This window comes from Morone saxatilis, unplaced genomic scaffold (genome assembly GCF_004916995.1).
Source record: "Morone saxatilis isolate NCDOM2014 unplaced genomic scaffold, NCSU_SB_2.0 Contig19, whole genome shotgun sequence".
Lineage (NCBI taxonomy): Eukaryota > Metazoa > Chordata > Actinopteri > Moronidae > Morone > Morone saxatilis.
The window spans coordinates 12,484,251-12,541,428 of NW_023339751.1; the positions used below are offsets into that span (position 1 = coordinate 12,484,251).

The 57,178-nt window shown below is 38.9% G+C and overlaps 3 protein-coding genes across 3 annotated transcripts; 2 read left to right on the top strand and 1 right to left on the bottom strand.

Annotated features, from left to right (window-relative positions):
• Positions 1–1,122: 1,122 nt before the first annotated feature.
• Positions 1,123–27,416, top strand: pcsk2 (proprotein convertase subtilisin/kexin type 2). The gene is made up of 12 exons (XM_035662919.1): positions 1,123–1,573; positions 3,430–3,534; positions 8,771–8,884; positions 9,348–9,456; positions 10,394–10,431; positions 15,393–15,469; positions 16,451–16,539; positions 17,103–17,278; positions 19,983–20,198; positions 21,487–21,587; positions 23,021–23,248; positions 26,016–27,416. Exons 1-12 carry the CDS (start codon positions 1,391–1,393, stop codon positions 26,503–26,505), a joined length of 1,926 nt encoding a protein of 641 aa, XP_035518812.1. The 5' UTR covers positions 1,123–1,390; the 3' UTR covers positions 26,506–27,416.
• A 1,890-nt stretch (positions 27,417–29,306) lies between these two features.
• On the bottom strand, positions 29,307–39,217 carry LOC118328986 (filensin). The gene is made up of 8 exons (XM_035662918.1): positions 38,664–39,217; positions 37,550–37,610; positions 37,002–37,097; positions 35,035–35,127; positions 33,186–33,299; positions 31,584–31,804; positions 30,969–31,060; positions 29,307–30,841 (listed from the first exon to the last, which is right to left on the bottom strand). Exons 1-8 carry the CDS (start codon positions 39,035–39,037, stop codon positions 29,826–29,828), a joined length of 2,067 nt encoding a protein of 688 aa, XP_035518811.1. The 5' UTR covers positions 39,038–39,217; the 3' UTR covers positions 29,307–29,825.
• Positions 39,218–44,649: 5,432 nt separating this feature from the next.
• prokr1b (prokineticin receptor 1b) lies at positions 44,650–48,792 on the top strand. The gene is made up of 2 exons (XM_035663981.1): positions 44,650–45,116; positions 48,087–48,792. Exons 1-2 carry the CDS (start codon positions 44,650–44,652, stop codon positions 48,790–48,792), a joined length of 1,173 nt encoding a protein of 390 aa, XP_035519874.1.
• Positions 48,793–57,178: the final 8,386 nt, after the last annotated feature.

Consider the following 57,178-nt stretch of genomic DNA (forward strand, 5'->3'; position numbering starts at 1 on the left):
AACTGCAGAGCATGAAAACAAATCATTTCTCATCACTGAGATCACAATTTGAACTGGTTTTATGACGCTGTCTCTTGAAATGTATGCAATACTGAATACTTGGAACATGGAGACTAGTGAGATGAGCAGGACTATTTTTTGTAAATCTAGCTCTCAGCCCCTTTTGTTGAGATAGCAAGCATTCAACTACATTATAGACAGTGTGGGTTTTAGAGGGCTGACAGAATGAATTATGACAGATGACAACAGATCATAAAGCAGTGTTATTCCAAATCAGAAAAACAATAAAGAAAACCCCATGTTCTTGTGCCGAAAACCCATACAGAGTTCAGTTCATCAGAGAACCTGCTGATTCTTAAATGGGCCACTGAATGAAAGGGGCCATCTTTATTTAAACCACGGCAATGAAGTGTAAAGACCACAGTACTGTCAGCTCTGTAGCAGAAAGCATGTATGGTCCTTTTCACTGAACCCTGTCCAAGGGAAATTAATAGTATCACACACACAGGAACTCATTTCTCCCCTTTCCTCGGTACTTCTTCACATATGCACATCACTGTCACACCATCACAGCAGCCCTGTATCCCACCGTATAGCAGCAGGGAAGCAGGAGAAAAGCAGGGGAGCTGGAGTCCTTTAATGAGGGGCTTTTGTAAGAGCAGTCTTTTGATCCAGGGCTCTTTCTAACAACCTGCTGTTCACATCCAAACGACCAATTATAGTCCAATGGAACTGTTCTTACATTCCACTACACAAAGAGGGTCAGGCCGTCATAATAGAGCCATACAGCATTGTCACATATTTAAAAGGAATAGTATGTTTTAAAAATGTGCTACACAAATCTTAAAATTAAGGAATTCTATAGCTATAAATACACATATTCATTTGATTGGGATATGTGGTTTTAAAGGCAAGCATCGGATACTAATCAATACAATTTCTATCAAGTCTGATGGAGGAATTCTCCAAGGTGCTGAAAAGTGTCCCCGAGCTCATCCGGGGGAGGAAACAACGGGACACACCCGCCAGAGCCCATTGGTACAACGTCACGCGCAGAAAGTACCCGAGCGAGTAAGGTAAATGAATTACAGATGAGAGGAGGAGGAGGAGGAGAGATAGAAAGCTGAGGATGCAGGTTTGGCTCCACAGAACACACAACCCCAACCCTCGAACCTCAACAGCTGCAGGAGCGGCTACACCTCGGCGACATCCAACTTCCAGTGGTCTCATCGGCTGACGACGAGGAGATGCGTCCGCAAAAGCTTTGATTCGAGCCCTTTTTTAACATCCTCCTCCTCTTCCTCCTCCCATCTCTAGCGAGGAGCATCCCGCACACTGATTTTTACTCCGACGGGCAGGCAGACAGGCGGATTGACACAAGCCAGACACGATGCGTGGATCTCCCCAACATGGGACAGCCGTGGGATGTATGGTGCTGCTGAACGCGCTGCTGCTTGCGACGCAGGCTGCAGAAGGAGTCTTAACGGACCATCTCCTGGTTCAGTTGCACGAGGACGCACAGGATGAGGCGCACCAACTTGCAACACAACATGGGTTCCAGAGTGCCCGAAAGGTAGGGATGCTCTGCTTTAAATAGTCACGCATTGCTGCCACCAGAAGCTATTTTTAAAAAAAATATATTTTTCTTTAGGAAACCAAACTTTAATGAATTAAATCAAATTATTTAAATGAGCTACCAAGGCACAAACCTATGGCAACGTTTCTACATCCTGTGTTTGGCAACACAAGCAGTCTGGTAGAGAAGATACTGAGAGGCTTCTCCAGGTTTTTCTTCTGGTTTGACTCCATTGCACTTTTTGCTTAATTTGATGACGTCATTTAAATGCAGGCCCTGATTAGTAGGTTGCCCATTGGCCTATGGCCCCTGTGGAGTCAAAGCTTCACAGGCCAAATGTATTTATATCTCCAGACACATCAAATTTCAGTGTCCTATAAAGCAACAGACACACACGGAGATTGCTTTCTTTTCCGGGAATATGCTTAAAAAAACAAAAAAAAAAAAACCCACAACCGATTACATCAGCAGGGGGGGTTTCTCTCATAACATGGAGTTGTGGTCTTATCTTTGAAAATATGATAGATTCCGCCTTTGCGTGTTTAGTCCCAAAATTCCGTTAATGGATGAGGAGAATCTTGTTTATTTCTGTTATTCACATTGAGTGAGTGGTTTGTTAACCTTTCTCTATCCCTCACACATGGAGTACATAGTGCATTCACATTGCATTTGGTGACATACACGGCCTTCCCTGCAGACAAGACATTTTACTCACCTGAGATGTATGTCTCATTAAATAGCTTGGCAAATTCAGCACACATCACAATGTGTCAAGAGACGTAACAAGCCATTTATGGCAGACCAATGGAAATAATTCCCTGACAGTGTGTGTGCCTTGTCACATGTCAAAATAAATGTGTGGGTGAAATTGGCTGGAGCCTTAGCTAGTGAGGCGTAGCAGTGAACAGAGGGGTGTCTGCGCTGCTCTGAATGAGGATTTTCTTTTGGTTGTTTTTACCTCCACAATAAAAAAACCCCTCAATGGTTCGATCTTTAACTCATCATAATGTGATCTCTGTGTGGTTGTTGTGCACCAGTTCTGTGATTGCTAGTTCCTTTTCTTGTAGGCACTAGATCACCCCCCCTCCCCATCTTCTGCCTCCCTGCCTCCCAGGTTATGTAATCGGCAGCTATATTTGTCTTAATGGGATATGCACCATTAAACAATGTCTATGTCGCTTGAATTATCTTCTATTGTTGCTTAATTAACTAGACCGGGACACAGAACCGGGAAACATACAAATGTGAGCACAATAGAGATAAAAGAGAGAGAAAGAGATCTCCGATCAGCCAATATTCAAATAAACCTTAATGACTAAAAGAGCATTGAGTGGAAGTGCAGTGTTTATTTGCTTCTTTTGGTATGTGCATCACATACATAAGCATTTTGTTCTGGCAACAACGGTAGAATTAAAGAGCAGCGGAAGATAAGAATAATCTCCTTCCTTCCATGAGAAATGCATTTTCACATTTGATTTGACAGGCACATCTGAAAGCATTTATTTTGAGGATTGACCTGTACCCTGGCTGTTACTAAAGCATAAGGGGGTCTTTAATCTGTGCACAGTGCTGGAGGGAAAGCTCTGGATGATGCATCTCATTTGCCTGCTCTTGTGATTTATTATGGTTGATTCCAGCACTGTTCTCCAGTGCCTTTAAATAGACCCTCAGTGAAAGCCAGAGAATCAGTGCCCTTGTTCCCACCTGGAGGATGACCGCTGTCCCTCTCCGCCATTGATGATCTATTGTATTTTTGCATTTGCTGTTCACACACTTTCTGATTGCTTCCTCTGTGTTTGTTCTTATCTCTGCCTCTGCTGATCCATTTTCCTCTCTTGTGTTTTTTTAACCAGCTTCCCTTTGGAGAGGGGCTCTTTCATTTCTATCCTCAGGACATTTCAAAGAGGCGGAGCAAACGCAGTGCCCACAGCAGACAGCGGCTCCAAAAAGACCGCAGGGTAAGCATACACACTGTGAAAGGGACACTTGGTGTGTTTCTTGTACACATGTGCCTTATTTTGAGGCTTTTATCCATGTAGAATACAGTGCCAAATCAGGGCTTTAACATTACAGTAAGAAAGCTGGATGCACCTAGCTTGCAAAATAAATAATTTTTATTAAGCTGAATGCAACAAAGGTATAGCTAACAGAGCTCACCTGGGACAGACCACAAGACATCAAAAGCCACCAGATCAATGCGGAATTTACTATAATGAGATGACACGTCATGAGAGTAGACATACTATTCAATAGTGGTCGGAGACATCAAATAAGAACATAATATGAGGGTGATATGATTAAATTACAAAATTCAGGATTCACAAAATGATAATATATAAACGGGTCATATGTTCTTCATTCACCCAAACTGTAGCTGCAATGGCAAGATCAAGAATCCTTTGTGTGGTCTCCACAGACTAGCACCAATATTGAACCAAAAATGATGAGTTTCGAAAATGTTCTGGTATACAAAGATGATGTGTTCATCCACCAACGGAACAGTGATTTTTATTTGAAATATTTGGAACTTCATTATGAAAAAAATCTTTAAAACCTGGATAATCATAAGTGAATTATGAGTTATGGTTGATATGTGGAATAAAAGGACAGAAGGGCACTCACTGATTTTTGAGATAGATAACAGATGGTCTGATACCTTTGTAAATACATTGCTTTAATACTTTAATAAGCTGCATCACAGCCTGAGATCCTTGATGCTGTCTGACTTTCTTTCTAGTCTCAAGAAAAAAAAACTGTGTTTTTGCCATCAGGGTAACTCAAAACCCTGAGGAATGCTACTAATTCAATAGCAAGCTCTAAATCACTTACTAAAGCTCTCTTTGAGACTTGCCTTTTGTTATTATTTTATTTATTGCTTTGAATGTTTTACCTTGTTATGTTCCATTTTTGTATTTTGTGATTTTTGTATATATACCTTCATGTGAACAAACATGGTAATGAAGTAGGCCAGTGGTGCTTCATTTGCATTGTAAATGATAAATGAAGATGAATTATGTTCAAATAATGTCATTTATATTTTAAGTCCAATTACATTTTAAGTTGTAAGTTGTATCAATATGTTTGCTGATATATATTTTTAGATTTGAAAGGAGTGATAATAAGAAGTAATGAGTAACAAACATTCACGTTAGTTTATCCTCATAATAGGGTGGCACCCATGGGTTTTTTTTTATTTAGTGGTCGACTGATAAGGGTTTTTCATTGGGTGATGCAGATATTTGGAGTGCAGGACAACCGATGGACAATATATGATGTTGATATCAAAACAAAGGAAATTATTCCATGCACATTACAATCTAATATACATGGTTATCTTAGTCAGTAACATGTTGTTTTGATCGAATATTTATGAATTCAAAAAATAGAGAATGTGACTGGTATTTAAAGGAGAGTGAGGTATAGTATGTGAGAAGAGACGTCTTTCAACTGCATTATTCTATACATTATAACTTAATATATATTTAACACTAGCCAGTGATGGTTTTAGACTAGATTGTCATTGTCATTTAGGAGGGGAGAAACATGTTAACATTTAGAAAAAACAATGGTGACTGAGGAACTTTAGGTTTAGAGCAGGATGCATGAGACTTATTCGACACCTTCCAAAAACTCACAAGGAGGAGCGCTAACATTGTAGCCACACTGACAAGCCTGCCTGCAGATGTGTCTTAGACATTTTTTTCTGTACTGGACTTGTGAGTGCAGGCATCAGCCGATGCCGATTATCTTGAATTGCCAGATTAATCTGCCTTTCTATTTTTTCATTAACAACTAATCTGCAGAGTATTTTCTCAATTAACTATTAATCATTTGGTTTACAAGGTTGGAAAATATTCCAGTTAATGTCCATTACAATTTAAAAGAGCTCAAGGTGACGTCCTCTAATTGCTTCTTTTCTTTCTGACCAACAGTCCAAAACCCAAAGATATTCAGTTTACGGTAATGTAACACAAGAAAAGCATTAAATCCTCACATTTGAGAAGCTGGAACCAGATAATGTTTGAAATTTTTTCTTGAGAACTACTTAAATGATTATCAAAATAGTTTTATATTAATTCACGATGATGGACACATTGATAAATAGACAAATTGTTTCACCTCTACTTTGTATATTGCAGAGATCTGCTGTGTCTTCAAGCTCGTATGTAAATAAAACAGTTTGTCTGCATGCTGAGCTCCGTATGTTTAGCTCTGTCCACTGTTGGAGGCGGTGAAAGTGGAGGTCCTGCTGCTGACAATCAACTAACCTCTCTAATTGCAGTTGTGAGAGGTGCTAATGAAAATAAATGCGAGCCACTCCACTGAGCTAATACAGCTAATGGAAGTGAGACAGCAAGGACATGGGCACGTCTATGTTCCAGATGCTGGGTTTTAATCAAATGCTTGACATGCTCATATGCAACACTGCAGTTATTGATTTCTGTGCATCTCTGGAATGGATGAGGTCAGCTAGTCTGATTTAATGTTGCCTGTTTATCATGCTGAAGTGTCTTCCTCCCATCTTTCATCAGGTAGTATGGTGGACATTTCTCAGTTTTACACCTCCAGTTCTATCAAAAATAAAGAGTTTGTCGCTTTTGAACATTTATGTAGCGTTTTTTGTGACACAGTAGTTTCTACATGTTTGAAATGAGAGGGTGAGGCAAGGGGGGTTGTTATCTGCAACTAAACCGCTAGTTGCTACTAAATTCTACACACTGGTCCGGTTGTGGTTTGTAGTAGTCAAGTAGTCAGTTAAATGATTTCACTCATTTTCAGATTTGATTCAAATTAATTATATGGTTGTGGATCTTTGCCTGAATATGTGTATCTGCTTTGGACAACCCAGTTATAGCTTATGCAAGGGCCTTCTTGTTATTATTCAAATGATTTTTAAATTTAAAGGAGTCATTACTCACTCATTAAACATTCTTAAAATCATTAATTGAGTGGCAGAACTGAATGTACTGTAGAGTGTATTAGATGGATTTCTTGAAGTCCCAGGAGCCCTTTTCTTTGTCGTACGCTATTAGTGAAGCATGTTGACCCACTTCTGACTCCTCTGCTATGTTTTCCTTGTATTCCTCTGTATGCTTACTTGTCCTTATCCTCTCTTGTCCTTTTACATCTTATGTCTCACATTGATTTCCAATGAGATGTCCAGTCATCCACACATCCATGCCGTCACCCTCCCATCCATCCATGGTTCCTTCCGCTCATATATTTTTTTACATGACACAAATACATTATAAATCAATTAAAGACATGCTAGGAAGTGGGTGTGAAAAACACTAACGTGGAAAATACAACAATAAAACAATAAATCATTGTGAATGAGCAGCATCCCTTGACCCTGAAAGACATGTCTGGGAAAGCCAGGAGGGAAATGAGGACGAGGAGAAAGGAGAGAGGCAGCACAGTCCTTTGATTTGAAGTGAACTGAAGCATTGTGAGCAGGCAGTGGGCAAAGGCGAAGAGTGATGGTGGTGCATGGGCACTGTTTGATGTTGTGAGTGGGCAGTATGACATGCCGTCTCAAGGGAAATACCAGCTCTCCTGCCAAGTGATGAAATAAATTGATGATGGAAGAGAAGGGGGAAATGCAGAGATAATGTAGAAAGTGCTGGTACTTCCCCTCTGAATGTGAATTCAATTATGTGATGGCAAATGAAACATGAAGCCAATTGAAAGAAAAAAAAAACATTGGTAAAATGATTTTCTATATTTTAAATCCTCCAAGACAGAAGTAAATGCAAATATAGCGATTTAATTTTTCAGGACTGACTTGTCATTTAAAGAACACATTGATTTACAGTGTGTGTGCCTCCTGATTGCTTAGAGTATGCCATAAAAGAAAGATCTGGATGAATAGGCTTTGGCCATTTTAAAAGGCCATCTTAAGTGCTGCTCTGCTCTCTTATCTGGGGTGGTAAACACACCGGACAATGCCTGTTTCTCTCAATCACACTAGAGTGAATTTGCTAAGGGTTAGCACAAGAGGAACATTTAGCCACAGGGACCCATTTTCAAAATGTAGCTTTGAAACTGTGAAAAATACGTTTGTTTTTAATCAAAAGCATTACTATAGGTATTCAAATTTAATCAAAGTCAATGAGACATTTAAGGTATAGATTTCTTTGCAGTGTTGGCAGTTTTTATGTAAAGATAGTCCAGTTTCCAGGCTTTCCAGTACGCCTAAACACACATAAAGAGTCAGAGAGAGACAGACCATGTCATCATTGTCCTTGAGACCATGGTGACAAGCAGATTGTTGGTAATACATTTCAAATGGAGAGGTTCACTTCAGGCTTGGTTTAGGTATTGCCAGAGTCTAATAGATTAAATGACTTGTCCTTCCTTTACCTCTCCCAACCTCTTCAGTTTTTTCAAAAGGTGGCTTTTTGATGGCACCTCGCAGACAATGGGATGTGATTTTGAATTAGAACAGCTCAATTGATGAGCTACCGTTGCTTACTGTTGTCCTCATAACTACTGAAAAGATGAAGACAGTGAAATATTGGGAGTATTGTTTGCTTTGTGGCTTAATTTCTAAATGGAGAAGAAATGAAAATACAACATCATTCATTTTGTTGATAGCCACCAGCTAATCAAGCAACTGAATTTCATCTAAGACGTTTGTGCCTATAATTTATGCGCTCTGTCCTATGTTATCTTCTAGTGCTTGATAAACGGTATTGTGGCAGCTTTCAATAAGCATTTGTAATCCAAAACACAGCTGTTCATCTGCCTAAGTGTCTTTGATGTTTCAAAGAAGCACAAGCGTATTTGTGAGTGTAATTGCAGTGGCTTTTTGTTAAAAATGTACTGAGAGAAAAATAAATAAGAAGAAATCCATCTCTTGTGTGGCAGGTGAGTTTGGAAGCCTTGGCTCCAGCTGCAGCACTCTGATTAGGAGAAAAAGAATAGCCCTTTTGATTTACATCATGTTCTGCCTTCATGATACAGTAGTAGAGCACAGCTGGGTTTGCTGATTTCCTGTGCACAGAGCAGCACACGCCTACATCTGGCCCATCATAAAGAATCATATTTCTAGTTTTACTTATGTGTTCCAGCAAAGGCACTGTCTGGATTTTCATTTTGCTCTTTGTATGATCCTACAAAAAGGTTTTGCAAGATCATTGCAGACTTTAAAAACTGACCATGACCTGATATTTCTTTTGCTCTCCCCCACAGGTGAAGAATGTCTTTGAGCAAGAGGGTTTTGGTCGTCAGAAGCGAGGCTACAGAAATATCAATGATATTGAAGTCAACATGAGTGACCCTCTATTCACCAAACAGTGGTATCTGGTGAGTAATCAGCCAAGCAGCTGCCTGCATGCTGCTTGACCTTTAAGACCAACCCACATTCTTCCACCTTAATTACTCAGAGGCCAGGCATATTCCCCACTACTTCCTGAATCAACATTGTTATTCATTCTTTAATTAGCTTGGCCAATACTGCCCATGCCATCTAATCTCTACATTCGCGCCGCCTGGTTTCCTCCTCTTCTGTTTACCCTAACTGGCAAGCGTGACTTTTATGCCGCGGCAAGCTCGCCGAAATTTATCTGCCGCATCAGATGAATGCGCCATATCGCTGACATTTTCCTCCCTTCTTCTCACATTCACTCTCCCGCCCCCAAGCAGTCTTTATCCATAGCTTCCTCTTCCCATATACGCAAGCGCATCCTCAATGTTGACTGATTTTCTAATGGTGGCTCACCTGGGTGCCATGACTCATGGATGTTCTCCATATTGTCTGAGTGATTAGATAAACACAGGGCAGGCAGATGGGACCCCTGGGCTGGATCTTAATGTGGCTGAAGCTTGGCAACTTGGCTACACGGGCAAAGGAGTTACCATCGCAATCATGGACGATGGTGAGTATTAAGTGCTGTTGTTTCTTACCCTTGAGAGCTTTCTGAAAGCACTCAATTAAACCTGATTACATTCATCATCCTGATTTAATAAATTGCTTTGTTCACATCTGTTTTATAAACAATGCAATGAATAGTCTGACTTTATCAAAAGAGTACATATAGCAGTTGAGATTGATTTGTCATTCTCTGTCAAAGTGTGATGTTTTCCAAAAGGTACATGTCAATATGCAGTCAAAACCATATACTGTATCTACAAAATGTCAAAATATTTACATTTTTAAGCCTAAAATGGAGAGAAAATTTCTCAGCCTGAAATTTAAACATAAAATCACAAAATATTGAGTTAACAAAAAACAGATATTTTTTAACTTTATGCTTTGTCAAATATTACTATATTTATTGTAATCACTGGTAAAATGTCAAAGGCTAGCAACCAGATGCGACACACTTGTGAATGCAAGGCCTTTGGCTACTCCCTGTCTCGACTGATATTTTAAAAATGGTACAATTACTGCAGGTAGCTTGAATCTGCAGTAGGAAGTAAGTAGTTGATGCACAAATATAATATTACAATATAACAATTACAATATTAATGGCACTTGATATGCCTGTGATAACCTAACAACAATAGAGCCCAAACGGGCATGCTCAGATTTCCAGTTTAAAACCCAAATATATTAATTTTATGATATAACTAGATAGAAGTTTTACATAATCTAATTTGGCTGGAAGCTGGAATTAATCGACAAGTTGTTTCAGCACTATTCTATTCTGTTGTTTTTGTCAGAATTAAATTTTTCATTGGTGGCATTAAGAACAAAACTAAATGAAAATGTGGTGTGATTGCAGTTAGACACTTGAGGTCATACTATCCTCTGTAAAGCACTCCCTCTCATGCCTAATTATATCTCTGATTAATGTCAAAATCGCATTTCAGGCATCGACTATCTACATCCAGACCTGGCATCAAATTATGTGAGTACCTCAGTGTTATTGGATTTCATACATTCCTTCATTCCTTTGAAGTGCTGTTATTAACTGAAGCATGGGGTTCAGGTGGTGGATTTCACAGGCTTTGTGTGGCATGCCATTGGCAGTGACAGGTGCTTTCCAAGTTGCCTTCATGGCTGCCGAGTCTCCTTGTATTCCTGGAGGACGCATAGACAGGCAGACGGCCAGCCAAGCTGTTTAATGTTAATGCACACTGCACTGTGGCAGGCACAATGGCAGGCCGATCTGTCACAAGCAGAGATAATGCCAGGGTAGTTGGCGCTGCATAATGTGATGCTGTATCTCCAGAATACTGATAAAACCTTAAAGGACAAGAGGGATTGCTAAATGGAACAAGGAAATGCAGAAGGCTTAGTTTTATTTGACTATTAAGTTTGCACAAAAATATTATGGAAAGTGCCAGTAAACTGTCTACTTATCTTACCTATTTGTAAATATATTGTTACAAAGAGATGTTAAAGATTACACCGGTACCGTGCGCACTTTGTGATCCTTTTAAATGTGGCTTGCGTTAGTGTGTTTCTTTTCTTTGTGCATATGTCTCTACACTTACCACTATGTTTGCCTGCTTTTGCATGTTTCTTTCCTGTGAACAGAGATGAGCCTTGGCCCAAAAATAACACTCAGCCTCAGCTGGGGTGATGCAGGAACACACTCCACTGTATTGACGGATCATGCTGTGCATAGATCTAAAGTGTGTTTGTGTGAGTGCGTGCTAGAGAGAAAGATGCTGTGTATGTAATCCTGTTTTGTTACCGTCGTCATGGTGTTCCGCAGACTAACAAAGACCTCCTACTATCAGCTGAATAAAAATATTTCATTTTGGGTTTATCGCATTTTTCACTTGGATATAAATTGATTATGTGGTTGTGGATCTTTGCCTGTATATGTGTATCTGCCTTGGACAACCAACATGTTAGCTTATGCAAGGGCCTTCTTGTTATTCAGGATTTCTCATTTGGTGCAATGATCATACTGTAACAGCTCATAAAATACATTTTGATATGGTGAATTAATTGTGAGATTGTGTGTGTCCTGAGATGAGAAATTTCTAACTTGGTAGGTCAATTTCATGGCACATTTATCTGCAAATGCCAATAGTCATACTATTTTAAACAAAGTTTGCATAAATAAATACATCTATACAGATTCTAGTATTTTACTACTGAGTTATATAATAGCAGATATACTGTTTTATTGATTTCCGTCCTTTAACAGTATTTAATATCAGATGACAGTATTGGTGGACATTACTAATTGAATTCCTTTATAAGACAATTATGATATTGACTTTGGCCTCGTTCCTGAGTGTACAGTTACTTTTTCTTATCTCCATGCTTGCCAGCACCTGATCAATACTTCAATACATCAATATAATATTGTGTTTGGCTACTCCAGGATTTCTGAGCCATGGAGGCTTTGGTCAGTGGATTGCCAGTTTTGTTTCTGTCTCAAAGAGAATTGTGTGAAAAGAGCAGAGGTGTGCTATTTTGTCTCCCTTCTGAGGAATATGGTGATGCAAGTGTGACTCCCTCTGTACATCCTGGGAAGTTACCATGACAACATGCTATGATGTCACATTACCACGAAGTTCATCTCATATGTTGTTGCTTTTGTTTGAATTTGTAGGTGGAGAGAATGAGTGTCTAAAAAAATTACCTTGAAAAAAATTTAAACTGTTGGGTGCTCATCATACAGTGTGACAGTAATGGGTTAAGATGATGTTCACAGCCCTTATTCAAGAGTAGAGTCAGAGACATCTTCACTTTAATCTTTTTAAAGTTGGCTTGGACTTGTATTATAGTCTCTTTCATAGCACTTTTACGCTAAAGCATCTTTCAAAGGACTTTCAAGCAAGGTCACATTATACAGCAATCCTGTGTCAGCTCTCCTAGATTATAGATTAGGTTATCAGCACCAAATGGACAATTTAAATCAGCCATGATAACATAATAAATGGCACTAAGGGAGATGCATGAGGATGTTAGTCAGTAAGTCCCCTTCATTATCAGCATAGGTCAGGAATAAAACACATCCAAAACAAAATGAAAAGTGTACCATCGCAATGTATTCAAAAGTAAAAGTACTCGTTCTGCAGAAAAGTGTGTACTGTGACTGATGTGTTAACACTGATGCATTGATGCATGAGGAGCATTTTACAGTTGTAGCTGGTAGAGGTGGAGCTAGTTAGGTAGTTTATTCACAGGGGCTGTTCCAAAGGGTCACAAGGTAAATCCAAGGGGTTGTGAAATGATTAATGGGAGAGGAAATTAGAAAAAACTTCTACGTACATTTGTATTCTTTGTATTTCTTTTTTTATATAAAATTTCTGCAGTTTAACTCCAGCTCTCAGATGCATTAGTGGAAAACAGGAAATGGAAAAAATCTAATACAGTAGAACGAAGAAGAACTTCACTTTAGGAAATGTATTTAGTTTTTTTCCACCAATGCAAAAATACCCATTTTATTTTATTTATTTAATCGGAAACTAGAAAAACAGGACATACTGGCCTTCACTATACCAGTACGTTATAAAGTCATTACTCTCTCACTCTCTGAGGACGCTCGCTCTGAGGACGGTAAACAGACGAGGGTTGCGGGGGAAAGGTGAGGTGGCTGAAACTGGGCACAATCCATTATTCTGACCCTGATTGCACACTTGCTGACACTGGAATAGAGCACAGTCTGATTGATAGCAGAAGATATGAGTCTTAGAAACACAGCAAGTGATTCATGGATATGCCCCTGTGTCATTTATTACTGAGGCTCAGCATTTCCCCTCCATTTAATGAAAAAAAAAAACACACTCCTGCTCCTGATGTGAGCACAGAACCTGTTTAGGAGCAGCATGTTCCCTCTTCACAAGTGTTCTGCTGTGAATAATGAACACCTCTTTCAAGCCAATTCTTGAACTTTTTACATTTTGGCTATGGATGTTGTGCCACCTGATAAAATCTTTTACAGTTTTCTTATTGTTTCTTTGACATCTACATATCTTACAGAGAGTTGCAAAGACAAAGATAGAAGAAGAAAGACAGGGAGTATTCATAAATGAGAGAAACAGTTTAGATGGCATTTAACCTTCTATTTATCACCACAATTACACCTCTCTCTACAGTCACTTCAACATGCAACCCTAGTTGCCGTGAGCATTTCTACTTTCCTCTTGTTACTTGCTCCACATCATGATAATTATGGTGTTTCTCCATTGGGTCAGAAAGCTTTTGCCGTTTTTCTTTCTCTTTGTCGCTGACTGAGTCACCTCCTCTAAATGCCAGCCAGCAGAGCTGTCAGGCCTGAGTGTGGAAACAATCCCAAGATTGATATGATGTGTTTGCCTCTATGGTTAATGAACACAGGCTTTGTCTTCTCCATACTCATGACCACACAAAGCACCACTGGGTACCGAGAGCAAAACAGATACCACTCCAAGTGACATGAGTGACAGGTAAAGAAGAGATTACAGCAGACTGCAATAGCCTAGCTGTATCAGCTTTGGAAGTGCGTTACAGAAAGAGCAGTAAGACTTTCCAAAAGATGTCTGTTAAATCTTGCGTGTCTGTTAAAACTGTGCGTGTCTGTGTTTGTGTGTGTGTTCTTCAGACACGGCTATTCTGATAATTATGTTGACTGCATTAATGAGTCTCTGGCAGTGGCAGATGTGTCTCCTGCGTCTTTTTTCTCCTGCTTTTCCGCTGCTGCTCGTTCTGATTCTTTTACTTTTGGCCATGTGGAATTAAATGCTGGCAGTGATTGGGTCATTATTTTCTCAGCTTGAAAACACTGCTGTGGCCACACATTATTCCAGTATCGCCACAGAGTAAAGATTTGTAGTTAGATTTGAGCAATAGTTTGTTTCTGTCAGCTTCTTAGCTTAACAAATTCAACAGTTTCAACAAAAAAAACCCAACACATTTATTGCAGGTCTATTGCAGTAAAGGAATAGTTTGACATTTTGTGGAAAAATAATTTTTCACTTTCTAGCTTGAAGTCGTAGGAGGAGATCAATACGACTCTAATGTCTTGCACGGTAAATGTGACACTACAGCAAGCTACCGGTTAGCTTAGCTTAGCATAAAGTCTGGAAACAGATAGCCTGGCTGCCTACCAGAACCTCTAAAGCTGACTAATTAACAAGTATTATTTATTTTTGTTTAATTTGTAAAAAAAACTGAAATGGAAAAATTACAAGTTGTTATTTTTTGTATTAAAATGATATACAAAGTAACATGTTAATTAGTTAGCTTTACAGGTGTTGGCTGGAGGTTTACCCTTGATAGAGATCTTTCTGAACGATTCTTTTTAGTGTCTGGTATGTATGGGGTCAGCCTGTGAAACATACTGAGTTCTCTCTGCTCATGAAAGACATGAATCACAGACTTTTCCCACTCATACTGCCCACGCCTGCTCGCTGTTATCAAGTCAGCTTTATTTTGTCAAATATCGTATAGGGCACTGCTCACACTGCCTGTTACGGTGGGGCAGGCATGGGAAGTGGAACAACCAATGAATGAGCGAGAATCATTGTCTGGTGTCTGTCTGATGGTCTGCCCATCATTACTAAAGACAGGAGATAAGGAGCTGCCTTTAGATTCATATTTACCATTCACAAACGGAGAGAGTTATATTGATCTTCCCATATAACTCTTAACAAGAATAGCATATTTCCCAAAATGTGAAACTATTCCATTAAATTGTCTTTGTTTATAGCTGATCTCCGCTAGTATAACATCAGTATTTCACACTAGCCAGCCATGTTTAGGAAAAACTCAAAATCACTCGCAACTGGTGCATCCAGATGACAGACCAGGCGTTGATAAGGTCAGCACTTCACTATGAAATCCCCCTCTTTGCTTTCTCTCCTTTTGTTTTTCTGTCTCGATGTTGTTGTTGTTGTTGTAAATGCATCCATTTGGTCCTTTCAGAATGCCGATGCCAGTTATGACTTCAGCAGCAATGACCCCTTCCCATTTCCTCGCTACACAGACGACTGGTTCAACAGGTAAAGCTCACCCAGCCAACCCCTGTTTATACACACATACTCTAGTGTGTTTTTGTGTGCACATGGGTGTGCTCTCCCTGGAGTCTGGCAGCTCTCCTCTATTGATTTTCTCTCCACATAGTTCCATTAAGACATAATGGTGCAGTATAAACAGAGCTGTTGTCCAACACAACATAATAGAAAACATAATGTCTATTTTTACCTGCTCACTTGGAGGAGATAAAGTAGATAAAAGAGGACTAGCGCAAGTCTAGTCTCATTTCAGGGTCGCAATGTTCACAGTGGCGACCTTCTGTCTGATAACGGCTTATCTGCCACCCCATCTCCCAATCACACTGGGTGATCCACTGCCACCACAACACATGTCGAGGAGAGGAACAAAGAGAAATATATTCTTTCTCCGCCTCTCCTCCTCCACCGTGCCTCCATCTGCTCAGATGTATCAGTGTGTGTATGTGTGTGCGTTTGTCTGTGGGAGTGAGAAGGGAGTATTTGGGTTTGCCAGTGTAGCAGTTGCTGACTGTCGGGCACAACTCGCTGGCTAATCAGCTGGTTGTTATAAATAGCTGCCTGTCTGTAGCAAAGCATGCTGGGAGAGAGGGGTTGACTCTCTGCAGTGTCCCTGTGGGGAGCGGAGGGATGGAGAGATAGACACACATCACATGGTGCACACAAAACACTGATATGTGTAAACATATTCAGTCGGACTCAGATGAAAGATGGATAAATCTTGTCGCCTTTCCATGAATGTTTTTCAGGTCACAGAATTATAGTGTTTATGCTAATTTTAATTGATTTATGGCTACAGAAAATGCTAAACCTTTCCCTATTCTAGTCAGACACAAAGTCAACAAAAACAGGAGTTGCATCTAATCTGAGAAATCTTATCTTAAACTGAACCCACAATATATCCGTTGCAAATTTATGTAAATTCATGTAAATCTTCTTAAAAATATTCTTTGCTTTTTTTGCTGTCACCAGTCATGGCACACGATGTGCTGGAGAAGTGTCTGCGGCAGCCAACAACAACATCTGCGGTGTGGGAGTCGCCTACAACTCCAAGGTGGCAGGTGTGTGTCATATTAAAGCTGCAGTTTGGACAGTGAGAGGAATAACAATAAGCAGACAGCGACATTAGCAAATTGCAGTTCTGATAATGGTATGATGAAAGGATCAAAGGTGTGATAAGGGTGATTCACCCTGAGGGAAATACTGTATGCATTGTGTATAATATAGGTAATTGTATAAGAACTTTGCTGCATTGTTTGGTAGTGAAGCGTGTTCAAATAGTATACCTCTTCTCATAGAATTACTGCAAATTACTGCAGAGGTCAGTAAGAATCCACATAGCAAAAGGACAACACCATTAATCTGGACAGCTCCATGTTTCCTTTTCATATTGATTTTTCTTGAAATTTGCTCTGGGAGTAACACAGTCGAAATAAGAAAATTAGTATCGACTGCTTGATTTGTGTGCTGCTATGAAGCTTACCTTCTTGGTATTGTTGAGGGTTTAGATGCAAAAAATAATTGTGTAGCTACCACACTGCATACCAGCATTAATAACAGTACAGTAAACCAATGGTAGCCAGAATTTTAATGTCAGATTCATATTGAGTTGTTGTTCCTTCAGGAATCAGGATGTTGGACCAACCCTTTATGACTGACATCATTGAGGCATCATCCATCAGCCACATGCCCCAGGTTATTGACATCTACAGCGCTAGCTGGGGACCAACTGATGACGGCAAGACCGTGGATGGACCCCGAGAGCTCACGCTGCAGGCTATGGCTGATGGCGTCAACAAGGTAAAGCAACGTTATACCCTCTGCGCTGCAGGTTTCATGATAATGTGAAATTGTGCCTAAAAGGAACTGGTGGAAATTTAAATGATCTTTGCCACTTCACCCGTATCAATATATATAATGTGTAAACATTGTACCCTGCTGAACAGTAGGATAGCATTGTCTTTGTGAGCATGTTCACATACTGTTAGCTTTTAGCTTGCAGAGCTGCTACGGCTGCACTAGTATTTTATTTTTATTTTTATGGATGTCTGTAAACCAAATTGCCCCTTTGGGACAATAGCTGGTAACACTTTATTTGGATAGTCTGCATACAGATAGTTTAAAGAGTATTTCTAACATTTCAACTGTTTTACTTACTACTACTAATCCAGTATACATGACATATATATTTATATATATATTTAATGAACATACTGTAACCTTAACCACAGTGGAGTTAAATGGTTGTTGAATCTCAGCTAATAAGCAGTTGAAATGTTATAAATACTCTATAAACCTCTGTAGGCAGACTATCCAAATAAAGTGTTAAGTTCTACTGTACTGTACTAATACAAAGATGAAAAGGTCTACACACTGATGTTTCCTCTGTACTCTGTGTTAATACCAATCTTTCAAACAGCCAGTTTTGGGGCAAAGGATGTCACCAGGCAGTCAATCCACTATAGCCTCTCTAACGTGGGACACTACTTTCTACTCCACAAGAATATGTTATTATTAATTACCATAGCCACCCAAAAAGTCAGAGTGGAGTTTCTTTTGGCCCTAATTAAGCATTCTAGCTTTGCTCAAGGACACTTCAGCAAGGTGAAAACTCTCCAAGGCCTGCCAACAGGGGCTTAAAGGCCCTCTGGTTGAAGGACAGTATACTTGGACACACACACAGAGTTGCCATGCTAACAGTGCCCCTGCCAATTACTTGCTTGATTAATCATCATGCACCGTGTGCAGGCAGGTGTGGGTTGCTCTGAAATGACCCCGTCTCAGGCAGGGTAGCTGAGTAGGAGCAAAGCTAACTGTAATCTCTGATCGTGTAAACACAACTAATCAAGCAGCCACTCTGCCGATCTGCCTCTTAGATTATAATGATCACTTATATAAGCTACTGTGTAGGCTGAACATGATGTGCACCGTGCAGAAAATGACATTTAATATTAAAAGCACATTAAAATCGAGTCAGATCAGGGTGGCTTCAAGTCTGAATCTTAAACATGACTGTGTAGTTTCGCCACCAATAATGGAAATAAATGACACTGTGTGCTGCGCAAAATTAAAGCACTTTGTTTGGATTGTGCAGGAGAAAGAAGGAAGCCTTACAGCAGGCCTGAAGGTCATAGGTGAGCTCAATGATGCTCAAACCTGTCTTTGCAATTCATACAGAGAGCAACAGAAATAAGCATTGTGAAGGGAAGGACATGCCACTCCTCTTCCACTTGATCCTTTGTTCTGTTGGGAAACGGTCGGCCTTTTGTAGAAACAGATGCAGCATTTGGTGAAGAGGATGCTCTCTGCGTGGAGCCACAGTCAGTTGTTTTATGTTTCAAGGCGATCTATCCGTAACAAAGATGACATTTTACTGTGTTTAAATTTACAGAAGGTATTATGCTTCATTGCAAAAAAGAGGTACATAAAATGGTTTCATTGTTTTGCGCCTTGACTACTTTAATGCTTTTTTACCTGCTGTAACTAAATAGAGGTAGAATAGCTTTATGTTCAGAATGCTGCAGCAAGCAAGACATAGTCCTTTTTTTAATTTAAGAAAAAAGACCATATATGCTTTTGAGTTTCTATTTGTTGCTTGTTATTCTGAATAGATTTCAACATTTGACTAAATATAACCTACGTTAGCTTTCTCAATTCAAATTTTTTCCTTATGGCATTGCTGTGTTTCTGTATCCTGGTTAAAGATGAAAGATGGTCAGGTTTTTGCTGTCACCTATGATCTGAGAAACTCAACCGTAATTATGTTTTTACATTGCTAATTGGTAATTTGTCATTATACCAATCACTAGCTTTTCTTCTAATTTTGTGGCTGCTGTACTCAGTGGGAGTCAGTGGGAATGCACTTGTTGAAGAAGCATAAAGCACAGGCAGTAGCAATGTAATGTTATTTATAACAAAATAACAGGCTGGTTGGCGTCACAAAATGCATAAAATAGTGGTAATTAAAAGCTGTTTAGCTCTGGAAATAGATCCACTTTTATACTAGTTAGTGGGCAGAAGGCTGTGGAGCAGTTTGGAACTCATATGTGTGCTATCTTTTGCTTGAATGTTGTGTTTTGTTCTCGAATACTGTATGCTTGCATTGTGTGGAGCAGTTTGCAGCTGTTTTTTCTTTCCGGTCCACCAACTTTACCCAGATAGACACAGTAACTTATCGTAAACCTTAGGTTTTACTGAATGCGAACACAGATCTCATTAGGCAGCACCGAAGTTGCCTACACCAACATGTTCTGCTTTGCATGATTATATGTCTTTGAAACCTTAATCTGTTTTCAGTTCATCTATTTTAAGAATTCCTATTTGTTCTTTGAACATTAAGAGTTAGATTATATGCATAATTAATCAACTGTCACACACAGACACCTGCTGTATAGTTACCATCAGGTGAAATTCCCATATTCCCAGTTCTCATTTCACCCATGTCCCACTAGTAATAAGCAGAACTATGACATACTTCCCCTTCATCATGGTGATGTTGTTTTAGGGACGCGGAGGAAAAGGCAGCATCTACGTGTGGGCATCAGGAGATGGCGGTAGCTATGACGACTGCAACTGTGATGGTTATGCCTCAAGCATGTGGACAATCTCCATCAACTCAGCCATCAATGATGGACGCACCGCCCTGTATGATGAGAGCTGCTCCTCCACCCTGGCATCCACATTTAGCAACGGACGTAAGAGGAACCCGGAGGCTGGTGTGGTGAGTGCGTTGGTGTTTAAGAAAATATGTTTTACATGACTAAAAAAAAATAATAATCTCAAATGTTTGTTGTAAAGTTTGGCAAATGTTTTTGACCTTCCTCAGCCCCTGAAGTTGTCTGTTTCAGTAGGCACTATATATATGTGAAAATACTTCGTTTTATATCTTTCAAAGATGTGGCCTATTTCATAGATTGAACTGTAAATAGCTTCTTTTCAGTTTGCCAGTAGTCAGTGTATCCTAGGCCTTTCAACCTGATATGTTGTTATGCTGTAATTGCTCGCTGGTTGTGAAAAATGGAGGTTCAGGTGGAGGAATAGCTCTTTTCGATTACCCTCCTGGACATCCAGATGCATCATTTTGCCATAGATGCTCAGAGAAGCTGCCATACTGTGTTGATCACAGTATGTTAGACAGTGGATATGTTATGATAGGAAATAGGAAATTGTTTATTAGGGCTTATTGTTAAGTGAATCTAGTGACTAATCTAAGCATACATAAATTAGCTATATCTCTGTCTCATGTTCATTTGAGGATTTACCTGGAGAATTGTGTCACCAGGTGATCCCTGAAGAAATTAGTTGGTGAGTCACCACGAGAAAGCAAATAGCATCCTTGAAAGGACAGACAGGTGCCGACAAGTGCCTGACCTTGTAAAGATTAATAATATTAATCTTATATCTTACCATGCACATATGAAAAAATTAGACCGACATTCAGTACTATGCTGGTGTATAAAAATTATTTTCCAGTGTACAAAGGCAGCGGTGTTTGTGTTTATGATTATGCAAATCACCTTTGACTGTTGACAGAGCCACGGATCTTCCCTAGGGTTTCCCCTCTAATTTCAGTCAATCTGTTGTCATTTCTAATTAGACACCAAATTAAATAATGAAATGCTTATTCGGTAAATATAAACATAACTTGTCTCCTGATGTGTTTATGGTTCAATCAATGTACACTGTGTAATTATTTCTCCTTTTCTGTTTTTGTTCTCAAACGTATATATAAAGCAAAAGTGCAGAAAATGCTTTCCAAGAAAATTATATATTGAATGAGTTAATTGGTTAAGGACTGTACAAAAATAAGTGGGGGCAGGGATTTGGAAAAGGGAGAGGGTTATGTATTTGTACTTTCTGCTGATTATAGGGTAATCTACTTTTTTGGAGAGGGGGAGGGACTTTAGTGACTTAAGTTTATCTCTCCAGAGAGCAATGGCTGGAATATTCTTTCCACACTTTTCTTAGTGAAAATATATATATGTGTGTGTGTGATTTGGTTATTTCAGGCTACCACAGACCTGTATGGGAACTGCACGCTGCGTCACTCTGGAACATCAGCAGCAGCTCCAGAGGCAGCCGGTGTCTTTGCTCTGGCTCTTGAGGCTAAGTATGTATCCCTTCCACACTCTTTCAATATTTGTTTAGATGGACTGTCTGTACAAAACATTATTATGTATGAATATTATGAATTTATTTGACTCCTCTCTGCTGATGAAAGTGCTGGTCAGAAGGTATAATTTCAAAATAACATGCTTTCAATCGTTCGATTTGGATAATCTTTGATTTGAAGGAACAGTTTTTATGCTATTAATTTATGAGCTGCTATTTCTTTCAAATTACAACCTTGAGCTTTTCAGTGTCAGTATCACAGTGATGTCTTTGACTTCCTCTGTCAATCTCCATCTCTGATATCCTTTATTCTAATTTTCTCTGTGTGTGTCTGAACTCCATAAAAGCACGACTCATGACTCCACTTTTTACAGAATTGCTTATTTATCATGAATGAAAAGTGAAACAGCATTTATTCTGTCGCCCACAAAGTACAGACTCTATGTGTTTGTGCCAAGGACACAAATCATATTTGGATCAGTGCTCTTTATATCTCAGTACATGGCTAAAATAATACAGTTTATATATTGTTGAGATCAGCGTGTATGTTTCAGTTATTACTGCACTTCTTATATGCTTGTTGCATAGAGACTGTGCTGGATGATGAAACACACTGCAGTACTTGATTATCTCACCCTGCTGAAAATGTTATGTAGGCTAATGGTGATACCAAAGTGTCTATTATTGATGTTTAGAACTAAATCTGATAATCATGTTATATTAACACTGTGGTATAGGTTGGAGTTTATTTTATAATCCTTGTGAATTCAGAACAGACTGTTCCTTGTGGATCAGAAAATTACTGAAAACATATGCCGCTTAAGTAAACCCACCCACACGTAATTAAACAAGTATGACAAATCTAAAACCTAGAGAATTGCTGCTTCTCAAAACCCAGAGGAGAGCCTTTCCTTTCCCTCAGATGCTTCATTTCTCACATTAAAGGCTGAAAAGATTCTCCTGCCATTAACTGACACCAGCTAGTGGGGCTGAGTAAAGAAGCACTGTTTGCTCTGCACACACAATAATGATGTTGCTGTTGGGAGAAGCGGATGCTCACCCTGTCCGGCGGCAAATAACCCACGAGGTTGTTAGGACGAGTGCACGGCCTTTTTACTGCCCAAACACACTTGAATCATGCAACGGCAGCAGTCATTGAGTCAGCCAGAACAAAGCTGTCACTACACACAGCCAAGATAACAGAGGGAGACACAAACAAAGGCAACCATCTGCCTCAAAGTGCAGACACTGTGATGTTTAGATAATTGAAAGCTTGTAATTAAAGCAAAAGCATGAACCAGAAATGCTTTAATTTGTGCTAAACTTGAAATGTTTAATTGTTTCTAGCTGCTATTTCTAACTTAAAATATTGTTTCTCCTCCATCGCCCTCCCCTGTGTCTGCCCTATGTATGACTGGTTGCCTACCCCAGCCCTAACCTGACATGGAGAGACATGCAGCACCTGTCAGTCCTGACCTCCAAGAGGAACCAGCTCCATGACGAGGTCCACCAGTGGAGAAGGAACGGCGTGGGTCTCGAGTTCAACCACCTGTTTGGCTATGGTGTGCTGGACGCTGGGGGCATGGTGAAAATGGCCAAGGAATGGAAAACAGTGCCTGAGCGTTTCCACTGTGTAGCCGGATCTATTCAGGAGACCCAGTGAGTCACATCTTTGCAAATATTTTTTTTTTTACATTTAAGACATACTTCATATTACACATTCTACAGTTTCAAATTGTGTCTACCAAGATGTTGAAAGGAAATCTCTGCTGAGCACAAGAGACACACTCATCTAATTACTGGGTAATCCCAGTGAGGCCTAATTCAATAAAACATCTGCGATGGGAGTGTCCACTTCATAACCCTGTAATATTTAGAGTAGCTGCTCAGTCTGTCTGATGGTCCTGCAGATTCGTGATGACATAGACTAATATCCTGACAGCTCATTGTTGCTTAACTCATTACTCTTTTGACATGTGAACTGGATTTCTGTATGACAGATTATGGTAAACACCCCAAACAAACATCTAGTGTCGTCTCATGTTGAGTGAAAGTTACAACTGAAAAGAAATCTTTTCAGTTTGATAAAAATAATAATTTTAAAGCAGCAGTGTGAAGGATTTAGTCTCATCTAGTGGTGAAGTTGCAGATTGCAGCCAACTGAAAACAGCTTAGCCTCAGCGTTAGTTAAGGCATCCGTCTTATCATCTTATCCTCCCTGTGTCCACATCAAGTTGTATTACCCTATCTTCCTCCCCGCATTTCCACTCACACAGTGTGAAAGTGTTCTGTGTGTGTGTGTGCCTCTCTTGAGTGCAGTGCCAGATAAAAGAGGGAGCGTCCCTTAAGAGTCACATGGCTTGTATTGCATCCCTGAGGACATCGTATGCAAATGGTGAAGAGGACTTACCTTCTTATGCATTATTGTTGTGACTTTAGACATTCCCTGACATGGACAAACCTTAAATATGTGAACGGATAACTGCTTGTGAAGGGAGTAATTATGAATTTTAAAGATTTTTTCGAGCCGTGTTTTAAAGGCTGTGACGCTGGCTGTGTCATATTTTTCATCAGTTCACTGTTTCCACAGCAGCACTGCAGGGCTTCTGCTGCCTCTATTGTGGTAGAGATATAATTACAACAAGACCACCTCTGATGATAGTGTATCACCAGAGAAAAGCAATAAGCACCAACATAGCCATGTTCGCAAACACACTGCTCAGCATTGATCTGATAGCTGCTCTAGCTGGCTGTGGCTTACTTAGCTGGAGGAGAACTTGTCATTATCAGAGGAGCTGGCACACAGTGCCCCACTGTGCGGTGGGGTTGTTTTTAATCTCCACTGGTCCTGCCCTTCAGAGGCATCCCTCTCCCTGCTCTATGACCGACTGCTGTAATTACTCTCGCACATTATCTGATGGGAACTGTGCACCTGCTGCGCAGAAAACAGTTTTAGGGGGAAAAAGTGAAACGTGAACATGTTCACTCCCAGATTTAGTCATACCCACAGTCATACATCCTAATAAACTAGCAATGATAATTAAACAATAATGACGCTTTTCATTATGATTAAGGTGGAGAGAAAAAAAGAAAGTTCGACTTTAAAGTTTTCTCTTTACTTTTTCTTTGTAGACATAACAACCCACGTAAGTAGAGTCATGTTGTTAATGGAAAAACAGTTTAATATTTGCTTATATCAAATTTCCATACATGCATTGTAGGGTGTAACTTACTGTGAAACACCCCACTGTGAATTGTTCTGTTTTTCTGGGAATAGTAATTTGCTTTATCAGCCCTTAGCAGTTCACCGCTGCACTCATCTCTCTGTGCTCAGCATAGTGCTCTATTAATCATTTTTCAAACTGAATGCTGTTCCACACGTCTCACTCATTCACTTTCTGTGCCTTGTCCCTGTTGCCCCTCCGATTTCCCACCACCTACAGTGCAGCCTCAGGCCTCTAATAATGTTATTAAGCTTCCTCATAGCCTTTAGCCACCACCTCTGCCCTGCTGTGTTCTCACTCTTTCTTTCTATCAACCAAAGAGATGGGAACAGCAGTATCTCTTCCCAACCACAAAGCAACAGCAGTACCAAGACCAGGCTGCTTTTACACCCTGTTCTGAACGAATCCATTGTGACAAAAAAAAGAACATATTACACATATAGTTTATTGACAACAATCAGGTTTACCGTTGGCTATAGAAAAAACACTATTCTACAGTACAGTTGTATAAATCCATCTAACAGTAATTACTGCACAAACTTTTTCTTATAGCTCTCAAAAGAGGAAATTAGCAGCACAGAAGGTATCAATGCGATCTCTAGCAATGTTGTAATTACAATAATGTTAATAAAATAATCCCACTTCAAGGTCTATTCTTGGTTCTCTAGATTTGTGTGACACATATATAAGTAAATGAGAAATTACGAATTCTGAATGAAACCATAAGATAATTTAGGTCTTTTGGAGAGAAAGCATTACAAATCATCACTTCAAACTGTTGGCAGCTAGAACATTATGTGAAAATGTGTGTGGCACCAAATATAAAAGGTGGTATTTTAGTCCCTTCACTGGAGATAAATTACATGGTAAAGTAAGCAGACATGACAATCATCACCCATGAGGGATTGGGTTCAAAAAGAGGCTTGATTCTCTGTGAGGGCTGGATGGTTGTATAGAAAAAAGAGGTCAAGCACTGTATTTTTACTGGGGCATTCCAAAGGAAGCAGGGCTGATTGGGCTGTAAGTAGACTAAAAGACAAAAATAGTTCTTTAATGTCCTCTCTCAGTCTTACCGATTTCTATTATGTCTTACTTTATTTTACTCACTGTACTTGACTTTTATTCATTTTTAACATATATGACTTCTCGCAATCTCTCTGCCACACAGTTTTAACTTGTTCAACCTGTTTCTCCTTCCCCAGTAAAATACAGTCTGGCAACAAGCTGGTGCTGGCCATCAATACTGAAGCCTGCCAGGGTAAGGACAACTTTGTCCGCTACCTGGAGCACGTTCAGGCCGTGGTCACTGTCAACGCCAGCCGCCGTGGCGACCTCAACATCAACATGACCTCACCCATGGGCACAAAGTCCATTCTACTGAGCCGAAGGCCCCGTGACGACGACTCCAAGGTGGGCTTCGACAAATGGCCCTTCATGACTACCCACACCTGGGGCGAGGACCCCCGCGGAACCTGGGTCCTGGAGGTGGGCTTTCAGGGTGAGGAGCCACAGCGCGGAGTCCTGAAAGAGTGGACTCTCATGCTGCACGGAACACAAAGTGCCCCTTATATAGACCAGATAGTGCGTGATTATCAGTCCAAACTTGCGATGTCCAAAAAGGAGGAGCTGGAGGAGGAGCTGGATGAGGCTGTAGAGAGAAGCCTGAAGAGCCTGCTGAGTAAAAACAACTAAAATCCCATCTGCATGTTGCCAACTCCTCACTTTCTCTTATCTTTCTCCCTCTCTGCAATCTTGCTCTATTCTTCTCTAAATCCCACTGCATATCCTTAGTTCTTCTCACTCTCTTGTTATCCTCCCTTTTGTCTACCTCTCTTCCCCTCGTCACCTTGCTTTTTGTTATCAAGTGTTTCAATTAGCCTCCAACCTTCAATGAATGTTTCTTGTAATCCAATCATGATAAAAGTGTAACCTTTAAAAATCTGTTCTATATAGAGAAATAAAACTATATCACCTGAATTTTTACACAGAATTGTACATAAACCAAATATAATCCACTCTTTCATGCTCTTGCTTTAACTGCCCTGCACCTATCTTCTGCCAACTGTTGTACAGTTTGTGACTGTAAATGATTTTCTGTGTCATTCTACTTAAAGTTTAATATCTTGCAAACAGAGCAGTGATACTTCTTTCTGTTTATATTTTTATGTGATATGCACTGTTTATATAAACAAAGAAAGAAATATGTGATTCATTTTGCAGCCTGTGGTCCTCAGTTCATATTTCATAATCTTTGACGTATACTATAATAAATCTATTCAGCTGTTTATAAAAGCACTTGAGTGATTTGCAACACACTACTGAACATACTGAGTAAAAGTAGGATGCCATTCTCTGTCATTTAACTGCCCAGAAGACAGAGAATGTGGGGTAAGATTTTTTCAATCTAAAAAATATATTTCGAAAAGTGGAGCACAAGCAGCATCCTGGTGGCCCAGAAATCTACCATAACGTACCCAGTTTCAATCTTTCTCCGTGTTTCATTCTGTACTGTGCTGCTCAATAAAGAGAAAATGCCCCCTAAAAAGTGCAGTCTAAGCTACTTATGCCAAGGTACGCTTCACTTTATAGATACGTGTTTTTCTTTAAGGTGCTACATGTAGCATCAATTAATCCCTGTCAACCGTTTTCATTCATATATTGACTATAAAACATGTAGAGAAGACTCATTACGTTTAGGAATGTCTGCTGCCTGGCTGTTTCTATGTGAAACAAAAGGCCACATGTTTTATGAGAAATTATACACTTTAGGAACTCTTGCAATATCAAAGGCACAGGACACTACTATTTATCTTGAGCATGATCACATTGGTTTAAAGCGGCTATAATCAATTCTAATTATTTAATTAACAATACATACATATAATGTGAATTCATAATAACCCACATAGAATTATCACCCAATTTTGCAGCTCCCTTCAGCTCTTTGGAATATTTTAGTGTCTTCTAGTTTGGTTTGGTGTTACAGCCTGCATTATTACCGTTTTTAGTCACTCTCGCCATTCTCGCATTGTTTCTAGAGGCAACAGTCAGCTGTTTTCAGTTAAAAAGCTCCAAGAACCCTCTAAGTCCCTAAGCAGCATCGAACAACAGCAGCGACTACTTTAGCAAAGTGTAGCATTTAAACAGATGTTTCTTAGCCAGCAGATATAAATAGAAGAATATTGGACTTACATTCATCATCCAAATGAATGCTAATGTTGCATTGTGCTGCTGGATGTGGAAATAAGCGACAGTTTGCCAACTCCAAAGGTCATAATGTATCATTTAATTGTTTTTACAGGTTATTTCTGCTGCCTCCATGTGGCCAAAAAATCAGTTCATGTAGCTTTAAGGAAAAGAAAAACAGGAAGAGCTAAACAAAAATCGATTTGTTGTCTGCAACATGGTTTATTGGAAATATAATAATACATTTACATCTAGCAATAACACTGCCATAGGGGACTACCAATTATCTCAACCATTGTCTCATTTTGTCTTAATATACCAAAGCTATCAAAATAAATAGTAATACATTTCTTTTTTGGTGTAAAGTTTCACACACCTCCTGTTTTCTCCTTTTTATTCAATTTTCTTCTCTTTGGACTTCACATATATTTCATTGTAAAGGTTATGAGATTTAAAACATACATCAGCAAACAACTTTCAATGTAAAGGTATAGCAGAGTAATAATATCCTGAGCAGAGAATGAGGCCACACTTGCCTGTTTTGCAATCCCCTGAGGTGAGTCACTCAGTACAACTGAGGAGAGTTTTTTCTTATCTACGTCTGTGAATTTAACCAAACCAAAGTTGGTGATTGTTGGAACAGTGAAAAGATTGACAAAGATGGTATTGGTGAGTTTACTTGGTTTCTGTGTTACAATTATCTGCTACGTAAAATGACCGGTTTCATCAGTGGAGTGTGGTCAGCCGTTCTGCCTAATGTTTAGATTTGAGATGATGGTGCTCTAGTGTGACATCAAGTGGAAAGTTTTTAATTAGGTAAAATATTTCTTATTTTTCTCAAAAATACTCTCTGACATTCGTTGCTCATTCTGTATTTCATATGAGATCATCTTTGTGTTTTTATACCTCCGCTCCTTGTCCCCTTAATATTTTCCTATGTGATCTGAGAAAGATTGGATCATACTACAATTAATTAAGAGGATATTGTGAACAACACAAAGCCACATCGAAATTGAACACGTTTTTTGTGGGTGCTGCAGCACTAAGATTTCTTTAGTGAGGGTGTAAAGGGTACTATGACAACCATCTGTAAACTGTTAAAAAAAAAATAAAGGGGCATTTTTAAAAGCCAAGTAGTAATTATTATATTGTACTAAAATGCTGGTGTCCATACATATGCATAAGTGGTTTGATCTATTTAATATGCATCTGAGGTGCGTGGTACATAGAGCCTGGCAAAAAACAAATACAACAAGGTATCAAATGATGTTTGAATCTTTTTTATTATTCAATATATCAAAGCAAATTAATACACAGCAAAATTGTGCTGAGGGCAGGCATTGGAATCCAATTGAACAAATGAGCTCAAAGGGGAAAGTTGGCATTCTGAGACAGAGTTCAGAGGGTGGCACAATTTCTCTCTTTTTTTAAATTTTGTTTTTTATGTATTTTTATTGGTGGCATGGAACTTTGTTTTTCATTGTCTCAAGTTTTCAGACAGTAAAGGACTCATAGCATGAGCATGGGTGGGTGTTAAGTCGAACAACAACAGCAGTACTTATGGAACCAGCCAAACGTATTCTGGACGCAAGACCAGAGACTGCAAGCAAATGGAAGAGCATTGAATATCAGAGCAGGAATGTGTAGATGGTCTTTAAGCATGATTGGTCTCAGAGACAAAAACACTGGTCTTATTACAGTAGTTTGAGGAACAGTGGTATTTATGTAGTCTGATACCGACATCCGTATTGTCTTCTTGTTAGTGGACCTGAATCATGTATGACCCTGGTGGAGTTGACTGACTCTTCATGTCAGGTGATGTGTTTTCAATGTTTCTTCTTACTGGACTTCTCAATCATGGTCTCCACCACCATGGAAGTCTCCTCATAACCTTTAACCTTGCGGTCATTAGAAAACTTCTCCACTGACTCAACCACCTCCACCTTCTCGTAGCTCATGGCATCTGGGGTATAGCTGCCTGAGCTGGTGCTGGTACTTGTGCTGGTGTTGGTGTTGGTGCTGGTGCTAGAGCTGGAGCTGGAGCTGGAGCTGGTGCTTGCACCACGAGGTGCAGGCTTTGGAATGGGCCCATTGTCATCCCTGCTTTTCTTGGGATGACCTGGGGTGGGATCTTTGGGACCGGAGCTTGGGTCAGAGGGTGGAGGGGCTGGGCTTGGATCTTTAGGGAGGGGGTGAGGCTCTCCGTTCTTTTGCTTACCTTTACCTCCATTCCCGTCCTTACCTTTTCCACCCTTATTATCATCCTTTCCTCCTCCTCCATTAGAGGGCAGGGTGGGATTGAGAGGCCTGGGATCTACCATGGGCTGAGGAGGTGGAGGAGTGGGCGAGCTGCGTCCATAAGGATCATATGGAGGCATCATTCCATTTCTGATAGTGACGAAGATGTGACCACCTGATGGTGTGGATGTGTAGAAGCAGGGATCTGGGTAGCTGCCGTCACCAGTGACAAGGACATAGCGCCCCTTGGTGTAGAAGTCAGCAATTGGCTCAGGCTTCTTGTACTTCCTCATTCTGTCTCTGACAATGTTACACAGAGTGTCAAAGGCCTTGCTGATCTGAGCTCCATCTGGGACATCCTGTGGAGACACTCCAGTGAGAACAGGTCTATGCTGTTTTCTCTTCACTCTCTCCTCCTGCACTTCTTCAGGGATCCCCTTTGTTTCTTCATCTGGAGCCTCTCCAGCGGCTTCCCCATTTCTTTCCTCCTGTCCGCTGTCCATCACATCTTTCGGGGTCAGCTCTTTTTTCTTCAGGACCTTCTTGGCCAGGATTTTCTGGCGGGGCTTGATGCTGGTAATATCTTGCATAGCTTGGGTGATATCTGGAAACAAATGAGACCATGAGTCAACGAACTGGAATTAGTGAACTAACAATAGCAGATAATTGCATGTGCACTCCATAGTGATTCTTAATGTAAACCAGCTGTAATGTGCTCAGAATGTCCTTACCTCTCCCCCTGCTTGATGCAGTGGGTGTGTGAGTGTAGCGGTAATTAGTAGTGAACAGAGTAATGGGAGTGCCAATTATCGCTGAATTCAACCTGCAGTAAAGACAGCAGTGAAATGTCACTCATGCAGCAGTCACATACAGCATTGCTATGCAGAGAAATATGGTAAGGAAGTCAATAATTCACATTGTTCAAGTGAAGACAATAAAAGCCCCAAAAATAATCTTTTAAAAAAAGAAAAAAGAAAACAGCACAAATAACACAAATATAGCTAATCTGACATGAAAAAAAAATCTCACATCTCTCAAATCTGCTTCTTGTTGTGCTAGTGCAGTAGTGGAAAACCTGTGTTGTCACACAGTGCCACCTGCTGGCTGGTCCTGCACCTTACATTAGTCTGGTTACCACGTACCTCATATATCATTTGAGTAGTCATGTAAAAGCATTATGTACTGGTTTTACATTTATATTAAATTTACTGTTTCCAGGAATTATTTCAGCATTTAGTTAAGAACTACATTCCTATAAATGTATAGCTAACCTGACTGAGGTGAACAGTTAACCTCTCTAGTGCACTTGCATGTGTGTTTCTGTATGTCAGCAACCAGGTGCCTACCTGTTATCTTCGTTCTCTATGATCCTCTTGTACCTCTCCAGCTCATTCTCAAGAGATGTCTGGTACATGGCCAGGTGGCGACATTCACTGGTGAACTTCTCCAGGGACCTCTCAGCTTCCTCTATCTCCTTCCGCAGAGATTCAATTTGCTCATTGTACATCTGGATCTCATCGTCATAAGTCTCCTGTGTGCTTTTGATGGATTGCTCCAGTGCTATGGTCTGAATAAAGAGACAGAGGCAGGGATTAATTAAGAAATTATGATTTAAAAAAAACATACCAAGCCCCTTAAGGATATTTAACAGTGCAATGCATGTCATTAATAATAAAGAATAGTTTATAATGCGTTGATAATGAAAGCAACAAGTCAAATTAAAGGCACAGGGGTTAACTCTTCAGTATTTCATATAAAAATGTTGTAAATGAAAATAGTGTTTTCAGAAAAATAGTAACAGACAGTGATTTATTTATGTTAAAAAAATAAATAGTTACTAATACAGTTAAAACATATCACACTGTAAGCCTCTATCGGGTCCAAATACATGAGATATATATACAGTATATAGTGCATAACATAAGCAGAGTGAAGAGCATCATTTGTGCAGACAGCAGAGGTACGTCTTTATTCAAAACGGAAACAAAGCAGCCAAGTGAAGAAACACTCACTTTGGAAATCAATGCAGGTTCTAAATTCGACTGTGGAATATTTTTCCCAATACAGTTGAGCTGTCTTGTGTTTCTCATTTCCTGTCAGGAAACACTGTCTTCACTAAACCTACCCTGCTGTCAAAAGGTGGTCTTAGTCTAGTCATATTTCTGCAGTATCTAGCTATTAGCAGTTGGGAGGCTGCAGGGTGAAGGCCTATGTAATGCTTTGCTCAGTGAGTAGTTATTAATCATTGATTGATACATAATGAGAAATGAGAATATGAAAGAGTAAAATGAGTAAAAAGAGTCGAAGGAAAATATCCCTTGACATGTCATTCTAAAAACATAAAAAAACATGTAAACCTAAACTATTTATCATGTAAATATATGTGATTGAAATGTTTAAGATACTGATTAAATAACAAGTAAGTAAGTAAGTAAGTAACAATTTGTAAAAAAAAAAAAGTAATTATATTTAGTTCTTTTTTTATGTTTCACAAACATTAAATTTTCCTCACAATTTTAGAGCGGAAACAATTATTTGATAAGTCTATAAGTCGATCTACAGACAGTTAAGTGGCAATTTTAATAGTAATAATAGAAAATAGTGAGTTTTGGACTGCTGGTATGTCAAAACAAGCTATTTGAAGATGTCACCTTGAGCTCTGGGAAATGTGATTGTCCATATTCCCATAGAAATCATCGATTAATTATTGTTATAATAATTGTTAGTTGTAGCCTTACAAAATATACAACTACAGTTATGAGTTATGATATGTAGTTTGGACTGGTCTTAGTGGTATTTGTCTTTAAATGGAAATACATCTGGTTCCTTTGAGAAATCTTCTTGAATGTGTCTTTATGTAAGTACTGGCTTGGTGATAAAAAAAAAAAAAAAAACCTGCACATTATCAACGTAAAACCTTCTGTTGTCATGGTGAACATGTGACCCACCTCAGTCTGTAGGCGTTGTTTCTGGGCTTGCAGCTGACAGAGGGCGCTCTTATATTCCTCCAGCTGACTCTTCAGTCCGGGCACTTTTCTCTGGGCCAGCAGCTTCTCCTGTTCCTTTACACATCGAGCAAAAACAAATCAGTGAGAACATGCAGAGAACTGAAAACACACACACATATACACACTCACAGAGCCAGCAGTTAATTCTCTTTCTGAGGTCACACTGTATTAAAAGGTTCACTGATTCATTTTTTAAATTTAAGGGCATTATAATAATTGATCTTTTCTGTTCATCTGCCCTTTAAAATGAACCTATTGAGTGTTTGGAGTGCAGTGTCCACTTCCTAGACACTGAATTATTAATGAAAAGTGAATGGCTGTGGTAATCGATTTACTTGGTACACCTTGTAGAAGTTAGACTATCTATAATAAGTATGTATAGTTAATTTTAGTTCATAAAGTTTATAATCTTCAAACAGTCATTGGCAGTAGATGTCCCTGTATGAAGTGGCATTTGTAAGCTTTCTATTCACATTTCTATGTTTAAGATACATTATTACTGCTAATAAAAGTCTAAATTGTAATAATTTCACAAGCATACAGTAGGCCTGTTATTTTAGGTAATGAATTATTAAACTGAATATAAAGTTTGTGAAATGCAGTCAGTGTAGGCAACATGCTTCCTGGACATCAATAATGTAAGTACTTAGACTTGTCCTAGAGCCATTTGAAAGAGATGAAGCATACATTTGGGCTCAATAGAAGTAAAGTGACATTAAGATGACAACAAGTTACTAACTTGTCTAACTTGTCAACGGAAGACACATTAGCAAAGCTAACATGTACCCAAGATTGTCAGAACGGTTGCACTTTTGTTGTCCTTCAAAAGTTCTTTAATAGAAATTCCAGACTGTAGGTAGGGTCTGCTACATACTTAAGAATTAGTATTAGTAAGTATACTGTGTTTTGATTTTTTTTTTGAAACAGTAGCCTACAAAATGTTCTATTGAAAATTAACATTTAACCATTTTAATGAAAAAGTGTATCTGATATTTTGAAGTTGGTAGCAATATGTATTTTGTATGTATCCAGTAGGAGTAATGTATTCTGTAAAAGGTATAAACAAATTTAAGAAAGGTGTTTTGATGATGGTGGAGCACTGCCTAATGTGGCGGTCCAAAATTTCCCCTAGGTGTTGAAATGTGTTGTGTAACTGAAAAGGCCATAACATGATTTACACGATACTCATCAAACTTCTCTTGTGCCCTATATGGAAGCATATGCATTTGATATGTGTCTTCATTCGTTTCACCCATTTATATTTACTGTTTATTCCCAGCTGGCTTTTTTCTTATTTTCTCTTGATTTTTTGTTCAACACAGCAGCCAAGAGATGTGTGTCTTTGTCCACTGAGATTTAACTCAACCAATTAAACACTTTCTGCATCCAGGGCAGTTCTGCCTCTGAGAAATGTTTGCATAAATAATACTCCAATCTGCTACACAAATGCCAGTCACTGGGGTCACACTTCCTCGAAAATTTGCATGCACAGCCATTCTTCCTGGCATTTGTTTCATTATATGACTGACACTCAAAACTCAAACTGCTGGCCTGTCCATGTCTCCTGTGGACTGTTTGACTGTCTGTGCTTTTTGCACATGCATACACACACGTATACACACTAAACACAGACAAATGTGGTCACAGGCAACCAATTGGACTGAGAAGCCAGTAACCTCATCAACCCCAGACACGTAGCCAGGGCTGACACACATGCAAACACCCACATCTCCCCCAGGGACTACAGCACACACACGCACACACACAGTGACAACATTAGTGACCTCACCTCGGAGATGCCCACTGACACATTGGGAGCAAGAGGAAGTGTCTGGTTGATTTGCTGCAAAATGTTTACATAGGTCTGGATCTCTGCAAGGTTCTGTGTAGAGGAGGATAATACAAAAGGAAAACATGAAATATACAACTCAGCAAAAGGAGGAAGCTTTAACATTTTGCAAGCTTGAACCATTATATCTGGCCTGCTCACAAACCTTTTGCTTGTTTGCTTTGCATTTTCTATTGAAGAGGGGGTGAGAGAATAAAAGTATTCAATGGAAGGCGTTCATTGAGTTGAAATAAATGTATAAATGGTGCTGGCAGCAAAGAGATTTCTTTTAAAGACCATGTGTATAAGTGTGATCTCAGACTCAGTAATAAAGAGGAGATATATTTTCTGTCGCCGTAGGATTATTTCAAAGCTCAAGACCACTGAGTCCAATATTCATGTGAGACGACTCCCTATTCTTTCCCATATAATATAGTAACAGCAGTGCCCTTTGATATGCTATCTCAATATTGCAGAGTCACGGCTTAATTCATCATCAAAAGCAGCATTGGGCAAAAATAAAAAAAAAGAAGGCATGAAAGTCTATGAAAAGAGTACCCTTAATGCATTATGTAAGTGTAGTTTTCTTTTGTCTCAGCATTTTTGTGGCAATCCTGTTGCACCTTCTAGCCATTTCTATCGCACAGAGGGTAATATTTCAGTTTTTTGTCTTTCCTCTGTGATTTCCTGTCATATGTCAGTGTCTGTGAAGAGAAGTGTTACATTTTCTCTGCAATCCTTTCCTCACTCACATCAGAGGAGGTAAATTGTTGCTAAAGCCCCAGGTACATCATAACACATCTTTTGGCACCCATGTCATGGTTTTGTGCCTTGTCATTCGAGGAGTATTGGCCTGAGGTCAGCCGAGTTAAAAAGCAACAGAAAATGAAACACACACACACAAATTGTGGTCTAAAATACTTTGAACTAATATTGTTTTTATGTGGATTAACTTTCTCCATTGACTGTGAGTTATCCAACAATTCCATATAAGATATTCTGGCCTGAGATCAAAGATACTGTCAAAAGAAACAATATGGGTACAATTTCAAAATGTGGTAACCTTTAAAGAGCGATATGTCTGAAACTGCTATGAACGATGATATGGAGTTATTAAAGCCATTTCTCAGTGGCTTTTCCTGTTCCAGTTTGTAGCCATCGATAAGGATTACGATATTGTGAGCATGAATGCAATTGCTCACTGTCACGCCGCACTGTAAGTGCGTGTTTATGTTAACCTTTCAAAGGTACATTTAATACTCTGTATGTTTGCAGTACAGACTACTGCCACATTATTATAGCATTTAAAGTCTGAGCTAATTTACTAATTTCTAATACTGTCTCCCAGAAATGGCTTTTATATACCATGTATGTGCAACTATGAGATAAATATGAATATGATATATGAGAGAACTGTACTGCCACTTAAATTACATTTCTTATCAACAAAACAATTTTACTGAACAAAACAGTGACTGACGACAACGTTTTCCTGCAATATCCACTCATAGCAACTGAAGCATACTTTCTTTAGGCACTTCAAGCATTTCATTGAGGTTAGGGAAAGACTCTGCTTTAAAATTCAAAAGTGACTGGAATCATGCGGCAGGTCATCTTTGCTTTCCTAAAATTCAACCAAACCTTAACCAATGTGCTTTTTGTCGCTTACATGCAAGAATCAGCATGTGAAGTCGGCGTGAAAATCTCCGAAAACAGAGAAATACAATATAGGTGACATAAAAGTAGATTAAATATTAAGGAAAGAGACCTGACAACTGTAAGTACATGCTTGATAACTCAGGAACTACCTGGATTTAAAATAATCCAGATGATCAATTTTGAGTTCAGGGGTTCAAGAGTTTTTCCATCCTTCCATCTTTATTACGTGATTAAGAGCCACGGTTTCATTCAGCATTAGCACCACTGACCTTTCTCTGTCTATCTCTGGTGGAGTTGATATCGTCCTGCAGGAACTGTGATTGGATCTGGTAGTCCAGGTTTCTCAGCAGAGCACTGTCGGCCTCCTGCAAGAGGAGAGGAGGGTAGAGGAGGAGAAAGAAGAGGAAAAAAAACAGGACCCAAGAGGCCCCAAGGGGAAAGAATCGTGAAATGTACAGTGTATTGAATTCAATTGAAGCCAAAGAAAACTTCAGAGACAAACTGTAGTCATACAGACAATCTAAAATGATTTAAGCTCTCTGTGGTAAGTATGGTAAGATATTTTATATGCAACAACCACAAAACCCTTTTTCACACTTAAAGTGCAAATTAAATTTCTTCTCTTGGATTAAAATAAAATAATCTCAATCGATTTACTCTTTACTTTTTTAAAACACTATAATTTGTAAATAGTTGTACGCTGTCTTGTTTTACATGCACAGGTTCTTCCATGTTTAAATGCAGATTTATTAAAAGGCTGTTGTTCATTTCCATTTGGATGATTGAGTAAACTAATTTAAATGTATTCATACAGTACCTTGTTTAACTGTTCCAGTGTGCCCCGCAGCTGTTCTTGATAGTCACATTCATTTCTATATCTGAAACATAAAACACCTCAATTATGTGTTAATAGAAAGCAGGAAGAGGTAGAATGTGACATTATCATATTAAACTACAGTATTCCATGGTGCAGGAATACATACCGTAAACAACCTGTGTGTTAACTTGAGTTTGTTTTGTGTGCTCACAGTGAGACAAGACAGATTGACAAACTCATCTCTTCTTGAAGCACAACATATCTGTTTGTAACGTGTCAAAGCTGTAAATAAAAACTACACATGGTCAACCACTCTCTTCACAAGCCGAATCAACCAGAGTTGGTCAGTGTTCTTCTTATCTTATCAGTAATGTAGCGAGGCTTAGTTGCCTACGGACAGCTGAATACACCTTCAGTGTATATCAGTGAAATTCAACGGTTGATTCACCTAACACTCTCTGCAGATAGATTTGGTTTCATTCCATATCAGCCTCAGAGATTCCCACATCAATACAGCTACAGTAACCTTTGTATAATTCAAAGTCCTCATTGTGAACAGTTTCCACTGGAACTACGTTATACCGAACAAATAGTCCCTATTGAACCTGTTGAGTGTTCTGTGGATTATCCAGAGTAACATGGAGACTCTCTCTGGAAAGAAATGTTGTGTCTTCAGTGTCTTAAAAAGCTGCTTGACATTCATGTGAGTATTACAACTAAAATTCCATTTACCTCCATTATATTTAGTGAAGGCATGGCTATTACAAGTAGTAAGTGCTTTGTTTTTTGTTTTTTTTCTTTGATTTGGTTGAACTGACCCTTTAATTTACCATTATTTGGTGTCTGGTAATGAAATCCAATGTTACAGTATTCAAAATACATTTATTGTTCAGCAGTTTGCATGGTTACCTGATTATAAGATGGTAAATTGATAAATTTGACTTTAAAAATTGCATCTATTCTGATCACTGATTATCTATCAATTTAGGGTTTCCAATATTTGCTGAGAAGTATCAATATAAAACAATATGTTCACATTTCTCCACTCCACCTCTGACAGAATAAATTTGACCTTTGACACACGGATAAGACCAACCACTGCCCACTCTCTTACTTGCTGGTGAATTCATCCAGCATGCGGCAAGCATCTCTCAGCTCTCGCTCCAGCTTGGCATGGTCGGAGGAAAGCTCACGGATGCGCTGCCTGTTGACATCAATCTGCTCTGTGAAGGCCTCCTCGAGACCGCTGGCCTCTTCCATCCGCTGCAGCGTCTCCAGCTGCTTGCGGAACACGGCGTTGCGTTGCTCCAGGACCCGTGCCCTGTTGATGTACCGGGCAAAGCGGCTGTTGAGCTCCTGAAGGCTCTCCCAGCCCTGGATGGCCGAGATGCCTGCAGAGGATTCAGAGTCCTCAAGTTCCTCATCAAAGACATCTGAGCGCTCATACTTTTCCTTGCGCACCTCACGCGTGTAGCTGGTCTTGAACATGGTGGTAGGCTTCTCTCCCGTGGGTTGGTGGTATCCCCGGAGTGCTTGGTCCCCTTCCGCACCTTTATTGTGTGAAAACTCTGGTGCTCACCCTTGGCTGTCTCATGCTCGACTAAACGCTGCACAGCACTGGCTGATGGCGAAATAGCCCCCAAAATCTCTCCCTGGCTGTGGCCACGCATGCTACGAGCCTGGGGCCTTCCAGAGTGCATTGTTGCCTTTGTGGGAGAGATTAGAAAAGCCATGCTGATGATGACAAAGCAGAACCACGAAAACAAACAATTGGCCAGCCCGCGAAAGCACTGGGTTGTTACACACCATTATTTTGGTTCTTAGTCAGCTGCTTTCTAGATCCCTGTTTGATATGGCAGATTGGATAGTGGCCCAGAACAGGACAGAGGGGAAATTTCGTGCAGTGCAATTTGTGTGGACTGTGGAAAACTATTCCTGCCAGAAGTGACTAAGTGTTGACACACTGTACACTGCCCTTGTTTACAAGTAGGTACTAATTGTGTTTTGCTTCACAATCTCAAAAGCATTACACAAAAAACCCTAAATTACAGAAACATATTTGGTGATAAGCAGCAGGCAGGCCCAGTTGGGACACTGTGATACATGATCATTCAATACAATGAATGTTTAATGGTTAATTGTCATAGTATATTAGTTCTGTTTGTAACCAAAACAAAATGAAAAATAACACCAAAAAGAGTCCCCAAAAAAGGTCAAACTGAACTGAACAACTAAAGGTACAGTCCTGAATAACATATCTAATAAAAGTTTAAACCTTTATTTCTACATATGCTGTTGTTTGCCTTAATGGAAACAATCAAAGAGAAGAGCCCATATTCAAATGTTAAGTATGTGGCAATCTTTTCTTGTTCTGCTGGGAATATTGCTTTGCTCTGAATCTGAAGCATCTGAGCACTTTCTTTAATAATAGAAAGCCTCTAGTTGTCTACCTCAGGTGCTTTTACCCGACACCTATCTATATATCTTTATTTCCCTTTTATATTTCCATTCGTTCTCTCACAATTACAATAACACTTAGCAAAGATGAGAGACTGAAGACCGTCTGCAGGCTTCGGTACAAGGTCAGTCAAAATGTCCCTCTAGACACATCTAGCAAGTTGTCTGTAAAACAGCTGAATGAAACACGTGTCAAATGGCTGTTCATCAGCATTTCAGCATTTTTTTGGACCCAGCAAAGCCCATGGCCCAAAGGCAGACTGTGATAGTTGAACTGGACTACAAAAAATAAGCTACTATACAAAAACATGACATAATGGAGTTAAAATTATTCTATATAGCAAATTTTAAATTCAATTAAGCCATAGATGTATGCTATTCTTTCACGTTATTTGATCCCCAAAGGGCAATCTGGTTGATCCTTCCAGCAGCATATGTTTGTCTCAATGGTTAAGCTATCCAAGTTTAAGTACACAAGTACAGTACAACTGGCTCATTATATCAGTAATGGTAACTATATAACCATAAATAATGCAATTCTGTGTGTGTTATATCCACGAATATTCTACTTGAAAAGTCAAACTTATGATTCACAATGTCTTCCTATTGTTTAGCATTCAGTACTTACCATTTCCCACAGTGCCACGACCAGGAATGTTCCCTACAACTAATGAGTGGTCTCTCTATGGACACCCAACTCCACATGCGTGAATCTTCAGTTGTATGCAGGTATCTGCATCAGTCACTAATGCACTAGATGAATATTTTATAAATCAGTCTGTCCTCGTGTGTGTGTGTGTGTGTGTGGATCAACTCCTGAAGTCCATGTGACATTTCCACAACATGCACTGATTTTAAACAACAAGCACACTGAGACATTTTCCATCTATAGAATGTACTACTATAGACACTACATACACTGGGGCTGTGTGCAGCAGTGCATTGTTTTCCTTTTAAACAAACACCACTGAGATTTCATTGTTCAATTGGTTTCCACATTGTGAACTGTGGCACTACAGCCTGGAGGAAATGTGCAGTGACATTTAAGGGCTTTAACCTGTAGCCAGTTAGAAAGATAATGTAGACGTGGTTCACAGACTGTGTATTTTTTCTGTGATTGAGACAATTGGAAGGGCTCCCACAAGTAGATTAAGACACTCCTTTGTCATTAAGAACCAAGTTAATCCTGCTGGATAATCAGTAACTTGCTGCCGAACAGCATGTGTTTTCATAAAGAGACAGAATAATAAGCAAATGATAAAGAACAGAGAAAATGACTATGTGGTCGAATACTAGCAGTGTTTGGACACTCACAAAATCAGTCTGTCCCCAGCAGAACCAACAGCCAAAACAGACTGCCTCTGTTCACATTTAACCCCATATATATATATTTGTATGGATGTCACCAATAAACTACCTGACTATCTGTCCACCCTCACGCAGGGGCCATAGATTATAGGTCTTGTGCATATTCTCTTCATGCTCGAGGAGAGAATGCCAGGATCACACAGTCCTCCTTTCCCATCTATATTCATTGATTACGAGTGGCAGTAAATCCAAGGCCTGGGTGAGATTAGAGACCTGTCAAGAGTTGGAAATGAAAGCCTAGTGTTTATCCTGCTGGTCAGGCCTCCTGGGCTACAATGACAGACTCGAGCAAGTAGCTGCTAATATTTAGAGGGTAATAAAAACTAATACGGACATGCAAAGGCAGTTCTCTCTCTCTTGTGAGCTTGGGGTAGAACATGTTCAAGCACTAAAAAACATTAGTTTTCTCTCATCCTGTGTCCATACAGATGACAGAAAGAACTGTCTGATGCCTCACTTGCATCTCTAGTTATCCATTATTATATTTAAACTGCACTGACTGCTAGATCCCTGCACTCAGAGTGAGATGACACAAAAAGCCATCTCGCTGCTATTGACAGATGATTGTCAGAGGCGAGATAAGAAATAGCAGTGCTAGCTTCCCATCACAATAAGGAATTGATCCTAAAAAGTCATCAGTGTTGCTGTCTGTGGCAGTGTATCTGCTGTTCGGGATGGTTGACCACAGAGATTGGGTGCTGACAGGTTCCAACAGCTCAGTCCATATGTTGATCCCTGACCGAAAACAGGGAACAAAAGTTCAGATTTAATTCAGTCTCACTAATCACTGCATTATTGTATTGCATTGTCAAGGAAACTGAAGTGAACGAAAAGAACGAAAGTTAAAAATATTTAAAAAAAATTAAGAAATAAAGCATTTTTTCACAGCAGAAAATGAGTTTCTTATTTATGTTGTGCAGAGATATTCCTGAACATCTCTTACTTTCCCTAAAGTCACCAGTGTCAGTGGCTGGTGTGACTATCAAACATGTTTTGTTCTGTTTAAAAAAAAAATAATTGTGACCAACACAGTCAAATTTAATAGAATAAACACAGTTAATAGAATAAACACTACATGACATCCTGTTCGCAAGTGACTGTGATTCACTGCCATGCTGGAAATGGACTGACAAGCTTTAAAATAACTGTGTACATTTTAATATTTGAATTACATGATAGATATTCAAATTGAGACTCTTTTATCAAGGAAGAACCCCCTGCCCACAGGCAACGATATGAATGTAAATGTTCCTGCATATCTGCTGGAAGTTCTTTATCAACTTTAAAAGTAATAATAGGCCAGTGTTAATTAATAGCTTGCTCTGCTGCCCCCAGTGGCTGAAAAAGTCAGTTATTGCAGGTTTAAAGCTAGGGTAGGGACTATTACAGTACAAATAAATAAACGTCTGTTACATTCAAGCCCTTGCCAAACAGGTTTACACAGTGCTGATTACTATAAATTTAAATTAATTTATATTCATGTAATTTTATATTTGTTTAAAAAATTAACTTTTCTGGGTCAGTTTTCACTGACTCACTGCCAGAAGGCAGACAAACGTTATGCACTGCAAGTTTAATGCCAGAGTAATTCCTGCAATTTGTATGGAGCATACTATTTAAAGCCAGTTTGTCCAAGCTCTTATAACTACTGTATTTAGATATGATCAGACAGCACAGTTCCAGTACAGTGGTATTCAGTGAATAATGTATCACCTGTGATATAAGGTGCATTGTGATTCAAGGAGCTTTTAGGTGAAATACAGTGATGGAGGGACTGTTGAGAATGTCTTCTTATTTCTCTGCTTCCTTCTATGTTGTGAGAAATGGTAAATGTTAGCTCAACCTTTAATGCGAAGGACATCTTGTGTGTCCCCTGTGTAGCCTAAAGACATCCCTTCAGCTGGTGAACTTTTAACCGCTGCAACCCCTGCGACCACGCGCACGCGCACCAGCCTCTCCCGCGCCTGCTGAAAGGCGTGCTGTATGGTTTCCTCCAACGCGCGTCATCGTCGGATCTCTCACTTGATGCAGAAGAGAAACAGACGCAACTTTTCGCCTTTCAAAGAAGGCAGTCCGGAGGAGAGCGCAGCGCAGCGGAGTGGCAGCTGGCACAGTCAATGTTCAGGCAGGCTGATGGAGCGACCTTCTGTCTCCACTGGTGGGATTGTCCAATGATACAGCACTTCAGCTCGGTTTCACACCTGACACAGAGCGTGCAATTACATTGCTTTTTATTATTTAGCTGAGAAAAGCCTGTGAGAGAACCTTCTGCTGCGTTTGCTGGTAAGTGCCTTAAATGTTAACATTTGTTTTAATTCACTGGGGTTTCATTCACTGGAGTCTCAAGTTGAAGATTGATAGGGAAAGGGTCTCTCTCGCCTAAAAGTTTACCTTTGAGAATGTGTTTTTTCTCTCTCTGTTGATTTAAATTCACAGCCAGTGATCCCCTCTAGGCTGTGATTATATATAAGCTATAAGAGCTTAATACTCAAGTTGAGACCCCTTGCAGCTTAATAAAGCCAAGTTTGGTTTTATAAACTACCTTAGAGCCTTAATTCAAAGTACAGTTTTGCTCTAGTGTAGCTATAATTTTTTAAGGCATTGTATTAAAATGGACAATTATTGATATCCCAATAATTCTTACATTATAGGAGGTTCTGCACTGTGTTTGGTTAGCAGCCAGTTTTATTGTCTTGTATCAACACAAATCTGGGATAATCTTGTCAAATATGAATTTTTTTCTTGTAATTAGTTTTATATTATCATTTTACCTCATTTGCATGCATGGGGATTCAAGTGACCACTTTTGCGGCAAATTAAATGCCCTGTCATCACGCTGAGCCTAGTCTGTGACGTTGTCTTGCTGTAAAGTGACAGGGTCCTAATAAATTACATAAAGGCCATTGCTAGATAATGCCCTCACCCACAAACATTTTTCATCACACAATATCATAGAAATGTCACAAATGCCAGCATGATTACACCCAAAGCGCTGACATAATGTAATTTGTTTTGATCACATCTTGTTACCATCAATCCTGACCCTGTATGAGTAATGCTGAGATTGGAACTTTGTGTTCCAGGTGAAGATGAGCTGCTGTTTCCAAAGAAGATTTAAATTTTCATTTTCAAACAAACAACATAATAATTAATCTGGTTTCAAGGAAGGAAATTGGCACCATGTACCAAAAAGCATCATCATTATTGACCTAATTTGTTAGATCAAATTGTCAAATAAAAGTCTTTCTAAACAAAATAAAAGTGTGTGCTAAGACATGGGAGACTCCAACATCAGCCACATGGCAGTAGCTTATACAGAGATGCAGGAGAGTCTCCCAACGGGAAAGTTGGATCATTACATGGACAACTATGATATGGACTATGGCATCCCCCCCGATGAGATCCCAGACACCACGCAGGGCCAGGCCTTCTTTGTGGCCACCATTGTTATAGGTGTGGTGCTAGCCTGCATCATGCTTGTCTGCGGGTTGGGAAACTTCATCTTCATTGCCACGTTGACACGCTACAAAAAACTCCGCAACCTCACCAACCTCCTCATTGCCAACCTGGCCATCTCAGACTTCATTGTGGCAGTAGTGTGTTGCCCGTTCCTGGTGGACTACTATGTGGTGAAACAACTTTCCTGGGACCATGGATTGGTGCTGTGTGCCTCTGTCAACTATCTGCGGACTGTGTCACTCTACGTGTCCACAAACGCGTTGCTTGCCATTGCAATTGACAGGTGAGTCTGTTATTTTCTTTATAAATCTGTGGGTCTATGAGTGTGTCGTATGTGTTCAATTCAGTAAGCCACTGCTTCTTGGAAAGATCCTCCAGCATTGTCTGCACAGATTAGAATCAATAAGGCTTCCATGTCTTTATCTGTCAGTATTTTCTCCTTGATTGATCTTTATCTAGACATTAGACTTTGTTGATGTAACATTCTGCTCATTCACATTTCAAGAGATTTTGAGAGCTATTGAAATACTGATGCTTTTTTCATGATTTTTATCGGAAGATACATTAAACAGAGTTTTAGATTAAAGCAGGCAACAGACCATTTCTGCTCTTTTGAATGAAAATGGCTGTATTGTAAATATTTTAAACATGTCTTTATTAGTTTCAATCAAGCTTCTGAACCATATACCACATAAATATATATTATGCTAGTACAAGTTTAATCAGAGTGGTTCTACTCCCTGCTGGTCCATAGCTACTTGTTTACACTCATCAACGATGCAATCCTTTTCATGGCATAAACTGGCACCATATTGCAATTTAGGAGCTAAGATTTGTCCAGATGTGTGTGTTTGTGCACACTATCAGTCTTACTTCAAGCACCATGTAAAAACATGCATTAATACATTTTTGATTACATTTTTGGTCAATTAGCTTAAAAAGCTCAACAGAAAACAGTTCCCTTCTTAGTTCGTTTAGCATACAACAGTTGGATATCCTCTCATAATATCCTGTTTATCCTCATCCATCTGCGCCATCAACATTATCTATTTAGTCCTTCTCTGGCACAGGTTGAAATATACTTCAAACATGCGTCAAACACAGATGGGCTGAGCAGAAAATGATGTCCTTTGCATACAAAAAAACTTAGTATTTAGTAGTATTCAACTAGACTTGAGTTGAGTTCTCAACATTAAAGTCCTCATGAACAAAGAACAAATAGGTTATTTGTCAGTGGTTTCCAAACAACCCATATGAGCCCATATTTTTGGCATGTACCTCCATTGGAAGGACAAAAAATCACCAGCTGTACCTAAATTAAAAAATAATAATAAATGTTAGTAAGAGAAGGGAACCCAATGCATTACAGAGCAAATGTCAATGCTGAATGTATCATGCTTCACTTCATGGAGATGGGATACTGTAGGGAAAACAAGCAGATGTAGTGGAGAGAAATGTTTTGCAGCTATTTATTTTTTAATCACTGAGATTGTTCAGTTAATTACATGGTGAAGCAAAAGTACATACACATGTCCAATTGGCCTTTTTCACAAAGGACATTTATGTCACAGTAGAAAAATCACAAATATAATGAAATTACTGGCTGGACTGCCTCTGTTTCAGGGTTTTGGTATTCTGTATGCTGGCTGTCACACTGCCATGACTTACTTGAATCCAACAGAGCCATTGTTAATGTTATTAGTAACACCTGTGATATTCCTACTGTGAAAATGTCTGTTGTGAAACATGGCTTATATTCACACAGACTCAAGTTACAAAATTTAATAAAGCATGCTAAAGACCAAGATTGCTATGGCAGAGGCACAGATTATTAGCGCTATATGGACTGTTAAACCATATGATATAGTAACATAGACTATAGTAGCACTCTCTTATCCTGATTAGCCAAAGGTGAAAAGTTGACCCCATGACACACTTTCAATGACAGACGGGGCTGTGCATGGCAACATAAATAAGTACATAAATAAACTTGAAAATAAATATAATATTATATCAATTTATGTCACATTTTATAAATTGATTAATACCATGTATTTTAATTAATTATTTTTGTTGCATTTAATTGCATATTAATTTCTTTAGTGTGATTTCTTTTTTCTTTCTTTTCTTTGATTTTGGCAGTTCCGGTCCCCCATAGTTTAGTGTGCTAAAGTAATTATTAGAAAGTATGGTTCAATCAATAATCCACCTGACATTGTGTGAGCTCACTAGTGTTAGCAACAAGTAAGAGCTTGAGTGCCGCTTGTAATGGAGAATCCACAGGCCTGCTGCCAAGCTAATGGGGGATCATTTACTTCTTTGTGGGTGGTTCTCTGTATTTGAAGGTGGCACACAGGCTGCATTTATATCTGAGGTGTATTTTAAGTGTAAATGGTGATGCTGCAGCAAAACAAATGAATTGTGAAATGGAATTTAGTGCTAGAAAATAAATATAAAATATGTTTTTCAAAAAATATCTAATTTGATTAAGTTGGTAATCAAGACGGAATCATTGAATTGAACTATTAAGTGATGCATTTAAAGAGCGTTTATTGCCTTTTTAACAAATTAACCACTGAACCATCTACTAATTGTTACTTGACATTCAGCTCAACATCATCTGCTATCACATCAGTATATATCAGTGGGAATCAAATAAGAGGCTGTGTAATGATGTTTGTGATTAAAATTTAGAATACTTTGTAGTTTTCAACTTAAGTGGACACGTGGTACAGGTTAAACAAATCAGATATATCATGTATATAAGACAGCTATATTTTTGAACATCAGACTCAAAAAGTGAATGTGCATGTTTCTTTAAATTAATCAATTATTTAAGCTGCTTCAACGTCGGAGAAAAATCCATACAGCATAACAGTATCAAATGTTATTTTAATGGCTACGTGGAAATTATGTCTTATTATGTCCTGCACATAATTTTACAGTGTACTGTTTACGAAAGATATAGACACAACCAAATTTTGACTATTCTAAAACATGAATTACTTTTTCATATGATTAGAGATTGTGCCTTAAGTGGCCAAAAGCCTGTATGCTTTTTAAATCCATAAAAATGACCTTCCACCAATATGAAAAACTCACTGAATAATGGAACACTGTGTATTGAACTTTAGTCTTCCATGAGTGACTGAGAGCCATTTGCCAAATCTATTGAGTTCACACAGCACTCTTCATTGTATTACTGATTCATTCTCTGCCTCCTCTGTATAACAGTTATTCTGTGTTTTTCCAGGTACATGGCTATCGTCCATCCTCTGAGGCCCCGTATGAAGTACCAAACGGCCTACTGCCTGATAACAGGAGTCTGGATTGTTCCCATTCTGATATCAATTCCCTCTGCCTACTTTGCCTCTGAGACCATGTACCCTCATGGTGGCACCACCCCAACCACTCATAAAGTCTTCTGTGCCCAGATCTGGCCAGTTGACCAGCAGGCCTACTATCGGTCCTACTTCTTGTTTGTTTTTGCCTTGGAGTTTGTTGCACCTGTGATCGTCATGGCAATATGTTACACCCGAATTTCCCGCGAGCTCTGGTTCAAGAATGTCCCAGGTTTCCAGACGGAGCAGATTAGGAAGAGGTTGCGTTGTCGCCGTAAAACAGTAATGGTCCTGATTGGGATCTTGACGGCATACATCCTGTGCTGGGCTCCGTACTATGGCTTCACCATCCTACGAGATTTCCATCCAACCCTCATCTCCCGCCAGAAAAATTCATTGGTGGCCTTCTACATCATTGAATGCATTGCCATGAGCAACAGCATGATCAATACCTTCTGTTTTGTCAGCGTCAAGAACAACACAGTTAAGTACCTGAAGAAGATTGTGCTGCTGCGCTGGAGGTCAAACTATGCCCCCAGTAAGACTGTGGATGAGATGGATATGAGGACCTCCTCCATGCCTGTAACAGAGGTGATTGAATGCATTCATCTGAGGTGAAGAGAAGAAAATCTGAAATATAGCAGTCATTTAGATTTGGACTTTTGATATACAGAAACTACATAGTTGACAGTGATGATGGAACATTTCTCTCATGTTAAAACACATTTAAGAATAATTCAAAGCATCATTAACACTCATGGAAAGGTCAAACCCTAACAGTAGATTGATTAATTGGCGAACATAGCTCAAACTTTGTTAGGCAGCAGTACATAAAGTACTTCTGTTTGAGTTATTATGAGAATGTAATTGTTGTGCATACCGTGCACTGTGCTATTGTGAAATGTTGTAGCATGTGTATGAGATATATTACATGGAAGACTTGTAAATAACAGCTACTACTGGCCTTACTGATCCATGATGTTGACTACTTACAGTACATAAGGTCATCTCTGTATTGCCTGTATCTGTTGGCTTATGTTTATTTTCACTAAGGTCAAAAAGCTCTTGATATCAAGGAAATAATAATTTCATTGGCCATTGCTTTTTGTATTGCTTGTGTTTTGTATTTTGCTTCTGATAACTTGTTCAGGATGTTTCAGTAGAGATGTCATTTTGTGGAATGTATTGAGTATTGAGAAGGTCTTCTGAATATCTTAAAAAGAAAATGTTTTTAGTGATCATTTGTCCCTGAAAAGAGTCATTGCATTGCATGCTTTCTTTGTAGATGAATGCATTGTATGTGTGTTTATGGTAATAAACAATAAGAATAACACTGGAAAGAAAATGTTCTTTTATTAGCTTTTTTCCTGTATGTAAGTATCCTACTGTAAATCTTCAAATGTGTGTACTTCATAGTGTACAGCATTGTGACATCATTGTAAATCTTACTATGTATACCATGCACATAGAAATAGTGAGGGGCTAAATATCAGCCTCTTAATTTACTTTTTTCAAACAGGTTTCTTACAGATTTGTTTGTGCCCTCCATTTATTCTCAATAATTACGAGAAGGAGGAGTGGTAGGATTTATCTTTTAGTCATGTTCGCTATTACTAGAACAAGTGCCACAATGAACACTCAGCAAGATTCTGCTGTTCCTGCAACATTGAGTGGTAGAATAAGATCAACAAAAATGATATATCCTTATAAATATTGTAGATGAGTGTAGATGTAGATGAGTATCTTTCATGTGGATAAATTTGAAATGCACAGTGGGGAATAAGGACTGTTGAACATTTTTCAGTATAACCACAGAATATAAGAAAAAGCTTCACCTTTTTAAACATTAACAAAAAGCCTTGGGTTTTGGTGTGTCATTCATAATTTACATGCAAGGGTTTCTTTCTAGATTTACTTTAAGCACTAATGATAAACTATTTTTTTTATTTTAAATCCTGAAGCCCATTGTTGAACATGTGTTAACCTGGCCAGCTCATGAATTTTACATATCCGTGTGCTGCTGAATTAAAGTAGCAAATTCATGCCCGCTTCTTTTCTGTTATAAGGTACTTTGGGAATATCTTATGAGTCACTGCCAAAATGAACTGAACCTCCCAAACAGTTGATATTTAAATGTGTTGAGTGAGTGTTGAAATGAACTCCTGAGAGTAAATTCTGTGTAAAGAGCCTGAGTCATCCAAGTGTAGGATATTCAGCACTGTCATGGTACTATCTGTCCAGATTGGCAAGTTGGTCAAGAGAAAGGGCCTCTCTGGTATTCACAAAGAGGTAAAGTCAAGTCAAGTCGATGGAGTTGATCATCCATGTGGCATGTGGAAGAAATCGTATCACCAGACTAAAAAAATTGTTAGAAAACGCTCATTGTCAATCGATTTAATGTCTAGTGGTAATATATAAAAAAAAAATGCTTTCTACAATATCTGTACATGGCAACTATTGTATGGTTAAGCTTAGTGAAAGGTTTGATTATGTCACATAGACTATGTTCAAGGTGTGGTTATGGCTAGGCAACACAAATATGCAGTTAATGTCTTACTACAAAAGCACACAGTGATTACAGGTCTTTGACAGGTCACAAACTCTGATGTCCTGCATGAAAGTCTTACTTTATACATGGCCATCCACCGTACTGAACATTTGAACTGGGCGTAAATTATGAAGTGCACAATCATCTAATATGAATGTAGGATACTAGACTGAGGCAAGCAAGCTGGATCAGTCAGTTTCCTATACGGAACTACTGGCAGCTAAAGGCATGAGCTATTGGCGTTTATTGAGCTATTTGGTCACCCCCGACAAAATCTCACTCCAAGGTGAAAAGTTGGCAGGTATGGTGATGTGACAATTATTAGACCGTACAGAAGGTGCCTCGTCAGGTTGGGAAGAATTGATTCCCAGTACCTAAGGTATTTACGGTACTGTACTGTACCATGACGTTTTCAAACCGTCTGCCAGTCAGGTTACTTTCGCTGAATGCTGTTGCATGAAACTTCAGAGTCAGTCTTGAATAGTTTGAGTTGAGTTGAGTTGAGTTTTGTGCACCCTTGCTTGGTGCAAAGGCTTGCCAACCAAGGGAGCTAAAAGTGTGACAAGATGCATGACACAGTTACATCTCCATGAGTTGAGGCTGTTGACCGTGGGGCCCAGTGAGGCTCCTGCTTGTCTATCTTGGGTAGTTCAAACAGATATAGGGGTGGTTTCTTTAGGGTAGAGAAGATCAGTTCAATGGCTTTGCCCTTCTCCAGCGACAAGCTGTCTATCACCTTTTTACTGTGACTACTGGTCCTAGTAAATCCCACTTCAGTGTACTGGAATTGCCAAGGAGCTCATTTTGGACTGAACATCTGCTGTCATGCAGGAAATGGCAGCTAAAACTTTAGATTTCTCTTCCTGTCAAGAGTCTTCCTCTACAACAACACTTAACCTGCTCAAGTTCTGCACACTTTTGGGAAGAGGCACAATACACTCTATCAGGAAGTCAAGGGTCAAGCTAGAACAATGAACGAACAAAGGGGGAGGTGGCAACACTACTTATCAGAAACTTTTACCATAGTATGATCTAAGTAGGAAAAAACCCAGCAAAAAACAAAAACAGATTTGTTGTAGCACCTCATTAAATTAGCTCTTCATAATCATTGCTGCGTTATATATTGCACTACAGTAATATAATGCATGTGTGCTTAAGCTGCCCCTCTTGCCAACAACCAAAGAGCCAGCCCGAGACTTGCTTTTGTCCAGTAGCCTCTTGCTGAGCCACTCTCTCTTTTTATCTTCTTAGTTTTCTCCATCAATGTCCTTTTCGGTCTCTTCTTCTCTGCCATGTCTGTAGAGGCTGCTGAGCCCGGAGCTCCAGTACTTCTTGCAACCTGGCAACCAAAGGTACATAGCACAAGAACAGGTGAAACAGGCATAGAATGGGAATGAAAGAGTCAATGTAGCATCAAAATTATTTTGAAGCTCTTATTATGACATAGAAAAGTTACATAATGTTGTTTTAACCATTGCAGTGTTCAACTACATTATGAATTATTAGCCCCAAATGGGGTGTACATATGGTGAAAATTGATACCACACAGTCTGACACAGAAGAGTTTATTGGAACTAAGTCTGACTTTATACTGTTTGATAGTTTAAAAGCTAGGTCTGGTTATTGTCTATATTTTTTAAATTAAAACAAATTCCATGAAAACACTAAAACCAATAATTAATTAATCCTACTAACAAGTGATTTTTATATAAGCATGCATTTTTAACCTGTTTTGTGATATCTCAATGACCTGTGTTTTGTTTTATGATACAAACAGTTAAAATTGTATCACAAAGGGTAACCCTGCTGGCTCACATTGTTGAGCGTGCACCCCGTGTAAAAAGGTTGAGTCTTTACTGCAGTGGCCCTGGTTCGATTACAACCTGCATTTCATTTCCCCTTTATCTCCCATTTGTCACTCCTCAGTTTGATTAAAGGCAATAAAAGCCCCCCAAAATAATCTCAATCTCACAAAAATAACCAAACTTTATTATCGTTTTTGAAGTTTTCCTTTTTGAATGTAGTTACTGTAGCCTTCAATGCCCTTACAAACATAGTGGAGACTGTAAAAATACAATATTTCCCTCTGAAGTTAAAGTAACAAAATTTAGCCAAGCAGCACCACCAGAGGATTTCTCACCTCTGCCAGATAGATTTCCATTATGGAAGGCATGGTGACCAGTTGATAGCATTTAACAGCTTTAGATTATCCCACAAGAGGGGGTTGAAAAGGCCATTCACATTATGATTCACATACACAGTTTAACAAGCTCCAAACCAAGTTAGGTTAGTAGTAAACAGTAGTAATGAGATATTGTCTCTAGAACACATTTACTTTAAATTACATGAGCTGACCTTTATTCTCATCAGCGTCATTCCTCATCATCTGTCTTGTTTTACTATGCACTCATGCTGATTTTGCCATTAGGTTCTTGTTTAGAATGCTGACAGCTGGCAAAGATTATCCCCTTTTATGCTAATTTTCTTACAGCCTTTGTTTGATGCTAGGAAATGTGTATTTTGCCATTAACAGGGCTCTTGCTTATTGTCCCCATTAGTCTCTGAGCCTAGGCCCCTGTGGGTGAAGTGTCAGAGCAGGGGTGTTCTTTCCCTGTACCTTACTTTCCTGGAGAACCTGCCATTAGGTCGTACAAATAAACACCATTTCCAAACACATATATTTTCCTTCCAACAAGTCGCTCAGCTTCACACATCACCTCAAGATTGTATTTCCCACTCGCTCAGAAGCCACATCATTTCCTGATAGTCCACATACATTTGCAATAACATTTTCACATGCTCTATTATTATTTTTTGTGGAGTGTAAAAAGTGGTCCCTTCCACAATCACTTCCACATTGGCAAAATTGCACAAGAGACTCCTATTGACATGAAACTAAAAATATGTACGGAATAGAGAATATGGGAACATTTGGATTAAAAACCACTAAAACCCCTTCTTCAAATAAAACACAATTTATGTCACAGCTCAATGCACACACAAATAGGTGGCCTGGTGAGGTTTGACCAGGGACTTAAATTAGATGAAATCCTTACTGAATGTGTCTTTCTGTTGTGCGTTTTCCCTGTCCTGCCAGAGATCTGCCGCTGTCAACAATTTACCTCCATTTGGCAGGTGGTGGGGGCTAATTTCAGACCCTGGGTTCAATCATTATTTTTTAAAGACCATGACCTATAAAGATTTTTTTTTATTGAACTTGCATACATGTGTAATCATTTATTTGTTGAGCAATGGTCACAATAAAACTCTTGGGACTGGTTATGGAAGGTGTTACTTCAAGTTATGCATTCATATCACTTCTTTGGAGGGAAATCCTAACCCGCACCTAAGGCAGGGTTTGAGTTATGTAGGAGCCAGTGGGAGCTGACCACCCATAAGAAAGGGATCACATGAAAGCCGTAAAAACATATCTGTAGGGGCCACTAATACATTACCAGCAACAGCAAATAATGCATTTTACAATATTTTTTTAAATGTATTTATGAGTATTGTTTCTCTCTGTATTGACTGATTGCCTTCTATTGGATTTATGACTCGTGAAAACTGATGCATCCTACCACTAGTGCAGTGGTACATAGGTGAGGCTATTGTGTAGCTGTGGTCATCAACGGGCGGAAATGCTTTCTCTCCTTGAGTGATAGGTCTCGGTTGATATATTTCATGCTACTGGAACTTTGCAACCTTTCGGCTATTATTTTTCTCCACTACTAACGGTACTTTTTAGAGACCCCCACAAAGGTCAGATTATAACTTGAACTGTGAATTTAGGGTTGAGATTTTTTTATGTTTCTGACTGAAAGGTTACATATGATAACAGTGTCCATGGATTGTATTGTTGGCATTATTTCTGAATGAAGAGAAGAATTAAGAATGAATACTGCATATTGTAGGAATAATATTGAAAGTCAACACACTATAACATGAAAAATTGGCAATTTTTAGCCAAAATGCAAGCACACAGCATGTTTTCCCCCATGCAACAGGAATTATGCTGCTGGCAAAAATCAATTTGCAGATGGATGCACTCCTGCCATCAAGAGACACACCTGACTGGCAAGGATATCAGGATATCCTGTCAGGAATTGCTCAGGCATCCAGCTAGGGGTTGAATTTGCAGTGAAAACACATTATCAATGCAAACATAGTCTTTTCATTTTATTTATCAATTCCCTTTTCCTTTCACAGTGTAAACAGCAGCTCTGTTGCCTGGTCGGAATTCCTCAGACCATGAAAGGGTTTTCTCATGTCCAGCTAATTTTTTTCTGTAGCCCAATCTTGTCTTTTTTGAAAGAAGTACCCACAACCATGTATGTAGGCCTATGAACCTAGAACAGATGCTGAGTCTTTAGTGAAACTACAAGCAAAACCATATGTTGTTTTTTAATAGTTTCATCCCCTATTCACATCTTTCAGTCAGTTACTTATTTTCTATTGGCCAGATGCTGGGATAAACCTGAGTAACTCTTTACAGACTCAAACTACTTTGTTCCCATATACATAATGTATTATTATTGACATGGTGAAGAGAGCTATATGTATTCCGAAAAAAAGGCTAGATAGGTCTAAAGTAGCATACACATTATTTAATTTATAGAAAAATGTTGCAATGTTGATATTTCAATTCATCGAAAAGTGGTATCATTTTACCCTCCCACTAGGCTGTACACAGTCTGACCTTTGAGTGTGCATAATGTTCATCTCTGGGAGGAGTAATGTGTCTGTCTCTTGACCTGTCTGAGCTGACTCACAGTTTGACCTCCTATCAGGAGCAGATCCAGTAGGGTGACACAATCCAGAGGACTAAATCTGACATTAACAATAAGTTGTTTTTAACGTTCTAACTCCCGAATGTGCTTGGCTTGGCTAGTAACAGAGAAATCTTTCTTTTACTTTCTTTTCTTTCTTTTTTTTATTTCATAAAAAATAATTTATTGGTACCCATATTGTTATATTCTTATTCATTTGATCTGCCAATGTGATTCAGTGTCTGATAATTACCAATTACAGTGATATGGGATCCAGTTCTGCATTAAACTATTCTACAGAAAAAAATCCACTGAAAATCTTTTGAGTATCAAGGACACACTGCCACACATGAAAAATCAGTTCCACATATTAAAATCATGTTTAGTAAAAAATATTTATTCATATTCAATATACTGAAATGTGATTTATTAGTATAAGGCTTTAACAAGTTTTGTTTATCAATTCTACATAATTTTCATAATATGGTTTCTTCAGCATTCTGTACATCATTATAAAGTACAACATTTACTACTGTACATTTTTTAATATATGGCATTTGAATGATCTAACATAGACTCAAAAAATAAAATATATGAAACTATCTTTTAAATTTTTTTTGCCTTGAATGCCTTAAAATTTAAGGCATTCAATCCCTGATGTCTCACATTTAAATTAAGTTCACCTACTTGCCTTGTAAATAAAGATTTGGCTATTCAAATCAGAATCTCAAGTCATATAAAATAAATCATAATTTATTTTTATGTTTGAAAAATAAATAGAAATGAATTGTGTATTCTAACTGCATATTTGTAAACTGAACAATCCACCACCTCGAGGGACTGTTGGCTTGAAATGTGGCTCTAAAGGCTTATAGCTTGCTTGTTCGTGGAGGACAACAGCTGTTGAACTGCACTAATTGTGACCTAGACTCAGGGCAAAAAACCCTGTCAAAACGTATACATCCGTACAGACTTCTCAAACCACTCCTGCAGTATAATCCACTTCTCTGCCCTTGATCTGTATCTTTAGTATGTTCCAAGCATGTTTCTCCACATCATCAGGGACACTGGAAGTCACTGGAACTGGAGTCGGGGGTGCTGAGAGAAGGTCAGTCTATATAATGATGTCATAGTGAATGCTAAATCCATGACATTTATGGGTTTTGGCATTAATGTGAATGGTCAGAATGATTTATAGCCTATTTAATAGTTATTAAAAACATTTTACACAAATTTTATAACTTTTAGCAAATAAAACAAGGCAAAACTGATTTACTGTTAGTCATTATCAGTTTGAACATTTTTAGAAACTAACTGTGTAGCTCTTAACATATGTAGTAATTTAAAGCCAAAATTAAGATCATTTGGGGTGATTCATTAGGCTAAGCTAAGCTACCTGTCCACTCGCTCTACCTAATGGACAGATATGAGAGTGCTCTTGATCATCTTAAACTTTTTACTTTTCCTTAAACAGTAACAGTTTAGAAAAAAAAAAAACATATCTTAAATTCTTTATTTATATATAAAAGGGGGGAAATATATATAACCTCAACTATGTTATCGTGACTTACTATATTCTAGTTCTAATGTTTATATGTGGTTATGTCACTTTATACAACACTTTAAAATGTGTACAATATCAAAGCTCAGTGAATGGTGGCACTGACAAATATTCAATTCAATTCAATTC

Coding starts and splice junctions, on each gene's coding strand:
- LOC118328986 (XM_035662918.1), bottom strand. CDS start 39,037: ATGTTCAAGACCAGCTACACGCGTGAGGTGCGCAAGGAAAAGTATGAG. Junction 37,611..38,663: donor CTGGATGAATTCACCAGCAA/GTAAGAGAGTGG, acceptor TTTATGTTTCAG/ATATAGAAATGAATGTGACT. Junction 37,098..37,549: donor CACTGGAACAGTTAAACAAG/GTACTGTATGAA, acceptor CTCCTCTTGCAG/GAGGCCGACAGTGCTCTGCT.
- pcsk2 (XM_035662919.1), top strand. CDS start 1,391: ATGCGTGGATCTCCCCAACATGGGACAGCCGTGGGATGTATGGTGCTG. Junction 1,574..3,429: donor GGTTCCAGAGTGCCCGAAAG/GTAGGGATGCTC, acceptor TTTTTTAACCAG/CTTCCCTTTGGAGAGGGGCT. Junction 17,279..19,982: donor TGGCTGATGGCGTCAACAAG/GTAAAGCAACGT, acceptor ATGTTGTTTTAG/GGACGCGGAGGAAAAGGCAG.
- prokr1b (XM_035663981.1), top strand. CDS start 44,650: ATGGGAGACTCCAACATCAGCCACATGGCAGTAGCTTATACAGAGATG. Junction 45,117..48,086: donor CTTGCCATTGCAATTGACAG/GTGAGTCTGTTA, acceptor GTGTTTTTCCAG/GTACATGGCTATCGTCCATC.